Raw genomic sequence first — 72089 nt, 5'->3', positions numbered from 1 at the left:
TTGCATCGGAATTACATACAAAAGGCACAATGCCGACTTAAGTACAAGAAGACTGACTCTTCTTACTGACTATGTTTGAACGGTTCCTGTGACACAAGTTATAGATTCCGATGCTTCACTTCAGGTTTACTGTATCCCTCTGACCTTCTTATTGACGATGAAACACAGAAATTGCATCGGAATTAAATAGAAAAGGCACAATGCCGACTTAAGTACAAGAAGACTGACTCTTCTTACTGTCTATGTTTTGAACCATTCCTGTGACACTAGTTATAGATACCGATGCTTCACTCCTGGTTTACTGTATCCCTTGGGCTTTCTTATTGACGATGAAACACAGAAATTGCATCGGAATTAAATAGAAAAGGCACAATGCCGACTTAAGTACAAGAAGACTGACTCTTCCTAATGCCTATTTTTGAACCATTCCTGTGACACTAGTTGTGGATTCCGATGCTTCACTTAAGGTTTACTGTATCCCTCTGACCTTCTTATTGACGATGTAACACAGAAATTACATCGGAATTAAATACAAGAGGCACAATGCCAACTTAAGGACAAGAAGACTGACTCTTCTTACTAAGTTTTGAACCATTCCTGTGACACTAGTTATAGATTCCGATGCTTCACTCCAGGTTTACTGTATCCCTTGGACCTTGTTATTGACGATGAAACACAGAAATTGCATCGGAATTAAATAAAAAAGGCACAATGCCGATTTAAGTACAAGAGGACTGACTCTTCTTACTGACTATGTTTTGACCCATTCCTGTGACACTAATTAGAGATTCCGATGCTTCACATCAGGTTTATTGTATCCCTCTGACCTTCTTATAGAGGATGAAACACAGAAATAGCATCGGAATTAAATAGAAAAGGCACAATGTCGACTTAAGTACAAGAAGACTGACTCTTCTTACTGACTATGTTTTGAACCATTCCTGAGACACTAGTTATAGATTCCGATGCTTCACTTCAGGTTTAGTGTATACCTTGGACCTTCTTATTGACGATGAAACACAGAAATTGAATCGGAATTACATACAAAAGGCACAAAGCCGACTTAAGTACAAGAAGACTGACTCTTCCTAATGTCTGTGTTTTCAACCATTTCTGTGACACTAGTTATAGAGTCCGATGCTTCACTTCAGGATTACTGTATCCCTTGGACCTTCTTATTGTCGATGAATCACAGAAATTGCATCGGAATTGCATACAAAAGGCACAATGCCGACTTAAGTACAAGAAGACTGACTCTTCTTACTGTCTATGTTTTGAACCATTCCTGTGACACTAGTTATAGATTGCGGTGCTTCACTCCAGGTTTACTATATTCCTTGGACCTTCTTATTGACGATGAAACACAGAAATTGCATTGGAATTAAATACAAAAGACACAATGCCGACTTAAGGGCAAGAAGACTGACTCTTCTTACTGACTATGTTTTGAACCATTCCTGTGACACTAGTTATAGATTCCGATGCTTCACTTCAGGTTTACTGTATCCCTCTGACCTTCTTATTGACGATGAAACACAGAAATTGCATCGGAATTAAATAGAAAAGGCACAATGCCGACTTAAGTACAAGAATACTGACTCTTCTTACTGACTATGTTTGAACCATTCCTGTGACACTAGTTATAGATTCCGATGCTTCACTTCCGGTTTACTGTATCCCTTGGACTATCTTATTAACGATGAAACACAGAAATTGCTTCAGAATTAAATACAAATGGCTAAATGCAGACTTAAGTACACGAAGACTGACTCTTCTTAATGTCTATGTTTTGAACCATTCCTGTGACTCTAGTTATAGATTCCGATGCTTCACTTCAGGTTTACTGTTTTCCTTGGACCTTCTTATTGACGATGAAACACAGAAATAGCATCGGAATTAAATACAAAAGGCACAATGCCGACTTAAGTACAAGAAGACTAACTCTTCTTACTGACTATGTTTTGAACCATTCCTGTGACACTAGTTGTAGATTCCGATGCTTCACTTCAGGTTTACTGTATCCCTCTGACCTTATTGCCGATGAAACACAGAAATTGCATCGGAATTAATTACAAAAGGCACAATGCCGACTTAAGGACAAGAAGACTGACTCCTCTTACTGACTATGATTTGAACCATTCCTGTGACACTAGTTATAGATTCCGATGCTTCACTGCAGGTTTACTGTTTCCCTCTGACCTTCTTATTGACAATTAAATTCAGAAATTGCATCGGAATTAAATTCAAAAGCCACAATGCCGACTTAAGTACAAGAAGACTGATTCTTCCTACTGTCTGTGTTTTCAACCATTTCTGTGACACTAGTTTTAGAGTCCGATGCTTCACTTCAGGTTTACTGTATCCCTCTGACCTTCTTATTGACGATGAAACACAGAAATTGAATCGGAATTAAATAGAAAAGGCACAATGCCGACTGAAGTACAAGAAGACTGACTCTTCTTACAGTCTATGTTTTGAACCATTCCTGTGACACTAGTTATAGATACCGATACTTCACTCCTGGTTTACTGTATCCCTTGGACCTTCTTATTGACGATGAAACACAGAAATTGCATCGGAATTAAATAGAAAAGGCACAATGCCGACTTAAGTACAAGAAGACTGACTCTTCCTAATGCCTATGTTTTGAACCATTCCTGTGACACTAGTTGTGGATTCCGATGCTTCACTTAAGGTTTACTGTATCCCTCTGACCTTCTTATTGACGATGTAACACACAAATTACATCGGAATTAAATACAAAAGGCACAATGCCAACTTAAGGACAAGAAGACTGACTCTTCTTACTGACTAAGTTTTGAACCATTCCTATGACACTAGTTATAGATTCCGATGCTTCACTCCAGGTTTACTGTATCCCTTGGACCTTGTTATTGACGATGAAACACAGAAATTGCATCGGAATTAAATAAAAAAGGCACAATGCCGACTTAAGTACAAGAGGACTGACTCTTCTTACTGACTATGGTTTGAACCATTCCTGTGACACTAGTTATAGATTCCGATGCTTCACTTCAGGTTTACTGTATCCCTGGGACCTTCTTATTGACGATGAAACACAGAAATTGCATCGGAATTAAATACAAAAGGCAAAATTTCGACTTATGTTCACGAAGACAGACTCTTCTTACTGTCTATGTTTTGAACCATTCCTGTGACACTAGTTATAGATTCCGATGCTACACTCCAGGATTATTGTATCCCTTGGACCTTCTTATTGACGATGAAACACAGAAATTGCATCGGAATTAAATACAAAAGGCAGAATGCCCACTTAAGGACAGGAAGACTGACTCTTCTTACTGACTTTGTTTTGAACCATTCCTGTGACACTAATTATAGATTCCGATGCTTCACATCAGGTTTATTGTATCCCTCTGACCTTCTTATTGAGGATGAAACACAGAAATAGCATCGGAATTAAATAGAAAAGGCACAATGCCGACTTAAGTACAAGAATACTGACTCTTCCAACTGTCTATGTTTTGAACCATTCCTGTGACACTAGTTTTGGATTCCGATGCTTCACTTGAGGTTTTCTGTATCCCTCTGACCTTCTTATTGACGACAAAACACAGAAATTGCATCGGAATTAAATACAAAAGGCACAATGCCGACTTAAGTACAAGAAGACTGACTCTTCCTACTGTCTATGTTTTGAATCATTCCTGTGAGACTAGTTATAGATTCCGATGCTTCACTTCAGGTTTACTGTATCCCTCCGACCTTATTGCCGATGAAACACAGAAATTGCTTCGGAATTAAATACAAAAGGCACAATGCCGACTTAAGTACAAGAAGACTGACTCTTCCTACAGTCTATGTTTTGAATCATTCCTGTGAGACTAGTTATAGATTCCGATGCTACACTCCGGGTATACTGTATCCCTTTGACCTTCTTATTGACGATGAAACACAGAAATTGCATCGGAATTAAATAGAAAAGACACAATGCCGACATAAGTACAAGAAGACTGACTCTTCTTAATGATTATGTTTTGAACCATTTCTGTGAGACAAGTTATAGATTCCGATGCTTCACTTCAGGGTTACTGTATCCCTCTGACCTTCTTATTGACGATGAAACACAGAAATTGCATCGGAATTAATTTGAAAAGGCACAATGCCTACTTAAGTACAAGAAGACTGACTCATCTTACTGTCTATGTTTTGAACCATTCCAGTGACACTAGTTATAGATTCCGATGCTTCACTCCAGGTTTACTGTATCCCTTGGACCTTCTTATTGACGATGAAACACAGAAATTGCATCGGAATTAAATAGAAAAGACGCAATGCCAACATAAGTACAAGATGACTGACTCTTCTTACTGATTATAGTTTCAACCATTCCTGTGACACTACTTATAGATTCCGATGCTTTAATTCAGGTTTACTGTATACCTTGGACCTTCTAATTGTCGATGAAACACAGAAATTGCATCGGAATTAAATACAAAAGGCACAATGCCAACTTAATGACAAGAAGACTGACTCATCTTACCGACTATGTTTTGAACCATTCCTGTGACACTAGTTATAGATTCTGATGCTTCACTTCAGGTTTACTGTATCTTTTGGACCTTCTTATTGACGGTGAAACACACAAATTGCATCGGAATTAAATACAAAGGGCACAATGCCGACTCAAGGAGAAGAAGACTGACTCTTCTTACTGACTTTGCTTTTGAACAATTCCTGTGATACTAATTATAGATTCCGGTGCTTCACTTCAGGTTTATTGTATCCCTCTGACGTTGTTATTGACGATGAAACACAGAAATTGCATCGGAATTAAATAGAAAAGGCACAATGTCGACTTAAGTACAAGAAGACTGACTCTTCTTACTGTCTATGTTTTGAACCATTCTTGTGACTCTAGTTATAGATTCCGATGCTTCAATTCAGGTTTACTGTTTCCCTTGGACCTTCTTATTGACGATGAAACACAGAAATTGCATCGGAATTAAATACAAAAGGCACAATGCCGACTTAAGTACAAGAAGACTGACTCTTCTTACTGACTATGTTTTGAACCATTCCTGAGACACTAGTTTTGGATTCCGATGCATCACTTCAGGTTTTCTGTATCCCTCTGACCTTCTTATTGACGATGAAACACAGAAATTGCATCGGAATTAAATACAAAAGGCAGAATCCCGACTTAAGTACAAGAAGACTGAATCTTCCTACTGTCTATGTTTTGAATCATTCCTGTGAGACTAGTTATAGATTCCGATGCTTCACTTCAGGTTTACTGTATCCCTCTGACCTTATTGCCGATGAAACACAGAAATTGCAACGGAATTAAAAACAAAAGGCACAATGCCGACTTAAGGACAAGAAGACTGACTCCTCTTACTCACTATGATTTGAACCATTCCTGTGACACTAGTTATAGATTCCGATGCTTCACTTCAGATTTACTGTATCCCTCTGACCTTCTTATTCACGATGAAACACAGACATTGCATCGGAATTAAATACAAAAGCCACAATGCCGACGTAAGTACAAGAAGACTGACTCTTCTTACTGTCTATGTTTTGAACCATTCCTGTGACACTAGTTATAGATTCCGATGCATTACTTCATGTTTACTGTTTCCCTTGGACCTTCTTATTGACGATGAAACACAGAAATTGCATCGGAATTAAATACAAAAGGGACAATGCCGACTTAAGTACAGGATGACTGACTCTTCCTACTGTCTGTGTTTTTAACCATTTCTGTGACACTAGTTATAGAGTCCGATGCTTCACTTCAGGTTTACTGTATCCCTTGGACTTTCTTATTGACGATGAATCACAGATATTGCATCGGAATTACATACAAAAGGCACAATGCCGACTTACGTACAAGAAGACGGACTCTTCATACTGTCTATATTTTGAAACATCCCAGTGACACTAGTTATAGATTCCGATGCTTCACTTCAGGTTTACTGTATCCCTTGGACCTTCTTATTGACGATGAAACACAGAAATTGCATATAAATTAAATACATAAGGAACAATGCCGACTTAAGTACAAGAAGACTGACTCTTCTTACTGTCTATGCTTTGAACCATTCCTGTGACACTAGTTGCGGATTCCGATGCTTCACTCCAGGTTTACTATATCCCTTGGACCTTCTTATTGACGATGAAACACTGATATTGCATCGGAATTAAATACAAAAGGCACAATGCCGGCTTATGGGCAAGAAGACTGACTCTTCTTACTGACTATATTTTGAACCATTCCTGTGACACTAGTTATAGATTCCGATGCTTCACTTCAGGTTTACTGTATCCTTCTCACCTTCTTATAGACGATGAAACTCAGAAATAGCATTGGAATTAAATACAAAAGGCACAATGCCGACTTAAGTACAAGAAGACTGACTCTTCTTACTGTCTATGTTTGAACCATTCCATTGACACTAGTTGTAGATTCCGATGCTTCACTCCAGGTTTAATGTATCCCTTGGACCTTTTTATTGACGATGAAACACAGAAATTACATCGGAATTAAATATAAAATGCGCAATGCCAACTTAAGTACAAGAAGACTGACTCTTCTAACTGACTATGTTTTGAACCATTCCAGTGACACTAGTTATAGATTCCGATGCTTCACTTCAGGTTTACTGCATCCCTTGGACTATCTTATTGACGATGAAACACAGAAATTGCATCGGAATTAAATACAAAAGGCAAAATACAGACTTACGTACACGAAGACTGACTCTTCTTAATGACTATGTTTTGAACCATTCCTGTGACACAAGTTATAGATTCCGATGCTTCACATCAGGTTTACTGTATCCCTCTGACCTTCTTATTGACGATGAAACATAAAAATTGCATCGGAATTAAATAGAAAAGGCACAATCCCGACTTAAGTACACGAAGACTGACTCTTCTTACTGTCTATGTTTTGAACCATTCCTGTGACGCTAGTTATAGATTCCGATGCTACGCTCCAGACTTATTGTATCCCTTGGACCTTCTTATTGACGATGAAACACACAAATTGCATCGGAATTAAATACAAAGTGCACAATGCCGACTCAAGGACAAGAAGACTGACTCTTCTTACTGACTTTGCTTTTGAACCATTCCTGTGACACTAATTATAGATTGCGGTGCTTCACTTCAGGTTTATTGTATCCCTCTGACGTTGTTATTGACGATGAAACACAGAAATTGCATCGGAATTAAATAGAAAAGGCATAATGTCGACTTAAGTACAAGAAGACTGACTCTTCTTACTGTCTATGTTTTGAACCATTCCTGTGACACTAGTTTTGGATTCCGATGCATCACTTCAGGTTTTCTGTATCCCTCTGACCTTCTTATTGACGATGAAACACAGAAATTGCATCGGAATTAAATACAAAAGGCAGAATCCCGACTTAAGTACAAGAAGACTGAATCTTCCTACTGTCTATGTTTTGAATCATTCCTGTGAGACTAGTTATAGATTCCGATGCTTCACTTCAGGTTTACTGTATCCCTCTGACCTTATTGCCGATGAAACACAGAAATTGCAACGGAATTAAAAACCAAAGGCACAATGCCGACTTATGGGCAAGAAGACTGACTCTTCTTACTGACTATGTTTTGAACCATTCCTGTGACATTAGTTATAGATTCCGATGCATCACTTCATGTTTACTGTTTCCCTTGGACCTTCTTATTGACGATGAAACACTGAAATTGCATCGGAATTAAATACAAAAGGCACAATGCCGACTTATGTGCAAGAAGACTGACTCTTCTTACTGACTATGTTTTGAACCATTCTTGTGACACTAGTTATAGATTCCGATGCTTCACTTCAGGTTTACTGTTTCCCTTGGACCTTCTTATTGACGATGAAACACAGAAATTGCATCGGAATTAAATACAAAAGGCACAATGCAACTTAAGGACAAGAAGACTGCCTCTTCTTACTGACTATGTTTTGAACCATTCCTGTGACACTAGTTTTGGATTCCGATGCATCACTTCAGGTTTTCTGTATCCCTCTGACCTTCTTATTGACGATGAAACACAGAAATTGCATCGGAATTAAATACAAAAGGCAGAATCCCGACTTAAGTACAAGAAGACTGAATCTTCCTACTGTCTATGTTTTGAATCATTCCTGTGAGACTAGTTATAGATTCCGATGCTTCACTTCAGGTTTACTGTATCCCTCTGACCTTATTGCCGATGAAACACAGAAATTGCAACGGAATTAAAAACAAAAGGCACAATGCCGACTTAAGGACAAGAAGACTGACTCCTCTTACTCACTATGATTTGAACCATTCCTGTGACACTAGTTATAGATTCCGATGCTTCACTTCAGATTTACTGTATCCCTCTGACCTTCTTATTCACGATGAAACACAGAAATTGCATCGGAATTAAATACAAAAGCCACAATGCCGACTTAAGTACAAGAAGACGGACTCTTCATACTGTCTGTGTTTTTAACCATTTCTGTGACACTAGTTATAGTGTCCGATGCTTCACTTCAGGTTTACTGTATCCCTTGGACTTTCTTATTGACGATGAATCACAGAAATTGCATCGGAATTACATACAAAAGGCACAATGCCGACTTAAGTACAAGAAGACGGACTCTTCATACTGTCTATATTTTGAAACATCCCAGTGACACTAGTTATAGATTCCGATGCTTCACTTCAGGTTTACTGTATCCCTTGGACCTTCTTATTGACGATGAAACACAGAAATTGCATCGGAATTAAATACAAAAGGAACAATGCCGACTTAAGTACAAGAAGACTGACTCTTCTTATTGTCTATGTTTTGAACCATTCCTGTGATACTAGTTATAGATTCCGATGCTTCCCTTCAGGTTTACTGTTTCCCTTGGACCTTCTTGTGACGACGAAACACAGAAATAGCATCGGAATTAAATACAAAAGGCACAATGCCGACTTAAGTACAAGAAGAATGACTCTTCCTACTGTCTGTGTTTTCAACCATTTCTGTGACACTAGTTATTGAGTCCGATGCTTCACTTCAGGTTTACTGTATCCCTTGGACCTTCTCATTGACGATGAATCACAGAAATTGCATCGGAATAACATACAAAAGGCACAATGCCGACTTAAGTACAAGAAGACTGACTCTTCTTACTGACTATGTTTTGAACCATTTCTGTGACACAAGTTATAGATTCCGATGCTTCACAACAGGTTTACTGTATCCCTCTGACCTTCTTATTGACGATGAAACACAGAAATTGCATCGGAATTAAATAGAAAAGGCACAATGCCGACTTAAGTACAAGAACACTGACTCTTCCTAATGCCTATGTTTTGAACCATTCCTGTGACACAAGTTGTGGATTCCGATGCTTCACTTAAGGTTTACTGTATCCCTCTGACCTTCTTATTGACGATGTAACACACAAATTACATCGGAATTAAATACAAAAGGCACAATGCCAACTTAAGGACAAGAAGACTGACTCTTCTTACTGACTAAGTTTTGAACCATTCCTGTGACACTAGTTATAGATTCCGATGCTTCACTCCAGGTTTACTGTATCCCTTGGACCATCTTATTGACGATGAAACACAGAAATTGCACCGGAATTAAATACAAAAGGCACAATGCCGACTTAATTACAAGAAGACTGACTCTTCTTACTGTCTATGTTTTGAACCATTCCTGTGACACCAGTAATAGATTCCGATGCTTCACTTCAGGTTTAGTGTATACCTCGGACCTTCTTATTGACGATGAAACACAGAAATTGCATCGGAATTAAATACAAAAGGCACAATGCCTAATTAAGTATAAGAATACTGACTTTTCCTACTGTCTATCTTTTGAACCATTCCTCTGACACTAGTTTTGGATTCCGATGCTTCACTTGAGGTTTTCTATATCCCTCTGACCTTCTTATTGACGACGAAACACAGAAATTGCATCGGAATTAAATACAAAAGGCACAATGCCGACTTAAGTACAAGAATACTGACTCTTCCTACTGTCTATGTTTTGAATCATTCCTGTGAGACTAGTTATAGATTCCGATGCTTCACTTCAGGTTACCTGTATCCCTCCGACCTTATTGCCGATGAAACACAGAAATTGCATTGGAATTAAATACAAAAGGCACAATGCCGACTTAAGGGCAAGAAGACTGACTCTTCTTACTGACTATGTTTTGAACCATTCCTGTGACACTAGTTATAGATTCCGATGCTTCACTTCAGGTTTACTGTATCCCTCTGACCTTCTTATTGACGATGAAACTCAGATATAGCATTGGAATTAAATACAAAAGGCACAATGCCGACTTAAGTACAAGAAGACTGACTCTTCTTACTGTCTATGTTTGAACCATTCCATTGACACTAGTTATAGATTCCGACGCTTCACTCCAGGTTTACTGTATGCCTTGGACCTTCTTATTGACAACGAAACACAGAAATTGCACCCGAATTAAATAGAAAATGCACAATGCCGACTTAAGTACAAGAATACTGACTCTTCTTACTGACTATGCTTTGAACCATTCCTGTGACACTAGTTATAGATTCCGATGCTTCACTTCAGGTTTACTGTATCCCTTGGACTATCTTAGTGACGATGAAACACAGAAATTGCTTCAGAATTAAATACAAATGGCTAAATGCAGACTTAAGTACACGAAGACTGACTCTTCTTACTGTCTATGTTTTGAACCATTCCTGTGACTCTAGTTATAGATTACGATGCTACACTCCGGGTTTACTGTATCCCTTTGACCTTCTTATTGACGATGAAACACAGAAATTGCATCGGAATTAAATACAAAAGGCACAATGCCGACTTAAGTACAAGAAGACTGACTCATCTTAATGACTATGTTTTGAACCATTCCTGTGAGACAAGTTATAGATTCCGATGCTTCACTTCAGGGTTACTGTATCCCTCTGACCTTCTTATTGACGATGAAACACAGAAATTGCATCGGAATTAAATTGAAAAGGCACAATGCCTACTTAAGTACAAGAAGACTGACTCTTCTTACTGTCTATGTTTTGAACCATTCCAGTGACACTAGTTATAGATTCCGATGCTTCACTCCAGGTTTACTGTATCCCTTGGACCTTCATATTGACGATGAAACACAGAAATTGCATCGGAATTAAATAGAAAAGACACAATGCCGGCATAAGTACAAGATGACTGACTCTTCTTACTGATTATAGTTTGAACCATTCCTGTGACACTACTTATAGATTCCGATGCTTTAATTCAGGTTTACTGTATACCTTGGACCTTCTAATTGTCGATGAAACACAGAAATTGCATCGGAATTAAATACAAAAGGCACAATGCCAACTTAATGACAAGAAGACTGACTCTTCTTACCGACTATGTTTTGAACCATTCCTGTGACACTAGTGATAGATTCCGATGCTTCACTTCAGGTTTACTGTATCCCTTGGAACTTCTTATTGTCGATGAAACACAGAAATTGCATCGGAATTATATACAAAAGGCAAAATTCCGACTTATGTACACGAAGACTGACTCTTCTTACTGTCGATGTTTTGAACCAGTCCTGTGACACAGGTTATAGATTCCGTTGCTTCACTCCAGGTATACTGTATCCCTTGGAACTTGTTATTGACGATGAAACACAGAAATTGCAACGGAATTTAATAGAAAAGGCACAATGGCGACTTAAGTACAAGAAGAATGACTCTTCCTACTGTCTGTGTTTTCAACCATTTCTGTGACACTAGTTATTGAGTCCGATGCTTCACTTCAGGTTTACTGTATCCCTTGTACCTTCTTATTGACGATGAATCACTGAAATTGCATCGGAATAACATACAAAAGGCACAATGCCGACTTAAGTACAAGAAGACTGACTCTTCTTACTGACTATGTTTTGAACCATTCCTGTGACACAAGTTATAGATTCCGATGCTTCACAACAGGTTTACTGTATCCCTCTGACCTTCTTATTGACGATGAAACACAGAAATTGCATCGGAATTACATACAAAAGGCACAATGCCGACTTAAGGGCAAGAAGACTGACTCTTCTTACTGACTAAGTTTTGAACCATTCCTGTGACACTAGTTATAGATTCCGATGCTTCACTCCAGGTTTACTGTATCCCTTGGACGATCTTATTGACGATGAAACACAGAAATTGCACCGGAATTAAATACAAAAGGCACAATGCCGACTTAATTACAAGAAGACTGACTCTTCTTACTGTCTATGTTTTGAACCATTCCTGTGACACCAGTAATAGATTCCGATGCTTCACTTCAGGTTTAGTGTATACCTCGGACCTTCTTATTGACGATGAAACACAGAAATTGCATCGGAATTAAATACAAAAGGCACAATGCCTACTTAAGTAAAAGAAGACTGACTTTTCCTACTGTCTATCTTTTGAACCATTCCTCTGACACTAGTTTTGGATTCCGATGCTTCACTTGAGGTTTTCTGTATCCCTCTGACCTTCTTATTGACGACGAAACACAGAAATTGCATCGGAATTAAATACAAAAGGCACAATGCCGACTTAAGTACAAGAATACTGACTCTTCCTACTGTCTATGTTTTGAATCATTCCTGTGAGACTAGTTATAGATTCCAATGCTTCACTTCAGGTTTACTGTATCCCTCCGACCTTATTGCCGATGAAACACAGAAATTGCATTGGAATTAAATACAAAAGGCACAATGCCGACTTAAGGGCAAGAAGACTGACTCTTCTTACTGACTATGTTTTGAACCATTCCTGTGACACTAGTTATAGATTCCGATGCTTCACTTCAGGTTTACTGTATCCCTCTGACCTTCTTATTGACGATGAAACTCAGATATAGCATTGGAATTAAATACAAAAGGCACAATGCCGACTTAAGTACAAGAAGACTGACTCTTCTTACTGTCTATGTTTGAACCATTCCATTGACACTAGTTATAGATTCCGACGCTTCACTCCAGGTTTACTGTATGCCTTGGACCTTCTTATTGACAACGAAACACAGAAATTGCACCCGAATTAAATAGAAAATGCACAATGCCGACTTAAGTACAAGAATACTGACTCTTCTTACTGACTATGTTTTGAACCATTCCTGTGACACTAGTTATAGATTCCGATGCTTCACTTCAGGTTTACTGTATCCCTTGGACTATCTTAGTGACGATGAAACACAGAAATTGCATCAGAATTAAATACAAATGGCTAAATGCAGACTTAAGTACACGAAGACTGACTCTTCTTACTGTCTATGTTTTGAACCATTCCTGTGACTCTAGTTATAGATTACGATGCTACACTCCGGGTTTACTGTATCCCTTTGACCTTCTTATTGACGATGAAACACAGAAATTGCATCGGAATTAAATACAAAAGGCACAATGCCGACTTAAGTACAAGAAGACTGACTCATCTTAATGACTATGTTTTGAACCATTCCTGTGAGACAAGTTATAGATTCCGATGCTTCACTTCAGGGTTACTGTATCCCTCTGACCTTCTTATTGACGATGAAACACAGAAATTGCATCGGAATTAAATTGAAAAGGCACAATGCCTACTTAAGTACAAGAAGACTGACTCTTCTTACTGTCTATGTTTTGAACCATTCCAGTGACACTAGTTATAGATTCCGATGCTTCACTCCAGGTTTACTGTATCCCTTGGACCTTCATATTGACGATGAAACACAGAAATTGCATCGGAATTAAATAGAAAAGACACAATGCCGGCATAAGTACAAGATGACTGACTCTTCTTACTGATTATAGTTTGAACCATTCCTGTGACACTACTTATAGATTCCGATGCTTTAATTCAGGTTTACTGTATACCTTGGACCTTCTAATTGTCGATGAAACACAGAAATTGCATCGGAATTAAATACAAAAGGCACAATGCCAACTTAATGACAAGAAGACTGACTCTTCTTACCGACTATGTTTTGAACCATTCCTGTGACACTAGTGATAGATTCCGATGCTTCACTTCAGGTTTACTGTATCCCTTGGAACTTCTTATTGACGATGAAACACAGAAATTGCATCGGAATTATATACAAAAGGCAAAATTCCGACTTATGTACACGAAGACTGACTCTTCTTACTGTCGATGTTTTGAACCAGTCCTGTGACACAGGTTATAGATTCCGATGCTTCACTCCAGGTATACTGTATCCCTTGGAACTTGTTATTGACGATGAAACACAGAAATTGCAACGGAATTTAATAGAAAAGGCACAATGCCGACTTAAGTACAAGAAGACTGACGCTTCTTACTGACTATGTTTTGCACCATTCCTGTGACACTAGTTATAGATTCCGATGCTTCACTTCAGGTTTACTGTATCCCTTGGAACTTCTTATTGACGATGAAACACAGAAATTGCATCGGAATTACATACAAAAGGCAAAATTCCGACTTATGTACACGAAGACTGACTCTTCTTACTGTCTATGTTTTGAACCAGTCCTGTGACACAGGCTATTGATTCCGATGTTACACTCCAGGCTTATTGTATCCCTTGGACCTTCTTATTGACGATGAAACACAGAAATTGCATCGGAATTAGATACAAAAGGCACAATGCCGACTTAAGGACAAGAAGACTGACTCTTCTTACTGACTTTGGTTTGAACCATTCCTGTGACACTAATTATAGATTCCGATGCTTCACTCCAGGTTTATTGTATCCCTCTGACCTTCTTATTGACGATGAAACACAGAAATTGCATCGGAATTAAATAGAAAAGGCACAATGTCGTCTTAAGTACAAGAAGACTGACTCTTCTTACTGTCTATGTTTTGAACCATTCTTGTGACACTAGTTATGGACTCCGATGCTTCACTTCAGGTTTACTGTTTCCCTTGGACCTTCTTATTGACGATGAAACACAGAAATTGCATCGGAATTAAATACAAAAGGGACAATGCCGACTTAAGGACAAGAAGACTGACTCTTCTTACTGACTATGTTTTGATACATTCCTGTGACACTAGTTATAGATTCCGATGCTTCACTTCAGGTTTACTGTATGCCTTGGACCTTCTTATTGACGATGAATCACAGAAATTGGATCGGAATTAAATACAAAAGGCACAATGCCGACTTAAGTACAAGAAGACTGACTCTTCCTACTGTCTATGTTTTGAACCATTTCTGTGACACTAGTTTTGGATTCCGATGCATCACTTCAGCTTTTCTGTGTCCCTCTGACCTTCTTATTGACGATGAAACACAGAAATTGCATCGGAATTAAATACAAAAGGACAATGCCGACTTAAGTACAAGAAGACTGACTCTTCCTACTGTCTGTGTTTTTCACCATTTCTGTGACACTAGTTATAGAGTCCGATGCTTGACTCCAGGTTTACTATATCCCTTGGACCTTCTTATTGAAGATGAAACACAGAAATTGCATTGGAATTAAATACAAAAGGCACAATGCCGACTTATGGGCAAGAAGACTGACTCTTCTTACTGACTATGTTTTGAACCATTCCTGTGACACTACTTATAGATTCCGATGCATCACTTCAGGTTTACTGTATCCCTCTGACAGCAAATAAACAATTCTTTTTTTTTTTCTCAGCCTTCAGTTGCAAGGTAATTTTAATCGTTTACCTAGGTTTAGATTCCAGTAATGGAATCTTCTTCAAAACCTATAAATTAAACCACATACGGACATATATTACTCATTAAAATGCATTATCTGTCTAATGATTGAATATTAAAGAAATTGTGATACTTACAAAAAATTAAATTATTTTGTGAGCCAAACACTGGCCATGTCACAGAGTAAAAATTAAAACATTAAAGACGCATAATCATAAAATTATGTCAGTCAAAATTAAAACCATTAAGGCGAATGTAGACGGAGCTACGCCGGCCAAAAATCAGGACGACACGTAAGCGGCTCGAAAACTAGGCGTTGTGAGCAGTTACGCGACGAGGCTCGGCTGCGGCCAAGCGCATGCGCAAGCGCAAGCGCAAGCGCGGGGGCGAGAGACAAACTGTCTCAAAATTACTTAGAGCAAATATACATATAAACAAAATGTGACTAAAGCCGTCTTACAATTGGACAAACCTATCTATTGGTATAGCAACATTAAACAATTTACCTGAGAACAAACTACAAAGCCAAGGTATAATTTTTTTTTTTTTCAATATTATAGTAAGAGGGCGTAGCCCCGCTACAGTAACTAAAAATTAGTGTCAAAACCATGCGTGCTAAGCCTAAAATGTCTTTAACATAAAAACGCCTTAGCAACTATGTGTCATTACCAGGCATATAACGAAATACAAAGACACACATGTACAATCGCATATATAATACAGGGACAAAACAGATAGGGAAACAGCATCGGCCATTCGAGGCGGACTGTTGGTTAACTCCACTGGAGTAAGGGTTGAAATCCTTCGAAATAACTTCTATTTTTTAATTGCAGCTGATCATTAAGTAAGTTGTCTCTATCAATACTAAGATGTTTAAAAATTTGTAATTCTTCGAGGGTGTCTAGCCTACATCCGTTTACTTCATTATGCAACAGCTCTGCGTCTTTTAGAGGCTTGGGAGCATGCGCCTTTTGGACCAGATGTTCAGCAAATGTAGAGCCTCGAGTTCCATCACCGCTTTTTGTCGGCAGATGCTCTTTAAACCTAACAGACAGGGCCCTTCCTGTCTGGCCAATGTAATAAGAAGGACATTCAGCACACGTGATTTTATACACACCTGACAGCGATGATTTATCATTACCTTTATCCAGGGAATGAACTAAGTTCTTTTTGAGGTTGTTGGTGGTAGAGTATGAAACTTTACACCCTAGGTTTTTTAATAAACGACCTACCTTATGGGATATGTTACCTATAAAGGGAACTGATATGTATTTCGTTGCCTGGTGTTGATTGTGAGTGACTGAACTGTAAAGGGTGGTAGTCTTCTTTCGTGTTTTTTTATTGAACAACTGTCTCACTATACTGGGATTATATCCATTATTCTGAGCGATGTTTTCGAGGACTTTTAATTCGTTCTGTAAGTTGACTGGCGAAAGTGGAATGGAAAGAGCTCGATGGATACTCGAGTGAAAAAAGGCCATTTTTTGGGCCGGAGGATGGGTGGAATCAGCTGGAATGATGATGTCGGAATAGGTTGCTTTCCGAAAAATTTTGAACTCTATTTTGTTGCCAATAATGGATAGAGTCAGATCGAGATAGTCTAAGGTCCTATCAGCTGTCTGATTTTCTTGCGTGAAACTGATTTTTTCATGTAGGTTATTGAAAGTGGTAAATAACAGTTCTAGCTCTTCATGGGCACCTTCAAACACAAACAGCAAGTCATCTACATATCTCGCATAGAGTATTAAATTATTTGCCAAATGTGGATAATTCCGAAAAAACATCTGCTCCATAGAGTTTATAAAAATATCTGACATGATACCAGCTAACGGGCTGCCCATCGCTAGACCACAGGGTTGCGAATATATTTTATTATTGAAAGAGAAATAATTGTACTTGAGGGTGGTGCGCAACAGAACCATTAGTTCATCGATCTCAGGGGCCGATAATTTTTTATAGTGTCGCAAATTGGTTTCTATAATGTCCATCGTCTGTTCAACGGGTACATTAGTGTATAAATTTTTAATATCAAATGATACGAGTTTTGTGATGTCAGAACAGGCTAAAGTTTTAAGTTTGTTGGCCACGTCTACCGAATTTTTGACGGAGAAATTTTTTTCAAACACAAAATTCTCTTTCAATTTACGATGTAGGAACCTAGCTAGTTTGTGGTATGCACTTTTGGTACTGTCAACGATCGGACGGATAGGATGGGAATTTTTATGAACCTTAAACTGGCTTCTCAAATTAGGTGGTTTCGGATTCACGTTTATAAGGCATTTTTTATAAAACTCGCCGATTAACTTTTTTGTACTGCTAAGAGCCGACCGTATCTCTTTTTGGATCACGGGTGTGGGGTCCACCTCAATTGGCACGATGCCATTTTCCTCAAAAAACATTTCCGTTTTACGGATGTATTCGCTTTTGTGGGCGATAATTAGGGAATTGCCTTTGTCGGCCTTAGTTATTAGTGCTTCATTATTTTTAAGCTTAAGATTAATGCTCTTCAACGTTTGATGTACAGTAGAAACAGGATTTTGAACAGAGTAATCTTTTTGGACGATTTTGCAGGCGTCATAAGCTATTCTTGTTTGCGCATTTTTTGCTATTTTAGAACAATCAAGTCCAACTTTGAGGTCGACAATTAAATTTTCTACACTTTGAGAAGTACATTTAGTTTGTACATTAAACTTGAAACCTTTACATAACAGCTCGTTCTCAGCTTTGGAGAAACAAATATTAGTCTTATTCACTACGCGTTCGTAAAATTGGGTTAGGGCGGCCGCCCCTTTGCATGTGTTATGAACGCCAGAAACCTCAACACATTTTAATAATTTGGCTAGCTTTCTTTCATGTCTAATACTAATTTCGGTTTTACGGTTTGCTAACCATAAACTAATATGCATCCAAAAACCATCAATTTGAAAATTATAGGTAGTCTTAAAAATTTTTGAAAGTTCAAGATACAGTTCATAAGCTTCTTCATTCAGGCTGTCTTTCTTGGAGTACAACACAGCACTTCTTTCATTTAAAATCTGGTGTACGAGTTTCCTTTTAAGACCAGGGGACTTATTACAAACCTTGTTATTAATATAGCCTTTTACAAAATCAGGTACTACATTTGACAGCTTGCATTGCTTAATGAAAGATATTGCCATACCTGTTTTCAGTATTTTATACACTATGCCCATATATCTGTTAGCTGCTTTACTTGCCTCGGCAGGTACAAATTTACAAATCTTTAACATATTGCAGCGTGTCAGCAACTGTGAAATGTACAGCAAATAAACAATTCTTTTTTTTTTTCTCAGCCTTCAGTTGCAAGGTAATTTTAATCGTTTACCTAGGTTTCGATTCCAGTAATGGAATCTTCTTCAGAACCTATAAATTAAACCACATACGGACATATATTACTCACTAAAATGCATTATCTGTCTAATGATTGAATATTAAAGAAATTGTGATACTTACAAAAAATTAAATTATTTTGCGAGCCAAACACTGGCCATGTCACAGAGTAAAAATTAAAACATTAAAGACGCATAATCATAAAATTATGTCAGTCAAAATGAAAACCATTAAGGTGAATGTAGACGGAGCTATGCCGGCCAAAAATCTGACTCTATCCATTATTGGCAACAAAATAGAGTTCAAAATTTTTCGGAAAGCAACCTATTCCGACATCATCATTCCAGCTGATTCCATCCATCCTCAGGCCCAAAAAATGGCCTTTTTTCACTCGAGTATCCATCGAGCTCTTTCCATTCCACTTTCGCCAGTCAACTTACAGAACGAATTAAAAGTCCTCGAAAACATCGCTCAGAATAATGGATATAATCCCAGTATAGTGAGACAGTTGTTCAATAAAAAAACACGAAAGAAGACTACCACCCTTTCCAGTTCAGACACTCACAATCAACACCAGGCAACGAAATACATATCAGTTCCTTTTATAGGTAACATATCCTATAAGGTAGGTCGTTTATTAAAAAACCTAGGGTGTAAAGTTTCATACTCTACCACCAACAACCTCAAAAAGAACTTAGTTCATTCCCTGGATAAAGGTAATGATAAATCATCGCTGTCAGGTGTGTATAAAATCACGTGTGCTGAATGTCCTTCTTATTACATTGGCCAGACAGGAAGGGCCCTGTCTGTTAGGTTTAAAGAGCATCTGCCGACAAAAAGCGGTGATGGAACTCGAGGCTCTACATTTGCTGAACATCTGGTCCAAAAGACGCATGCTCCCAAGCCTCTAAAAGACGCAGAGCTGTTGCATAATGAAGTAAACGGATGTAGGCTAGACACCCTCGAAGAATTACAAATTTTTAAACATCTTAGTATTGATAGAGACAACTTACTTAATGATCAGCTGCAATTAAAAAATAGAAGTTATTTCGAAGGATTTCAACCCTTACTCCAGTGGAGTTAACCAACAGTCCGCCTCGAATGGCCGATGCTGTTTCCCTATCTGTTTTGTCCCTGTATTATATATGCGATTGTACATGTGTGTCTTTGTATTTCGTTATATGCCTGGTAATGACACATAGTTGCTAAGGCGTTTTTATGTTAAAGACATTTTAGGCTTAGCACGCATGGTTTTGACACTAATTTTTAGTTACTGTAGCGGGGCTACGCCCTCTTACTATAATATTGAAAAAAAAAAAATTATACCTTTGCTTTGTAGTTTGTTCTCAGGTAAATTGTTTAATGTTGCTATACCAATAGATAGGTTTGTCCAATTGTAAGACGGCTTTAGTCACATTTTGTTTATATGTATATTTGCTCTAAGTAATTTTGAGACAGTTTGTCTCTCGCCCCCGCGCTTGCGCTTGCGCTTGCGCATGCGCTTGGCCGCAGCCGAGCCTCGTCGCGTAACTGCTCACAACGCCTAGTTTTCGAGCGGCTTACGTGTCGTCCTGATTTTTGGCCGGCGTAGCTCTGTCTGCATTCGCCTTAATGGTTTTAATTTTGACTGACATAATTTTATGATTATGCGTCTTTAATGTTTTAATTTTTACTCTGTGACATGGCCAGTGTTTGGCTCACAAAATAATTTAATTTTTTGTAAGTATCACAATTTCTTTAATATTCAATCATTAGACAGATAATGCATTTTAGTGAGTAATATATGTCCGTATGTGGTTTAATTTATAGGTTCTGAAGAAGATTCCATTACTGGAATCGAAACCTAGGTAAACGATTAAAATTACCTTGCAACTGAAGGCTGAGAAAAAAAAAAGAATTGTTTATTTGCTGTACATTTCACAGTTGCTGACACGCTGCAATATGTTAAAGATTTGTATCCCTCTGACCTTCTCATTTACGATGAAACTCAGAAATAGCATTGGAATTAAATACAAAAGGCACAATGCCGACTTAAGTACAAGAGGACTGACTCTTCTTACTGTCTATGTTTGAACCATTCCATTGACACTAGTTGTAGATTCCGATGCTTCACTCCAGGTTTAATGTATCCCTTGGACCTTCTTATTGACGATGAAACACAGAAATTGCATCGGAATTAAATATAAAATGCGCAATGAAGACTTAAGTACACGAAGACTGACTCTTCTTAATGACTATGTTCTGAACCATTCCTGTGACACAAGTTATAGATTCCGATGCTTCACATCAGGTTTACTGTATCCCTCTGACCTTCTTATTGACGATGAAACACAAAAATTGCATCGGAATTAAATAGAAAAGGCACAATCCCAACTTAAGTACAAGAAGACTTACTTTTCTTACTGTCTATGTTTTGAACCATTCCTGTGACACTAGTTACAGATCCCGATGCTCACTCCAGGTTTTTCTGTATCCCTTGGACCTTCTTATTGACGATGCAACACAGAAATTGCATCGGAATTAAATAGAAAAGGCAGAATGCCGACTTAAGTACAAGAAGACTGACTCTTCATACTGATTATAGTTCGAACCATTCCTGTGACACTAGTTATAGATTCCGATGCTTTACTTCAGGTTTACTGTATACTTTGGTCCTTCTTATTGACGATGAAATACAGAAATTGCATCGGAATTAAATACAAAATGCACAATGCCAACTTAAGGACAAGAAGACTGACTCTTCTTACTGACTATGTTTTGAGCCATTCCTGTGACACTAGTTATAGATTCCGATGCTTCGCTCCAGGTTTACTGTATCCCTTGGACCTTGTTTATGACGATGAAACACAGAAATTGCATCGGAATTAAATAGAAAAGGCACAATGCCGACTTAAGTACAAGTAAGACTGACTCTTCTTACTGACTATGTTTTGAACCATTCCTGTGACACTAGTTATAGATTCCGATGCGTCACTTCAGGTTTACTGTATCCCTTGGACCTTCTTATTGACGCTGAAACACAGAAATTGCATCGGAATTAAATGAAAAAGGCAAAATTCCGACTTATGTACACGAAGACTGACTCTTCTTATTGTCTATATTTTGTACCATTCCTGGGACGCTAGTTATAGATTCCGATGCTACACTCCAGGCTTATTGTATCCCTTGGATCTTCTTATTGACGATGAAACACACAAATTGCATCGGAATTAAATACAAAGGGCACAATGCCGACTCAAGGAGAAGAAGACTGACTCTTCTTACTGACTTTGTTTTGAACCATTCCTGTGACACTAATTATAGATTCCGATGCTTCACTTCAGGTTTATTGTATCCCTCTGACGTTGTTATTGACGATGAAACACAGAAATTGCATCGGAATTAAATAGAAAAGGCACAATGTCGACTTAAGTACAAGAAGACTGACTCTTCTTACTTACTTTGATTTGTACCATTCCTGTGACACTAATTATAGATTCCGATGCTTCACTTCAGGTTTATTGTACCCCTCTGACCTTCATATTGACGATGAAACACAGAAATTGCATCGGAATTAAATAGAAAAGGCACAATGTCGACTTAGTACAAGAAGACTGACTCTTCTTACTGTCTATTTTTTGAACCATTCTCGTGACACTAGTTATAGATTCCGATGCTTCACTTCCGGTTTACTATTTCCCTTGGACCTTCTTATTGACGATGAAACACAGAAATTGCATCGGAATTAAATACAAAAGGCACAATGCCGACTTAAGGACAAGAAGACTGACTCTTCTTACTGACTATGTTTTGAACCATTCCTGTGACACTAGTTTTGGATTCCGATGCATCACTTCAGGTTTACTGTATCCCTCTGACCTTCTTATGGACGATGAAACACAGAAATTGCATCGGAATTAAATACAAAAGGTACAATCCCGACTTAAGTACAAGAAGACTGACTTCCAACTGTCTATGTTTTGAATCATTCCTGTGAGACTAGTTATAGATTCCGATGCTTCACTTCAGGTTTACTGTATCCCTCTGACCTTATTGCCGATGAAACACAGAAATTGCAACGGAATTAAAAAAAAAAAGGCACAATGCCGACTTAAGGACAAGAAGACTGACTCCTCTTACTCACTATGATTTGAACCATTCCTGTGACACTAGTTATAGATTCCGATGCTTCACTTCAGGTTTACTGTATCCTTCTGACCTTCTTATTGACGATGAAACACAGAAATAGCATCGGAATTAAATACAAAAGCCACAATGCCGACTTAAGTACAAGAAGACTGACTCTTCTTACTGTCTATGTTTTGAACCTTTCCTGTGACACTAGTTATAGATTCCGAAGCTTCACTTCAGGTTTACTGTTTCCATTGGACCTTCTTATTGACGATGAAACACAGAAATTGCATCGGAATTAAATACAAAAGGGACAATGCCGATTTAAGTACAAGAAGACTGACTCTTCCTAGTGTCTTTGTTTTTAACCATTTCTGTGACACTAGTTATAGAGTCCGATGGTTCACTTCAGGTTTACTGTATCCCTCTGACCTTCTTATTGCCGATGAAACTCAGAAATAGCATTGGAATTAAATACAAAAGGCACAATGCCGACTTAAGTACAAGAAGACTGACTCTTCTTACTGTCTATGTTTGAACCATTCCATTGACACTACTTGTAGATTCCGATGCTTCACTCCAGGTTTAATGTATGCCTTGGACCTTCTTATTGACGATAAAAAACAGAAATTGCATCGGAATAAAATATAAAATGCGCAATGCCGATTTAAGTACAAGAAGACTGACTCTTCTTACTGACTATGTTTTGAACCATTCCAGTGACACTAGTTATAGATTCCGATGCTTCACTTCAGGTTTATTGTATCCCTCTGACCTTCTTATTGAGGATGAAGCACAGAAATAGCATCGGAATTAGATAGAAAAGGCACAATGCCGACTTAAATACAAGAATACTGACTCTTCCTACTGTCTATGTTTTGAACCATTCCTGTGACACTAGTTATGGATTCCGATGATTCACTTTAGGTTTTCTGTATCCCTCTGACCTTCTTATTGACGATGAAATACAGAAATTGCATCGGAATTAAAAACAAAAGGCACAATACCAACTTAAGGACAAGAAGACTGACTCTTCTTACTGACTATGTTTGAGCCATTCCTGTGACACTAGTTATAGATTCCGATGCTTCGCTCCATTTTTACTGTATCCCTTGGACCTTGTTTATGATGATGAAACACAGAAATTGCGTCGGAATTAAATAGAAAAGGCACAATGCCGACTTAAGTACAAGTAAGACTGCCTCTTCTTACTGTCTATGTTTTGAACCATTCTTGTGACACTAGTTATAGATTCCGATGCTTCACTTCAGGGTTACTGTATCCCTTGGACCTTCTTATTGACGATGAAACACAGAAATTTCATCGGAATTACATACAAAAGGCACAATGCCGACTTAAGGACAAGAGGACTGACTCTTCTTACTTACTTTGATTTGAACCATTCCTGTGACACTAATTATAGATTCCGATGCTTCACTTCAGGTTTATTGTATCCCTCTGATCTTCTTATTGACGATGAAACACAGAAATTGCATCGGAATTAAATAGAAAAGGCACAATGTCGACTTAAGTACAAGAAGACTGACTCTTCTTACTGTCTATGTTTGAACCATTCGTGTGACACTAGTTATAGATTCCGATGCTTCACTTCAGGTTTACTGTATCCCTCTGACCTTATTGCCGATGAAACACAGAAATTGCAAGGGAATTAAAAACAAAAGGCACAATGCCGACTTAAGGACAAGAAGACTGACTCTTCTTACTGACTATGTTTTGCACCATTCCAGTGACACTAGTTATAGATTCCGATGCTTCACTTCAGGTTTACTGTATCTCTTGGAACTTCTTATTGACGATGAAACACAGAAATTGCATCGGAATTACATACAAAAGGCAAAATTCCGACTTATGTACACGAAGACTGACTCTTCTTACTGTCTATATTTTGTACCATTCCTGGGACGCTAGTTATAGATTCCGATGCTACACTCCAGGCTTATTGTATCCCTTGGACCTTCTTATTGACGATGAAACACACAAATTGCATCGGAATTAAATACAAAGGGCACAATGCCGACTCAAGGACAAGAAGACTGACTCTTCTTACTGACTTTGTTTTGAACCATTCCTGTGACGCTAATTATAGATTCCGATGCTTCACTTCTGGTTTATTGTATCCCTCTGACGTTGTTATTGACGATGAAACACAGAAATTGCATCGGAATTAAATAGAAAAGGCACAATGTCGACTTAAGTACAAGAAGACTGACTCTTCTTACTGTCTATGTTTTGAACCAATCTTGTGACACTAGTTACATATTCCGATGCTTCACTTCAGCTTTACTGTATCCCTTGGACCTTCTTATTGACGATGAAACACAGAAATTTCATCGGAATTACATACAAAAGGCAAAATTCCGACTTATGAACACGATGACTGACTCTTACTACTGTCTATGATTTGAACCAGTCCTGTGACACTAGTTATAGATTCCGATGCTACACTCCAGGCTTATTGTATCCCTTGGACCTTCTTATTGACGATGAAACACAGAAATTGCATCGGAATTAAATACAAAAGGCACAATGCCGACTTAAGGACAAGAAGCCTGACTCTTCTCACTTACTTTGATTTGTAGTATTCCTGTGACACTAATTATAGATTCCGATGCTTCACTTCAGGTTTATTGTACCCCTCTGACCTTCTTATGGACGATGAAACACAGAAATTGCATCGGAATTAAATACAAAAGGTACAATCCCGACTTAAGTACAAGAAGACTGACTTCCAACTGTCTATGTTTTGAATCATTCCTGTGAGACTAGTTATAGATTCCGATGCTTCACTTCAGGTTTACTGTATCCCTCTGACCTTATTGCCGATGAAACACTGAAATTGCAACGGAATTTAAAAAAAAAGGCACAATGCCGACTTAAGGACAAGAAGACTGACTCCTCTTACTCACTATGATTTGAACCATTCCTGTGACACTAGTTATAGATTCCGATGCTTCACTTCAGGTTTACTGTATCCTTCTGACCATTTATTGACGATGAAACACAGAAATAGCATCGGAATTAAATACAAAAGCCACAATGCCGACTTAAGTACAAGAAGACTGACTCTTCTTACTGTCTATGTTTTGAACCATTCCTGTGACACTAGTTATAGATTCCGAAGCTTCACTTCAGGTTTACTGTTTCCATTGGACCTTCTTATTGACGATGAAACACAGAAATTGCATCGGAATTAAATACAAAAGGGACAATGCCGATTTAAGTACAAGAAGACTGACTCTTCCTAGTGTCTTTGTTTTTAACCATTTCTGTGACACTAGTTATAGAGTCCGATGGTTCACTTCAGGTTTACTGTATCCCTCTGACCTTCTTATTGACGATGAAACTCAGAAATAGCATTGGAATTAAATACAAAAGGCAAAATTCCGACTTAAGTACAAGAAGACTGACTCTTCTTACTGTCTATGTTTGAACCATTCCATTGACACTACTTGTAGATTCCGATGATTCACTCCAGGTTTAATGTATCCCTTGGACCTTCTTATTGACGATGATAAACAGAAATTGCATCGGAATAAAATATAAAATGCGCAATGCCGACTTAAGTACAAGAAGACTGACTCTTCTTACTGACTATGTTTTGAACCATTCCAGTGACACTAGTTATAGATTCCGATGCTTCACTTCAGGTTTATTGTATCCCTCTGACCTTCTTATTGAGGATGAAGCACAGAAATAGCATCGGAATTAGATAGAAAAGGCACAATGCCGACTTAAATACAAGAATACTGACTCTTCCTACTGTCTATGCTTTGAACCATTCCTGTGACACTAGTTTTGGATTCCGATGCTTCACTTGAGGTTTTCTGTATCCCTCTGACCTTCTTATTGACGATGAAACACAGAAATGCATCGGAATTAAATACAAAAGGCACAATGCTGACTTAAGTACAAGAAGACTGACTCTTCCTACTGTCTATGTTTTGTATCATTCCTGTGAGACTAGTTATAGATTCCGATGCTTCACTTCAGGTTTACTGTATCCCTTTGACCTTATTGCCGATGAAACACAGAAATTGCATCGGAATTAAATACAAAAGGCACAATGCCGACTTAAGTACAAGAAGACTGACTTTTCCTACTGTCTATCTTTTGAACCATTCCTGTGACACTAGTTTTGGATTCCGATGATTCACTTGAGGTTTTCTGTATCCCTCTGACCTTCTTATTGACGATGAAATACAGAAATTGCATCGGAATTAAATACAAAAGGCACAATACCAACTTAAGGACAAGAAGACTGACTCTTCTTACTGACTATGTTTGAGCCATTCCTGTGACACTAGTTATAGATTCCGATGCTTCGCTCCATTTTTACTGTATCCCTTGGACCTTGTTTATGATGATGAAACACAGAACTTGCATCGGAATTAAATAGAAAAGGCACAATGCCGACTTAAGTACAAGTAAGACTGACTCTTCTTACTGACTATGTTTTGAACTACTCCTGTGACACTAGTTATGGATTCCGATGCGTCACTTCAGGTTTACTGTATCCCTTGGACCTTCTTATTGACGATGAAACACAGAAATTGCATCGGAATTAAATAGAAAAGGCAAAATTCCGACTTATGTACACGAAGACTGACTCTTCTTACTGACTTTGTTTTGAACCATTCCTGTGACACTAAATATAGATTCTGATGCTACACTAGATGCTTATTGTATCCCTCTGACTTTGTTATTGACGATGAAACACAGAAATTGCATCGGACTTAAATAGAAAAGGCACAATGTCGACTTAAGAACAAGAAGATTGACTCTTCTTACTGTCTATGTTTTGAACCATTCTTGTGACACTAGTTATAGATTCCGATGCTTCACTTCAGGGTTACTGTATCCCTTGGACCTTCTTATTGACGATGAAACACAGAAATTTCATCGGAATTACATACAAAAGGCAAAATTCCGACTTATGTACACGAAGACTGACTCTTCTTACTGTCTATGTTTTGAACCAGTCCTGTGACACTAGTTATAGATTCCGATGCTACACTCCAGGCTTATTGTATCCCTTGGACCTTCTTATTGACGATGAAACACAGAAATTGCATCGGGATTAAATACAAAAGGCACAATGCCGACTTAAGGACAAGAAGACTGACTCTTCTTACTTACTTTGATTTGAACCATTCCTGTGACACTAATTATAGATTCCGATGCTTCACTTCAGGTTTATTGTATCTCTCTGATCTTCTTATTGACGATGAAACACAGAAATTACATCGGAATTAAATAGAAAAGGCACAATGTCGACTTAAGTACAAGAAGACTGACTCTTCTTACTGTCTATGTTTTGAACCATTCTTGTGACACTAGTTATAGATTCCGATGCTTCACTTCAGGTTTACTGTTTCCCTTTGACCTTCTTATTGACGATGAAACACAGAAATTTCATCGGAATTAAATACAAAAGCCACAATGCCGACTTAAGTACAAGAAGACTGACTCTTCTTACTGTCTATGTTTTGAACCATTCCTGTGACACTAGTTATAGATTCCGATGCATCAATTCAGGTTTACTGTTTCCTTGGACCTTCTTATTGACGATGAAACACAGAAATTGCAAGGGAATTAAAAACAAAAGGCACAATGCCGACTTAAGGACAAGATGACTGACTCCTCTTACTCACTATGATTTGAAGCATTCCTGTGACACTAGTTACAGATTCCGATGCTTCACTTATGTTTACTGTATCCCTCTGACCTTCTTATTGACGATGAAACACAGAAATTGCATCGGAATTAAATACAAAAGCCACAATGCCGACTTAAGTACAAGAAGACTGACTCTTCTTACTGTCTATGTTTTGAACCATTCCTGTGACTCTACTTATAGATTCCGATGCATCAATTCAGGTTTACTGTTTCCCTTGGACCTTCTTATTGACGATGAAACACAGAAATTGCATCGGAATTAAATACAAAAGGGACAATGCCGACTTAAGTACAAGAAGACTGAGTCTTCCCACTATCTGTGTTTTTAACCATTTCTGTGACACTAGTTATAGAGTCCGATGCTTCACTTCAGGTTTACTGTATCCCTTGGACTTTCTTATTGACGATGAATCACAGAAATTGCATCGGAATTACATACAAAAGGCACAATGTCGACTTAAGTACAAGAAGACGGACTCTTCATACTGTCTATATTTTGAAACATCCCAGTGACACTAGTTATAGATTCCGATGCTTCACTTCAGGTTTACTGTATCCCTTGGACCTTCTTATTGACGATGAAACACAGAAATTGCATCGGAATTAAATACATAAGTAACAATGCCGACTTAAGTACTAGAAGACTGACTCTTCTTACTGTCTATGCTTTGAACCATTCCTGTGACACTAGTTACAGATTCCGATGCTTCGCTCCAGGTTTACTGTATCCCTTGGACCTTGTTTATGACGATGAAACACAGAAATTGCATCGGAATTAAATAGAAAAGACACAATGCCGACTTAAGTACAAGTAAGACTGACTCTTCTTACTGATTATGGTTCGAACCATTCCTGTGACACTAGTTATAGATTCCGATGCTTTACTTCAGGTTTACTGTATACCTTGGACCATCTTATTGACGATGAATTGCATCGGAATTAAATACAAAAGGCACAATGCCAACTTAAGGACAAGAAGACTGACTCTTCTTACTGACTATGTTTTGAGCCATTCCTGTGACACTAGTTATAGATTCCGATGCTTCGCTCCAGGTTTACTGTATCCCTTGGACCTTGTTTATGACGATGAAACACAGAAATTGCATCGGAATTAAATAGAAAAGGCACAATGCCGACTTAAGTACAAGTAAGACTGACTGTTGTTACTGATTATAGTTCGAACCATTCCTGTGACACTAGTTATAGATTCCGATGCTTTACTTCAGATTTACTGTATACTCTGGACCTTCTTATTGACGATGAATTGCATCGGAATTAAATACAAAAGGCACAATGCCAACTTAAGGACAAGAAGACGGACTCTTCATACTGTCTATATTTTGAAACATCCCAGTGACACTAGTTATAGATTCCGATGCTTCACTTCAGGTTTACTGTATCCCTTGGACCTTCTTATTGACGACGAAACACAGAAATTGCATCGGAATTAAATACAAAAGGCAAAATGCAGACTTAAGTACACGAAGACTGACTCTTCTTAATGACTATGTTTTGAACCATTCCTGAGACACAAATTATAGATTCCGATGCTTCACATCAGGTTTACTGTATCCCTCTGACCTTCTTATTGACGATGAAACACAAAAATTGCATCGGAATTAAATAGAAAAGGCACAATCCCGACTTAAGTACAAGAAGACTTACTCTTCTTACTGTCTATGTTTTGAACCATTCCTGTGACACTAGTTACAGATTCCGATGCTCACTCCAGGTTTTTCTGTATCCCTTGGACCTTCTTATTGACGATGCAACACAGAAATTGCATCGGAATTAAATAGAAAAGGCACAATGCCGACTTAAGTACAAGAAGACTGACTCTTCTTACTGATTATAGTTCGAACCATTCCTGTGACACTAGTTATAGATTCCGATGCTTTACTTCAGGTTTACTGTATACCTTGGACCTTCTTATTGACGAAGAATTGCATCGGAATTAAATACAAAAGGCACAATGCCAACTTAAGGACAAGAAGACTGACTCTTCAAACTGACTATGTTTTGAGCCATTCCTGTGACACTAGTTATAGATTCCGATGCTTCGCTCCAGGTTTACTGTATCCCTTGGACCTAGTTTATGACGATGAAACACAGAAATTGCATCGGAATTAAATAGAAAAGGCACAATGCCGACTTAAGTAGAAGTAAGACTGACTCTTCTTACTGACTATGTTTTGAACCATTCCTGTGACACTAGTTATAGATTCCGATGCGTCACTTCAGGTTTACTGTATCCCTTGGACCTTCTTATTGACGATGAAACACCGAAGTTGCATCGGAATTAAATAGAAAAGGCAAAATTCCGACTTATGTACTCGAAGACTGACTCTTCTTACTGTCTATGTTTTGAACCATTCCTGTGACGCTAGTTATAGATTCCGATGCTACACTCCAGGCTTATTGTATCCCTTGGACCTTCTTATTGACGATGAAACACACAAATTGCATCGGAATTAAAGACAAAGGGCACAATGCCGACTCATGGACAAGATGACTGACTCTTCTTACTGACTTTGTTTTGAACCATTCCTGTGACACTATTTATAGATTCCGATGCTTCACTTCAGGTTTATTGTATCCCTCTGACGTTGTTATTGACGATGAAACACAGAAATTGCATCGGAATTAAATAGAAAAGTCATAATGTCGACTTAAGTACAAGAAGACTGACTCTTCTTACCGTCTATGTTTTGAACCCTTCTTGTGACTCTAGTTATAGATTCCGATGCTTCACTTCAGGTTTACTGTATCCCTCTGACCTTATTGCCGATGAAACACAGAAATTGCAACGGAATTAAAAACAAAAGGCACAATGCCGACTTAAGGACAAGAAGACTGACTCCTCTTACTCACTATGATTTGAACCATTCCTGTGACACTAGTTATAGATTCCGATGCTTCACTTCAGGTTTACTGTATCCCTCTGACCTTCTTATTGACGATGAAACACAGAAATAGCATCGGAATTAAATACAAAAGCCACAATCCCGACTTAAGTACAAGAAGACTGACACTTCTTACTGTCTATGTTTTGAACCATTCCTGTGACACTAGTTATAGATTCCGATGCTTCACTTCAGATTTACTGTTTCCCTAGGACCTTCTTATTGACGATGAAACACAGAAATTTCGTCGGAATTAAATAGAAAAGGCACAATGTCGACTTAAGTACAAGAAGACTGACTCTTCTTACTGTCTATGATTTGAACCATTCTTGTGACACTAGTTATAGATTCCGATGCTTCACTTCAGATTTACTGTTTCCCTTGGACCTTCTTATTGACGATGAAACACAGAAATTGCATCGGAATTAAATACAAAAGGCACAATGCCGACTTAAGGACAAGAAGATTGACTCTTGTTACTGACTATGTTTTGAACCATTCCTGTGACACTAGTTCTGGATTCCGATGCATCACTTCAGGTTTTATGTATCCCTCTGACCTTCTTATTGACGATGAAACACAGAAATTGCATCGGAATTAAATACAAAAAGCACAATCCCGACTTAAGTACAAGAAGACTGACTCTTCTTACTGTCTATGTTTTGAATCATTCCTGTGAGACTAGTTATAGATTCCGATGCTTCACTTCAGGTTTACTGTATCCCTCTGACCTTATTGCCGATGAAACACAGAAATTGCAACGGAATTAAAAACAAAAGGCACAATGCCGACTTAAGGACAAGAAGACTGACTCCTCTTACTCACTATGATTTGAACCATTCCTGTGACACTAGTTATAGATTCCGATGCTTCACTTCAGGTTTACTGTATCCCTCTGACCTTCTTATTAACGATGAAACACAGAAATAGCATCGGAATTAAATACAAAAGCCACAATGCCGCCTTAAGTACAAGAAGACTGACACTTCTTACTGTCTATGTTTTGAACCATTCCTGTGACACTAGTTATAGATTCCGATGCTTCACTTCAGCTTTACTGTTTCCCTTGGACCTTCTTATTGACGATGAAACACAAAAATTGCATCGGAATTAAATACAAAAGGGACAATGCCGACTTAAGTACAAGAAGACTGACTCTTCCTACTGTCTGTGTTTTTAACCATTTCTGTGACACTAGTTATAGAGTCCGATGCTTCACTTCAGGTTTACTGTATCCCTTGGACTTTCTTATTGACGATGAATCACAGAAATTGCATCGGAATTGCATACAAAAGTCACAACGCCGACTAAAGTACAAGAAGACGGACTCTTCATACTGTCTATATTTTGAAACATCCCAGTGACACTAGTTGTAGATTCCGATGCTTCACTTCAGGTTTACTGTATCCCTTGGGCCTTCTTATTGACGATGAAACACAGAAATTGCATCGGAATTAAATACAAAAGGAACAATGCCGAATTAAGTACAAGAAGTCTGACTCTTCTTACTGTCTATGTTTTGAACCATTCCTGTGACACTAGTTATAGATTTCGATACTTGAATCCAGGTTTACTATATCCCTTGGACCTTCTTATTGAAAATCAAACACAGAAATTGCATCGGAATTAAATACAAAAGGCACAATGCCAACTTATGGGCAAGAAGACTGACTCTTCTTACTGACTATGCGTTGAACCATTCCTGTGACACTAGTTATAGTTTCCGATGCTTCACTTCAGGTTTACTGTATCCCTCTGACCTTCTTATTGACGATGAACCTCAGAAATAGCTTTGGAATTAAATACAAAAGGCACAATGCCGACTTAAGGACAAGAAGACTGACTCTTGTTACTGACTATGTTTTGAACCATTCCTGTGACACTAGTTATAGATTCCGATGCTTCGCTCCAGGTTTACTGTATCCGTTGGACCTTCTTATTGACGATGAAACACAGAAATTTCATCGGAATTACATACAAAAGGCAAAATTCCGACTTATGTACACGAAGACTGACTCTTCTTACTGTCTATCTTTTGAACCAGTCCTGTGACACTAGTTATAGATTCCGATGCTACACTCCAGGCTTTTTGTATCCCTTGGACCTTCTTATTGGCGATGAAACACAGAAATTGCAACGGAATTAAAAACAAAAGGCACAATGTCGACTTAATTACAAGAAGACTGACTCTTGTTACTGACTATGTTTTGAACCATTCTTGTGACACTAGTTATAGATTCCGATGCTTCACTTCAGGTTTACTGTATCCCTCTGACCTTATTGCCGATAAAACACAGAAATTGCATCGGAATTAAAAACAAAAGGCACAATGCCGACTTAAGGACAAGAAGACTGACTCCCCTTACTCACTATGATTTGAACCATGCCTGTGACACTAGTTATAGATTCCGATGCTTCACTTCAGGTTTACTGTTTCCCTTGGACCTTCTTATTGACGATGAAACACAGAAATTGCATCGGAATTAAATACAAAAGGGACAATGCCGACTTAAGTACAAGAAGACTGACTCATCCTACTGTCTGTGTTTTTAACCATTTCTGTGACACTAGTTATAGAGTCCGATGCTTCACTTCAGGTTTACTGTATCCCTTGGACTTTCTTATTGACAATGAATCACAGAAATTGCATCGGAATTACATACAAAAGGCACAATGCCGACTTAAGTACAAGAAGACGGACTCTTCATACTGTCTATATTTTGAAACATCCCAGTGACACTAGTTATAGATTCCGATGCTTCACTTCAGGTTTACTGTATCCCTTGGACCTTCTTATTGACGATGAAACACAGAAATTGCATCGGAATTAAATACAAAAGGAACAATGCCGACTTAAGTACAAGAAGTCTGACTCTTCTTACTGTCTATGTTTTGAACCATTCCTGTGACACTAGTTATAGATTGCGATGCTTCACTCCAGGTTTACTATATCCCTTGGACCATCTAATTGATGATGAAACACAGAAATTGCATCGGAATTAAATACAAAAGGCACAATGCCGACTTATGGGCAAGAAGACTGACTCTTCTTACTGACTATGCTTTGAACCATTCCTGTGACACTAGTTATAGTTTCCGATGCTTCACTTCAGGTTTACTGTATCCCTCTGACCTTCTTATTGACGATGAAACTCAGAAATAGCATTGGAATTAAATACAAAAGGCACAATGCTGACTTAAGTACAAGAAGACTGACTCTTCTTACTGTCTATGTTTGAACCATTGCATTGACACTAGTTGTAGATTCCGATGCTTCACTCCAGGTTTAATGTATCCCTTGGACCTTCTTATTGACGATGAAACACAGAAATTGCATCGGAATTAAATATAAAATGCGCAATGCCGACTTAAGTACAAGAAGACTGACTCTTCTTACTGACTATGTTTTGAACCATTGCATTGACACTAGTTGTAGATTCCGACGCTTCACTCCAGGTTTAATGTATCCCTTGGACCTTCTTATTGACGATGCAACTCAGAAATTGCATCGGAATTAAATAGAAAAGGCACAATGCCGACTTAAGTACAAGAAGACTGACTCTTCTTACTGATTATAGTTCGAACCATTCCTGTGACACTAGTTATAGATTCCGATGCTTTACTTCAGGTTTACTGTATACTTTGGTCCTTCTTATTGACGATGAAATACAGAAATTGCATCGGAATTAAATACAAAATGCACAATGCCGACTTAAGTACAAGTAAGACTGACTCTTCATACTGACTATGTTTTGAACCATTCCTGTGACACTAGTTATAGATTCCGATGCGTCACTTCAGGTTTACTGTATCCCTTGGACCTTCTTATTGACGATGAAACACAGAAATTGCATCGGAATTAAATACAAAAGGCACAATCCCGACTTAAGTACAAGAAGACTGAATTCCAACTGTCTATGTTTTGAATCATTCCTGTGAGACTAGTTATAGATTCCGATGCTTCACTTCAGCTTTACTGTTTCCCTCTGACCTTATTGCCGATGAAACACAGAAATTGCAACGGAATTAAAAACAAAAGGCACAATGCCGACTTAAGGACAAGAAGACTGACTCCTCTTACTCACTATGATTTGAAACATTCCTGTGACACTAGTTATAGATTCCGATGCTTCACTTCAGGTTTACTGTATCCCTCTGACCTTCTTATTGACGATGAAACACAGAAATAGCATCGGAATTAAATACAAAAGCCACAATGCCGACTTAAGTACAAGAAGACTAACTCTTCTTAATATCTATGTTTTGAACCATTCCAGTGACACTAGTTAAAGATTCCGAAGCTTCACTTCAGGTTTACTGTTTCCATTGGACCTTCTTATTGACGATGAAACACAGAAATTGCATCGGAATTAAATACAAAAGGGACAATGCCGATTTAAGTACAAGAAGACTGACTCTTCCTACTGTCTTTGATTTAACCATTTCTGCGACACTAGTTATAGAGTCCGATGGTTCACTTCAGGTTTACTGTATCCCTCTGACCTTCTTATTGACGATGAAACTCAGAAATAGCATTGGAATTAAATGCAAAAGGCACAATGCCGACTTAAGTACAAGAAGACTGACTCTTCTTACTGTCTATGTTTGAACCATTCCATTGACACTACTTGTAGATTCCGATGCTTCACTCCAGGTTTAATGTATCCCTTGGACCTTCTTATTGACGATGAAACACAGAAATTGCATCGGAATAAAATATAAAATGCGCAATGCCGACTTAAGTACAAGAAGACTGACTCTTCTTACTGACTATGTTTTGAACCATTCCAGTGACACTAGTTATAGATTCCGATGCTTCACTTCAGGTTTATTGTATCCCTCTGACCTTCTTATTGAGGATGAAGCACAGAAATAGCATCGGAATTAGATAGAAAAGGCACAATGCCGACTTAAATACAAGAATACTGACTCTTCCTACTGTCTATGTTTTGAACCATTCCTGTGACACTAGTTTTGGATTCCGATGCTTCACTTGAGGTTTTCTGTATCCCTCTGACCTTCTTATTGACGACGAAACACAGAAATGCATCGGAATTAAATACAAAAGGCACAATGCCGACTTAAGTACAAGAAGACTGACTCTTCCTACTGTCTATGTTTTGAATCATTCCTGTGAGACTAGTTATAGATTCCGATGCTTCACTTCAGGTTTACTGTATCCCTCCGACCTTATTGCCGATGAAACACAGAAATTGCATCGGAATTAAATACAAAAGGCACAATGCCGACTTAAGTACAAGAAGACTGACTTTTCCTACTGTCTATCTTTTGAACCATTCCTGTGACACTAGTTTTGGATTCCGATGATTCACTTGAGGTTTTCTGTATCCCTCTGACCTTCTTATTGACGATGAAATACAGAAACTGCATCGGAATTAAATACAAACGGCACAATACCAACTTAAGGACAAGAAGACTGACTCTTCTTACTGACTATGTTTGAGCCATTCCTGTGACACTAGTTATAGATTCCGATGCTTCGCTCCATTTTTACTGTATCCCTTGGACCTTGTTTATGATGATGAAACACAGAAATTGCATCGGAATTAAATAGAAAAGGCACAATGCCGACTTAAGTACAAGTAAGACTGACTCTTCTTACTGACTATGTTTTGAACTACTCCTGTGACACTAGTTATAGATTCCGATGCCTCACTTCAGGTTTACTGTATCCCTTGGACCTTCTTATTGACGATGAAACACAGAAATTGCATCGGAATTTAATAGAAAAGGCAAAGTTACGATTTATGTACACGAAGACTGACTCTTCTTACTGACTTTGTTTTGAACCATTCCTGTGACACTAATTATAGATTCTGATGCTACACTAGAGGCTTATTGTATCCCTCTGACTTTGTTATTGACGATGAAACACAGATATTGCATCGGACTTAAATAGAAAAGGCACAATGACGACTTAAGTACAAGAAGACTGACTCTTCTTACTGTCTATGTTTTGAACCATTCTTGTGACACTAGTTATAGATTCCGATGCTTCACTTCAGGGTTACTGTATCCCTTGGACCTTCTTATTGACGATGAAACACAGAAATTTCATCGGAATTACATACAAAAGGCAAAATTCCGACTTATGTACACGAAGACTGACTCTTCTTACTGTCTATGTTTTGAACCAGTCCTGTGACACTAGTTATAGATTCCGATGCTACACTCCAGGCTTATTGTATCCCTTGGACCTTCTTATTGACGATGAAACACAGAAATTGCATCGGAATTAAATACAAAAGGCACAATGCCGACTTAAGGACAAGAAGACTGACTCTTCTTACTTACTTTGATTTGAACCATTCCTGTGACACTAATTATAGATTCCGATGCTTCACTTCAGGTTTATTGTATCCCTCTAATCTTCTTATTGACGATGAAACACAGAAATTGCATCGGAATTAAATAGAAAAGGCACAATGTCGACCTAAGTACAAGAAGACTGACTCTTCTTACTGTCTATGTTTTGAACCATTCTTGTGACACTAGTTATAGATTCCGATGCTTCACTTCAGGTTTACTGTTTCCCTTGGACCTTCTTATTGACGATGAAACACAGAAATTTCATCGGAATTAAATAGAAAAGGCACAATGTCGACTTAAGGACAAGAAGACTGACTCTTCTTACTGACTATGTTTGAACCATTCCTGTGACACTAGTTTTGGATTCCGATGCATCACTTCAGGTTTTCTGCATACCTCTAACCTTCTTATTGACGATAAAACACAGAAATTGCATCGGAATTAAATACAAAAGGCACAATCCCGACTTAAGTACAAGAAGACTGACTCTTCCTACTGTCTATGTTTTGAATCATTCCTGTGAGACTAGTTATAGATTCCGATGCTTCACTTCAGGTTTACTGTATCCCTCTGACCTTATTGCCGATGAAACACAGAAATTGCAAGGCAATTAAAAACAAAAGGCACAATGCCGACTTAAGGACAAGAAGACTGACCCCTCTTACTCACTATGACTTGAAGCATTCCTGTGAAACTAGTTACAGATTCCGATGCTTCACTTATGTTTACTGTATCCCTCTGACCTTCTTATTGACGATAAAACACAGAAATTGCATCGGAATTAAATACAAAAGCCACAATGCCGACTTAAGTACAAGAAGACTGACTCTTCTTACTGTCTATGTTTTGAACCATTCCTGTGACACTAGTTATAGATTCCGATACATCAATTCAGGTTTACTGTTTCCCTTGGACCTTCTTATTGACGATGAAACACAGAAATTGCATCGGAATTAAATACAAAAGGGACAATGCCGACTTAAGTACAAGAAGACTGACTGTTCCTACTGTCTGTGCTTTTAACCATTTCTGTGACACTAGTTATAGAGTCCGATGCTTCACTTCAGGTTTACTGTATCCCTTGGACTTTCTTATTGACGATGAATCACAGATATTGCATCGGAATTACATACAAAAGGCACAATGTCGACTTAAGTACAAGAAGACGGACTCTTCATACTGTCTATATTTTGAAACATCCCAGTGACACTAGTTATAGATACCGATGCTTCACTTCAGGTTTACTGTATCCCTTGGACCTTCTTATTGACGATGAAACACAGAAATTGCATCGGAATTAAATACATAAGTAACAATGCCGACATAAGTACTAGAAGACTGACTCTTCTTACTGTCTATGTTTTGAACCATTCCTGTGACACTAGTTATAGATTCCGATGCTTCGCTCCAGGTTTACTGTATCCCTTGGACCTTGTTTATGACGATGAAACACAGAAATTGCATCGGAATTAAATAGAAAAGACACAATGCCGACTTAAGTACAAGTAAGACTGACTCTTCTTACTGATTATAGTTCGAACCATTCCTGTGACACTAGTTATAGATTCCGATGCTTTACTTCAGGTTTACTGTATACCTTGGACCATCTTATTGACGATGAATTGCATCGGAATTAAATACAAAAGGCACAATGCCAACTTAAGGACAAGAAGACTGACTCTTCTTACTGACTATGGTTTGAGCCATTCATGTGACACTAGTTATAGATTCCGATGCTTCGCTCCAGGTTTACTGTATCCCTTGGACCTTGTTTATGACGATGAAACACAGAAATTGCATCGGAATTAAATAGAAAAGGCACAATGCCGACTTAAGTACAAGTAAGACTGACTCTTCTTACTGATTATAGTTCGAACCATTCCTGTGACACTAGTTATAGATTCCGATGCTTTACTTCAGGTTTACTGTATACCTTGGACCTTCTTATTGACGATGAATTGCATCGGAATTAAATACAAAAGGCACAATGCCAACTTAAGGACAAGATGACTGACTCTTCAAACTGACTATGTTTTGAGCCATTCCTGTGACACTAGTTATAGATTCCGATGCTTCGCTCCAGGTTTACTGTATCCCTTGGACCTTGTTTATGACGATGAAACACAGAAATTGCATCGGAATTAAATAGAAAAGGCACAATGCCGACTTAAGTACAAGTAAGACTGACTCTTCTTACTGACTATGTTTTGAACCATTCCTGTGACACTAGTTATAGATTCCGATGCGTCACTTCAGGTTTACTGTATCCCTTGGACCTTCTTATTGACGATGAAACACAGAAATTGCATCGGAATTAAATAGAAAAGGCAAAATTCCGACTTATGTACTCGAAGACTGACTCTTCTTACTGTCTATGTTTTGAACCATTCCTGTGACGCTAGTTATACATTCCGATGCTACACTCAAGGCTTATTGTATCCCTTGGACCTTCTTATTGACGATGAAACACACAAATTGCATCGGAATTAAATACAAAGGGCACAATGCCGACTCAAGGACAAGAAGGCTGACTCTTCTTACTGACTTTGTTTTGAACCATTCCTGTGACACTATTTATAGATTCCGATGCTTCACTTCAGGTTTATTGTATCCCTCTGACGTTGTTATTGACGATGAAACACAGAAATTGCATCGGAATTAAATAGAAAAGGTATAATGTCGACTTAAGTACAAGAAGACTGACTCTTCTTTCCGTCTATGTTTTGAACCATTCTTGTGACACTAGTTATAGATTCCGATGCTTCACTTCAGGTTTACTGTATCCCTCTGACCTTATTGCCGATGAAACACAGAAATTGCAACGGAATTAAAAACAAAAGGCACAATGCCGACTTAAGGACAAGAAGACTGACTCTTGTTACTGACTATGTTTTGAACCATTCCTGTGACACTAGTTTTGGATTCCGATGCATCACTTCAGGTTTTATGTATCCCTCTGACCTTCTTATTGACGATGAAACACAGAAATTGCATCGGAATTAAATACAAAATGCACAATCCCGAGTTAAGTACAAGAAGACTGACTCTTCCTACTGTCTATGTTTTGAATCATTCCTGTGAGACTAGTTATAGATTCCGATGCTTCACTTCAGGTTTACTAAATCCCTCTGACCTTATTGCCGATGAAACACAGAAATTGCAACGGAATTAAAAACAAAAGGCACAATGCCGACTTAAGGACAAGAAGACTGACTCCTCTTACTCACTATCATTTGAAAAATTCCTGTGACACTAGTTATAGATTCCGATGCTTCACTTCAGGTTTACTGTATCCCTCTGACCTTCTTATTAACGATGAAACACAGAAATAGCATCGGAATTAAATACAAAAGCCACAATGCCGACTTAAGTACAAGAAGACTGACACTTCTTACTGTCTATGTATTGAACCAATCCTGTGACACTAGTTATAGATTCCGATGCTTCACTTCAGGTTTACTGTTTCCCTTGGACCTTCTTATTGACGATGAAACACAGGAATTGCATCGGAATTAAATACAAAAGGGACAATGCCGACTTAAGTACAAGAAGACTGACTCTTCCTACTGTCTGTGTTTTTAACCATTTCTTTGACACTAGTTATGGAGTCCGATGCTTCACTTCAGGTTTACTGTATCCCTTGGACTTTCTTATTGACGATGAATCACAGAAATTGCATCGGAATTACATACAAAAGGCACAACGCCGACTAAAGTACAAGAAGACGGACTCTTCATACTGTCTATATTTTGCAACATCCCAGTGACACTAGTTATAGATTCCGATGCTTCACTTCAGGTTTACTGTATCCCTTGGACCTTCTTATTGACGATGAAACACAGAAATTGCATCGGAATTAAATAGAAAAGGCAAAATTCCGACTTATGTACACGAAGACTGACTCTTCTTACTGACTTTGTTTTGAACCATTCCTGTGACACTAATTATAGATTCTGATGCTACACTAGAGGCTTATTGTATACCTCTGACTTTGTTATTGACGATGAAACACAGAAATTGCATCGGACTTAAATAGAAAAGGCACAATGTCGACTTAAGTACAAGAAGACTGACTCTTCTTACTGTCTATGTTTTGAACCATTCTTGTGACACTAGTTATAGATTCCGATGCTTCACTTCAGGGTTACTGTATCCCTTGGACCTTCTTATTGACGATGAAACACAGAAATTTCATCGGAATTACATACAAAAGGCAAAATTCCGACTTATGTACACGAAGACTGACTCTTCTTACTGTCTATGTTTTGAACCAGTCCTGTGACACTAGTTATAGATTCCGATGCTACACTCCAGGCTTATTGTATCCCTTGGACCTTCTTATTGACGATGAAACACAGAAATTGCTTCGGGATTAAATACAAAAGGCACAATGCCGACTTAAGGACAAGAAGACTGACTCTTCTTACTTACTTTGATTTGAACCATTCCTGTGACACTAATTATAGATTCCGATGCTTCACTTCAGGTTTATTGTATCCCTCTAATCTTCTTATTGACGATGAAACACAGAAATTGCATCGGAATTAAATAGAAAAGGCACAATGTCGACTTAAGTACAAGAAGACTGACTCTCCTTACTGTCTATGTTTTGAACCATTCTTGTGACACTAGTTATAGATTCCGATGCTTCACTTCAGGTTTACTGTTTCCCTTGGACCTTCTTATTGACGATGAAACACAGAAATTTCATCGGAATTAAATAGAAAAGGCACAATGCCGACTTAAGGACAAGAAGACTGACTCTTCTTACTGACTATGTTTTGAACCATTCCTGTGACACTAGTTTTGGATTCCGATGCATCACTTCAGGTTTTCTGTATACCTCTGACCTTCTTATTGACGATGAAACACAGAAATTGCATCGGAATTAAATACAAAAGGCACAATCCCGACTTAAGTACAAGAAGACTGACTCTTCCTACTGTCTATGTTTTGAATCATTCCTGTGAGACTAGTTATAGATTCCGATGCTTCACTTCAGGTTTACTGTATCCCTCTGACCTTATTGCCGATGAAACACAGATATTGCAGGGCAATTAAAAACAAAAGGCACAATGCCGACTTAAGGACAAGAAGACAGACTCCTCTTACTCACTATGACTTGAAGCATTCCTGTGACACTAGTTACAGATTCCGATGCTTCACTTATGTTTACTGTATCCCTCTGACCTTCTTATTGACGATAAAACACAGAAATTGCATCGGAATTAAATACAAAAGCCACAATGCCGACTTAAGTACAAGAAGATTGACTCTTCTTACTGTCTATGTTTTGAACCATTCCTGTGACACTAGTTATAGATTCCGATACATCAATTCAGGTTTACTGTTTCCCTTGGACCTTCTTATTGACGATGAAACACAGAAATTGCATCGGAATTAAATACAAAAGGGACAATGCCGACTTAAGTACAAGAAAACTGACTGTTCCTACTGTCTGTGTTTTTAACCTTTTCTGTGACACTAGTTATAGAGTCCGATGCTTCACTTCTGGTTTACTGTATCCCTTGGACCTTCTTATTGACGATGAAACACAGAAATTGCATCGGAATTAAATACATAAGTAACAATGCCGACATAAGTACTAGAAGACTGACTCTTCTTACTGTCTATGTTTTGAGCCATTCCTGTGACACTAGTTATAGATTCCGATGCTTCGCTCCAGGTTTACTGTATCCCTTGGACCTTGTTTATGACGATGAAACACAGAAATTGCATCGGAATTAAATAGAAAAGACACAATGCCGACTTAAGTACAAGTAAGACTGACTCTTCTTACTGATTATAGTTCGAACCATTCCTGTGACACTAGTTATAGATTCCGATGCTTTACTTCAGGTTTACTGTATACCTTGGACCACCTTATTGACGATGAATTGCATCGGAATTAAATACAAAAGGCACAATGCCAACTTAAGGACAAGAAGACTGACTCTTCTTACTGACTATGTTTTGAGCCATTCCTGTGACACTAGTTATAGATTCCGATGCTTTACTTCAGGTTTATTGTATACCTTGGACCTTCTTATTGACGATGAATTGCATCGGAATTAAATACAAAAGGCACAATGCCAACTTAAGGACAAGAAGACGGACTCTTCATGCTGTCTATATTTTGAAACATCCCAGTGACACTAGTTATAGATTCCGATGCTTCACTTCAGGTTTACTGTATCCCTTGGACCTTCTTATTGACGACGAAACACAGAAATTGCATCGGAATTAAATACAAAAGCCACAATGCCGAGTTAAGTACAAGAAGACTGACTCTTCTTACTGTCTATGATTTGAACCATTCCTGTGATACTAGTTATAGATTCCGATGCTTCACTTCAGCCTTACTGTTTCCCTTAGACCTTCTTATTGACGATGAAACACAGAAATAGCATCGGAATTAAATACAAAAGGCACAATGCCGACTTAAGTACAAGAAGACTGACTCTTCCTACTGTCTGTGTTTTCAACCATTTCTGTGACACTAGTTATAGAGTCCGATGCTTCACTTCAGGTTTACTGTATCCCTTGGACCTTCTTATTGACAATGAATCACAGAAATTGCATCGGAATTACATACAAAAGGCACAATGCCGACTTAAGTACAAGAAGACTGACTCTTCTTACTGTCTATGTTTTGAACCATTCCTGTGACACTAGTTACAGATACCGATGCTTCACTCCTGGTTTACTGTATCCCTTGGACTTTCTTATTGACGATGAAACACAGAAATTGCATCGGAATTAAATAGAAAAGGCACAATGCCGACTTAAGTACAAGAAAACTGACTCATCCTAATGCCTATGTTTTGAACCATTCCTGTGACACTAGTTGTGGATTCCGATGCTTCACTTAAGGTTTACTGTATCCCTCTGACCTTCTTATTGACGATGTAACACAGAAATTACATCGGAATTAAATACAAAAGGCACAATGCCAACTTAAGGACAAGAAGACTGACTCTCCTTACTAAGTTTTGAACCATTCCTGTGACACTAGTTATAGATTCCGATGCTTCACTCCAGGTTTACTGTATCCCTTGGAACTTTTTATTGACGATTAAACACAGAAATTGCATCGGAATGAAATAAAAAAGGCACAATGCCGACTTAAGTACAAGAGGACTGACTCTTCTTACTGACTATGTTTTGAACCATTCCTGTGACACTAGTTATAGATTCCGATGCTTCACTTTTGGTTTACTGTATCCCTTGGACCTTCTTAGTGACGATGAAACACAGAAATTGCATCGGAATTAAATACAAAAGGCAAAATTCCGACTTATGTTCACGAAGACAGACTCTTCTTACTGTCTATGTTTTGAACCATTCCTGTGACACTAGTTATAGATTCCGATGCTACCCTCCAGGATTATTGTATCCCTTGGACCTTCTTATTGACGATGAAACACAGAAATTACATCGGAATTAAATACAAAATGCACAATGCCCACTTAAGGACAGGAAGACTGACTCTTCTTACTGACTTTGTTTTGCACCATTCCTGTGACACTAATTAGAGATTCCGATGCTTCACATCCTGTTTACTGTATCCCTCTGACCTTCTTATTGAGGATGAAAAACAGATATAGCATCGGAATTAAATAGTAAAGGCACAATGTCGACTTAAGTACAAGAAGACTGACTCTTCTTACTGTCAATGTTTTGAACCATTCTTGTGACACTAGTTATAGATTCCAATGCTTCACTCCAGGTTTACTGTATCCCTTGGACCAACCTTTTGACGATGAAACACAGAAATTGCACCGGAATTAAATACAAAAGGCACAATGCCGACTTAGTTACAAGAAGACTAACTCTTCTTACTGACTATGTTTTGAACCATTCCTGTGACACTAGTTATAGATTCCGATGCTTCACTTCAGGTTTAGTGTATACCTTGGACCTTCTTATTGACGATGAAACACAGAAATTGCATCGGAATTAAATACAAAAGGCACAATGCCGACTTAAGTACAAGAAGACTGACTCTTCCTAATGTCTGTGTTTTCAACCATTTCTGTGACACTAGTTATAGAGTCCGATGCTTCACTTCAGGATTACTGTATCCCTTGGACGTTCTTATTGTCGATGAATCACAGAAATTGCATCGGAATTACATACAAAAGGCACAATGCCGACTTAAGTACAAGAAGACTGACTCTTCTTACTGTCTATGTTTTGAACCATTCCTGTGACACTAGTTATAGATTTTGGTGCTTCACTCCAGGTTTACTATATTCCTTGGACCTTCTTATTGACGATGAAACACAGAAATTGCATTGGAATGAAATACAAAAGGCACACTGCCGACTTAAGGGCAAGAAGACTGACTCGTCTTACTGACTATGTTTTGAGCCATTCGTGTGACACTAGTTATAGATTCCGATGCTTCACTTCAGGTTTACTGTATCCCTCTGACCTTCTTATTGACGATGAAACTCAGATATAGCATTGGTATTAAATACAAAAGGCACAATGCCGACTTAAGTTAAGAAGACTGACTCTTCTAACTGTCTATGTTTGAACCATTCCTGTGACACTAGTTATAGATTCCGATGCTTCACTACAGGTTTTCTGTATCCCTCTGACCTTATTGCCGATGAAACACAGAAATTGCATCGGAATTAATTACAAAAGGCACAATGCCGACTTAAGGACAAGAAGACTGACTCCTCTTACTGACTATGCTTTGAACCATTCCTGTGACACTAGTTATAGATTCCGATGCTTCACTGCAGGTTTACTGTATCCCTCTGACCTTCTTATTGACGATGAAACTCAGAAATTGCAACGGAATTAAATACAAAAGCCACAATGCCGACTTAAGTGCAAGAAGACTGACTCTTCTTATTGTCTATGTTTTGAACCATTCCTGTGATACTAGTTATAGATTCCGATGCTTCACTTCAGGTTTACTGTTTCCCTTGGACCTTCTTATTGACAACGAAACACAGAAATAGCATCGGAATTAAATACAAAAGGCACAATGCCGACTTAAGTACAAGAAGACTGACTCTTCCTACTGTCTGTGTTTTCAACCATTTCTGTGACACTAGTTTTAGAGTCCGATGCTTCACTTCAGGTTTACTGTATCCCTTGGACCTTCTTATTGACGATGAATCACAGAAATTGCATCGCAATTACATACAAAAGGCACAATGCCGACTTAAGTACAAGAAGACTGACTCTTCTTACTGACTATGTTTTGAACCATTTCTGTGACACAAGTTCTAGATTCCGATGCTTCACTTCAGGTTTACTGTATCCCTCTGACCTTCTTATTGACGATGAAACACAGAAATTGCATCGGAATTAAATAGAAAAGGCACAATGCCGACTTAAGTACAAGAAGACTGACTCTTCTCACTGTCTATGTTTTGAACCATTCCTGTGACACTAGTTATAGATTCCGATGCTTCACTCCAGGTTTACTATTTCCTTTGGACCTTCTTATTGAAGATGAAACACAGAAATTGGATCGGAATTAAATACAAAAGGCACAATGCCGACTTAAGCACAAGAAGACAGACTCGTCTCACTGACTATGCTTTGAACCGTTCCTGTGACTCTAGTTATAGATTCCGATGCTTAACTTCCGGTTTACTGTATCCCTCTGACCTTCTTATTGACGTTGAAACACAGAAATTGCATCGGAATGAAATACAAAAGGCAAAATGCCGACTTAAGTACACGAAGACTGACTGTTCTTACTGTCTATGTTTGAACCATTCCTGTGACACTAGTTATAGATTCCGATGCTACACTCCAGGTTTACTGTATACCTTGGAACTACTTACTGACGATGAAACAAAGAAATTGCATCGGAATTAAATACAAAAGGCACAATGCCGACTTAAGTACAAGAAGACTGACTCTTCTTACTGACTATGTTTTGAACCATACCTGTGACACTATTTATAGATTCCGATGCTTCACTCCAGGATTATTGTATCCCTTGGACCGTCTTATTGACGATGAAACACAGAGATTGCATCGGAATTAAATAGAAAAGGCACAATGCCGACTTAATTACAAGAAGACTGACTCTTCCTAATGCCTATGATTTGAACCAATTCTGTCACACTAGATGTGGATTCCGATGCTTCACTTCAAGTTAACTGTAGCCCTCTGACCTTCTTATTGACGAATTAACACAAAAATTACATCGGAATTAAATACAAAAGGCACAATGCCAACTTAAGGACAAGAAGACTGACTCTTCATACTGACTATGCTTTGAACCATTCCTTTGACACTAGTTATAGATTCCGATGCTACACTCCAGGATTATTGTATCCCTTGGACCTTCTTATTGACGATGAAACACAGAAATTGCATCGGAATTAAATACAAAAGGCACAATGCCCACTTAAGGACAAGCAGACTGACTCTTCTTACTGACTTAGTTTGAACCATTCCTGTGACACTAATTATAGATTCCGATGATTCACATCAGGTTTATTGTATCCCTCTGACCTTCTTATTGACAATGAAACACAGAAATTGCATAGGAATTTAATAGAAAAGGCACAATGTCGACTTAAGTACAAGAAGACTGACTCTTCTTACTGTCTATGTTTTGAACCATTCTTGTGACACTAGTTATAGATTCCGATGCTTCACTTCAGGTTTACTGTATCCCTTGGACCTTCTTATTGACGATGAAACACAGAAATAGCACCGGAATTAAATACAAAAGGCACAATGCCGACTTAAGTACAAGAAGACTGACGCTTCTTACTGACTATGTTTTGAACCATTCCTGTGACACTAGTTATAGATTCCGATACTTCACTTCAGGTTTACTGTATCCCTCTGACTTTATTGCCGATGAAACACAGACATTGCATCGGAATTAAATACAAAAGGCACAATGCCGACTTAAGGACAAGAAGCCTGACTCCTCTTACTGACTATGCTTTGAACCATTCCTGTGACACTAGTTATAGATTCCGATGCTTCACTGCCGGTTTACTGTATCCCTCTGACCTTCTTATTGACGATGAAACACATAAATTGCATCGGAATTAAATACAAAAGCCACAATGCCGACTTAAGTACAAGAAGACTGACTCTTCTTACTGTCTATGTTTTGAACCATTCCTGTGATACTGGTTATAGATTCCGATGCTTCACTTCAGGTTTACTGTTTCCCTTGGACCTTGTTATTGACGATGAAACACAGAAATAGCATCGGAATTATATACAAAAGGCACAATGCCGACTTAATTACAAGAAGACTGACTCTTCCTACTGTCTGTGTTTTCAACCATTTCTGTGACACTAGTTATAGAGTCCGATGCTTCACTTCAGGTTTACTGTTTCCCTTGGACCTTCTTATTGACGATGAATCACAGAATTTGCATCGGAATTACATACAAAAGGCACAATGCCGACTTAAGTACAAGAAGACTGACTCTTCTTACTGTCTATATTTTGAAACATCCCAGTGAAACTAGTTATAGATTCCGATGCTACACTTCAGGTTTACTGTATCCCTTGGACCTTCTTATTGACGATGAAACACAGAAATTGCATCGGAATTAAATACAAAAGGCACAATGCCGACTTAAGTACAAGAAGACTGACTCTTCTTACTGACTATGCTTTGAACCATTCCTGTGACACAAGTTATAGATTCCGATGTTTCACTTCAGGTTTACTGTATCCCTCTGACCATCTTATTGACGATGAAACACAGAAATTGCATCGGAATTAAATAGAAAAGGCACAATGCCGACTTAAGTACAAGAAGACTGACTCTTCTTACTGACTATGTTTTGAACCATTCCTGTGACACTAGTTATAGATTCCGATGCTTCACTTCAGGTTTACTGTATCCCTCTGACCTTATTGAAGATGAAACACTGAAGTTGCATCGGAATTAAATACAAAAGGCACAATGCCGACTTAAGGACAAGAAGACTCACTCCTCTTACTGACTATGCTTTCAACCATTCCTGTGACACTAGTTATAGATTCCGATGCTTCACTGCAGGTTTACTGTATCCCTCTGATCTTCTTATTGACGATGAAACACAGAAATTGCATCGGAATTAAATACAAAAGCCAAAACGCCGACTTAAGTACAAGAAGACTGACTCTTCTTACTGTCTATGTTTTGAACCATTCCTGTGATACTAGTTATAGATTCCGATGCTTCACTTCAGGTTTACTGTTTCCCTTGGACCTTCTTATTGACGATGAAACACAGATATAGCATCGGAATTAAATACAAAATGCACAATGCCGACTTAAGTACAAGAAGACTGACTCTTCTTACTGACTATATTTTGAACCATTCCTGTGACACTAGTTATAGATTACGATGCTTCACTTCAGGTTTACTGTATCCCTCTGACCTTATTGCCGATGAACAACTGAAATTGCATCGGAATTAAATACAAAAGGCACAATTCCGACTTAAGGACAAGAGGACTGACTCCTATTACTGACTATGCTTTGAACCATTCCTGTGACACTAGTTATAGATTCCGATGCTTCACTGCAGGTTTACTGTATCCCTCTGACCTGCTTATTGACGATGAAACACAGAAATTGCATCGGAATTAAATACAAAAGCCACAATGCCGACTTAAGTACAAGAAGACTGACTCTTCTTACTGTCTATGTTTTGAACCATTCCTGTGATACTAGTTATAGATTCCGATGCTTCACTTCAGGTTTACTGTTTCCCTTGGACCTTCTTATTGGCGATGAAACACAGAAATTGCATCGGAATTACATACAAAAGGCACAATGCCGACTTAAGTACTAGAAGACTGACTCTTCTTACTGACTATGATTTGAACGATTCCTGTGACACAAGTTATAGATTCCGATGCTTCACTTCAGGTTTACTGTATCCCTCTGACATTCTTATTGACGATGAAACACAGAAATTGCATCGGAATTAAATAGAAAAGGCACAATGCCGACTCAAGTACAAGAAGACTGACTCTTCCTAATGCCTATGTTTTCAACCATTCCTGTGACACTAGTTGTGGATTCCGATGCTTCACTTAAGGTTTACTGTATCCCTCTGACCTTCTTATTGACGATGTAACACAGAAATTACATCGGAATTAAATACAAAAGGCACAATGCCAACTTAAGGACAAGAAGACTGACTCTTCTTACTGTCTATGTTTTGAACCATTCCTGTGACACTAGTTATAGATTCCGATGCTTCACTCCAGGTTTACTGTATCCCTTGGACATTCTTATTGACGATGAAACACAGAGATTGCATCGGAATTAAATAGAAAAGGCACAATGCCGACTTAATTACAAGAAGACTGACACTTCCTAATGCCTATGATTTGAACCAATTCTGTCACACTAGATGTGGATTCCGATGCTTCACTTCAGGTTACTGTATCCCTCTGACCTTCTTTTTGACGAATTAACACAGAAACTACATCGGAATTAAATACAAAAGGCACAATGCCAACTTAAGGACAAGAAGACTGACTCCTCATACTGACTATGTTTTGAACCATTCCTGTGACACTAGTTATAGATTCCGATGCTACACTCCAGGATTATTGTATCCCTTGGACCTTCTTATTGACGATGAAACACAGAAATTGCATCGGAATTAAATACAAAAGGCACAATGCCCACTTAAGGACAAGCAGACTGACTCTTCTTACTGACTTTGTTTTGAACCATTCCTGTGACACTAATTATAGATTCCGATGCTTCACATCAGGTTTATTGTATCCCTCTGACCTTCTTATTGACGATGAAACACAGAAATTGCATCGGAATTAAATAGAAACGGCACAATGTCGACCTAAGTACAAGAAGACTGACTCTTCTTACTGTCTATGTTTTGAACCATTCTTGTGACACTAGTTATAGATTCCGATGCTTCACTTCAGGTTTACTGTATCCCTTGGACCTTCTTATTGACGATGAAACACAGAAATAGCACCGGAATTAAATACAAAAGGCACAATGCCCACTTAAGTACAAGAAGACTGACGCTTCTTACTGACTATGTTTTGAACCATTCCTGTGACACTAGTTATAGATTCCGATACTTCACTTCAGGTTTACTGTATCCTCTGACTTTATTGCCGATGAAACACAGTAATTGAATCGGAATTAAATACAAAAGGCACAATGCCGACGTAAGGACAAGAAGCCTGACTCCTCTTACTGACTATGCTTTGAACCATTCCTGTGACACTAGTTATAGATTCCGATGCTTCACTGCAGGTTTACTGTATCCCTCTGACCTTCTTATTGACGATGACACACAGAAATTGCGTCGGAATTAAATACAAAAGCCACAATGCCGACTTAAGTACAAGAAGACTGACTCTTCTTACTGTCTATGTTTTGAACCATTCCTGTGATACTAGTTATAGATTCCGATGCTTCACTTCAGGTTTACTGTATCCCTTGGACCTTCTTATTGACGATGAAACACAGAAATTGCATCGGAATTAAATACAAAAGGCACAAAGCCGACTTAAGTACAAGAAGACTGACTCTTCTTACTGACTATGTTTTGAACCATTCCAGTGACACAAGTTATAGATTCCGATGCTTCACTTCAGGTTTACTGTATCCCTCTGACCTTCTTATTGACGATGAAACACAGAAATTGCATCGGAATTAAATAGAAAAGGCACAATGCCGACTTAAGTACAAGAAGACTGACTCTTTTTACTGACTATGTTTTCAACCATTCCTGTGACACTAGTTATAGATTCCGATGCTTCACTTCAGGTTTACTGTATCCCTCTGACCTTATTGAAGATGAAACACAGAAATTGCATCGGAATTAAATACAAAAGGCACAATTCCGACTTAAGGACAAGAAGACTCACTCCTCTTACTGACTATGCTTTCAACCATTCCTGTGACACTAGTTATAGATTCCGATGCTTCACTGCAGGTTTACTGTATCCCTCTGACCTTCTTATTGACGATGAAACACAGAAATAGCATCGGAATTAAATAGAAAAGGCACAATGCCGACTTAAGTACAAGAAGACTGACTCTTCTTACTGACTATGTTTTGAACCATTCCTGTGACACTAGTTATAGATTCCGATGCTTCACTTCAGGTTTACTGTATCCCTCTGACCATATTGAAGATGAAACACAGAAATTGCATCGGAATTAAATACAAAAGCCACAATGCCGACTTAAGTACAAGAAGACTGACTCTTCTTACTGTCTATGTTTTGAACCATTCCTGTGATACTAGTTATAGATTCCGATGCTTCACTTCAGGTTTACTGTTTCCCTTGGACCTGCTTAATGACGATGAAACACAGAAATAGCATCGGAATTAAATACAGAAGGCAGAATGCCGACTTAAGTACAAGAAGACTGACTCTTCTTACTGACTATGTTTTGAACCAATCCTGTGACACTAGTTATAGATTCCGATGCTTCACTTCAGGTTAACTGTATCCCTCTGACCTTATTGCCGATGAAACACAGAAATTGCATCGGAATTAAATACAAAAGGCACAATGCCGACTTAAGGACAAGAAGACTGACTCCTCTTACTGACTATGCTTTGAACCATTCCTGTGACACTAGTTATAGATTCCGATGCTTCACTGCAGGTTTACTGTATCCCTCTGACGTGCTTATTGACGATGAAACACAGAAATTGCATCGGAATTAAATACAAAAGCTACAATGCCGACTTAAGTACAAGAAGACTGACTCTTCTTACTGTCTATGTTTTGAACCATTCCTGTGATACTAGTTATAGATTCCGATGCTTCACTTCAGGTTTACTGTTACCCTTGGACCTTCTTATTGTCGATGAAACACAGAAATAGCATCGGAATTAAATACAAAAGGCACAATGCCGACTTAAGTACAAGAAGACTGACTCTTCCTACTGTCTGTGTTTTCAAACCATTTCTGTGACACTAGTTATAGAGTCGGATGCTTCACTTCAGGTTTACTGTATCCCTTGGACCTTCTTATTGACGATGAATCACAGAAATTGCATCGGTATTACATACAAAAGGCACAATGCCGACTTAAGTACAAGAAGACTGACTCTTCTTACTGACTATGTTTGAACGGTTCCTGTGACACAAGTTATAGATTCCGATGCTTCACTTCAGGTTTACTGTATCCCTCTGACCTTCTTATTGACGATGAAACACAGAAATTGCATCGGAATTAAATAGAAAAGGCACAATGCCGACTTAAGTACAAGAAGACTGACTCTTCTTACTGTCTATGTTTTGAACCATTCCTGTGACACTAGTTATAGATACCGATGCTTCACTCCTGGTTTACTGTATCCCTTGGGCTTTCTTATTGACGATGAAACACAGAAATTGCATCGGAATTAAATAGAAAAGGCACAATGCCGACTTAAGTACAAGAAGACTGACTCTTCCTAATGCCTATTTTTTGAACCATTCCTGTGACACTAGTTGTGGATTCCGATGCTTCACTTAAGGTTTACTGTATCCCTCTGACCTTCTTATTGACGATGAAACACAGAAATTGAATCGGAATTACATACAAAAGGCACAAAGCCGACTTAAGTACAAGAAGACTGACTCTTCCTAATGTCTGTGTTTTCAACCATTCCTGAGACACTAGTTATAGATTCCGATGCTTCACTTCAGGTTTAGTGTATACCTTGGACCTTCTTATTGACGATGAAACACAGAAATTGAATCGGAATTACATACAAAAGGCACAAAGCCGACTTAAGTACAAGAAGACTGACTCTTCCTAATGTCTGTGTTTTCAACCATTTCTGTGACACTAGTTATAGAGTCCGATGCTTCACTTCAGGATTACTGTATCCCTTGGACCTTCTTATTGTCGATGATTCACAGAAATTGCATCGGAATTGCATACAAAAGGCACAATGCCGACTTAAGTACAAGAAGACTGACTCTTCTTACTGTCTATGTTTTGAACCATTCCTGTGACACTAGTTATAGATTGCGGTGCTTCACTCCAGGTTTACTATATTCCTTGGACCTTCTTATTGACGATGAAACACAGAAATTGCATTGGAATTAAATACAAAAGACACAATGCCGACTTAAGGGCAAGAAGACTGACTCTTCTTACTGACTATGTTTTGAACCATTCCTGTGACACTAGTTATAGATTCCGATGCTTCACTTCAGGTTTACTGTATCCCTCTGACCTTCTTATTGACGATGAAACACAGAAATTGCATCGGAATTAAATAGAAAAGGCACAATGCCGACTTAAGTACAAGAATACTGACTCTTCTTACTGACTATGTTTGAACCATTCCTGTGACACTAGTTATAGATTCCGATGCTTCACTTCAGGTTTACTGTATCCCTTGGACTATCTTATTAACGATGAAACACAGAAATTGCTTCAGAATTAAATACAAATGGCTAAATGCAGACTTAAGTACACGAAGACTGACTCTTCTTAATGTCTATGTTTTGAACCATTCCTGTGACTCTAGTTATAGATTCCGATGCTTCACTTCAGGTTTACTGTTTTCCTTGGACCTTCTTATTGACGATGAAACACAGAAATAGCATCGGAATTAAATACAAAAGGCACAATGCCGACTTAAGTACAAGAAGACTAACTCTTCTTACTGACTATGTTTTGAACCATTCCTGTGACACTAGTTGTAGATTCCGATGCTTCACTTCAGGTTTACTGTATCCCTCTGACCTTATTGCCGATGAAACACAGAAATTGCATCGGAATTAATTACAAAAGGCACAATGCCGACTTAAGGACAAGAAGACTGACTCCTCTTACTGACTATGATTTGAACCATTCCTGTGACACTAGTTATAGATTCCGATGCTTCACTGCAGGTTTACTGTTTCCCTCTGACCTTCTTATTGACAATTAAATTCAGAAATTGCATCGGAATTAAATTCAAAAGCCACAATGCCGACTTAAGTACAAGAAGACTGATTCTTCCTACTGTCTGTGTTTTCAACCATTTCTGTGACACTAGTTTTAGAGTCCGATGCTTCACTTCAGGTTTACAGTATCCCTCTGACCTTCTTATTGACGATGAAACACAGAAATTGAATCGGAATTAAATAGAAAAGGCACAATGCCGACTGAAGTACAAGAAGACTGACTCTTCTTACAGTCTATGTTTTGAACCATTCCTGTGACACTAGTTATAGATACCGATACTTCACTCCTGGTTTACTGTATCCCTTGGACCTTCTTATTGACGATGAAACACAGAAATTGCATCGGAATTAAATAGAAAAGGCACAATGCCGACTTAAGTACAAGAAGACTGACTCTTCCTAATGCCTATGTTTTGAACCATTCCTGTGACACTAGTTGTGGATTCCGATGCTTCACTTAAGGTTTACTGTATCCCTCTGACCTTCTTATTGACGATGTAACACACAAATTACATCGGAATTAAATACAAAAGGCACAATGCCAACTTAAGGACAAGAAGACTGACTCTTCTTACTGACTAAGTTTTGAACCATTCCTATGACACTAGTTATAGATTCCGATGCTTCACTCCAGGTTTACTGTATCCCTTGGACCTTGTTATTGACGATGAAACACAGAAATTGCATCGGAATTAAATAAAAAAGGCACAATGCCGACTTAAGTACAAGAGGACTGACTCTTCTTACTGACTATGGTTTGAACCATTCCTGTGACACTAGTTATAGATTCCGATGCTTCACTTCAGGTTTACTGTATCCCTGGGACCTTCTTATTGACGATGAAACACAGAAATTGCATCGGAATTAAATACAAAAGGCAAAATTTCGACTTATGTTCACGAAGACAGACTCTTCTTACTGTCTATGTTTTGAACCATTCCTGTGACACTAGTTATAGATTCCGATGCTACACTCCAGGATTATTGTATCCCTTGGACCTTCTTATTGACGATGAAACACAGAAATTGCATCGGAATTAAATACAAAAGGCAGAATGCCCACTTAAGGACAGGAAGACTGACTCTTCTTACTGACTTTGTTTTGAACCATTCCTGTGACACTAATTATAGATTCCGATGCTTCACATCAGGTTTATTGTATCCCTCTGACCTTCTTATTGAGGATGAAACACAGAAATAGCATCGGAATTAAATAGAAAAGGCACAATGCCGACTTAAGTACAAGAATACTGACTCTTCCAACTGTCTATGTTTTGAACCATACCTGTGACACTAGTTTTGGATTCCGATGCTTCACTTGAGGTTTTCTGTATCCCTCTGACCTTCTTATTGACGACGAAACACAGAAATTGCATCGGAATTAAATACAAAAGGCACAATGCCGACTTAAGTACAAGAAGACTGACTCTTCCTACTGTCTATGTTTTGAATCATTCCTGTGAGACTAGTTATAGATTCCGATGCTTCACTTCAGGTTTACTGTATCCCTCCGACCTTATTGCCGATGAAACACAGAAATTGCTTCGGAATTAAATACAAAAGGCACAATGCCGACTTAAGTACAAGAAGACTGACTCTTCCTACAGTCTATGTTTTGAATCATTCCTGTGAGACTAGTTATAGATTCCGATGCTACACTCCGGGTATACTGTATCCCTTTGACCTTCTTATTGACGATGAAACACAGAAATTGCATCGGAATTAAATAGAAAAGACACAATGCCGACATAAGTACAAGAAGACTGACTCTTCTTAATGATTATGTTTTGAACCATTTCTGTGAGACAAGTTATAGATTCCGATGCTTCACTTCAGGGTTACTGTATCCCTCTGACCTTCTTATTGACGATGAAACACAGAAATTGCATCGGAATTAATTTGAAAAGGCACAATGCCTACTTAAGTACAAGAAGACTGACTCATCTTACTGTCTATGTTTTGAACCATTCCAGTGACACTAGTTATAGATTCCGATGCTTCACTCCAGGTTTACTGTATCCCTTGGACCTTCTTATTGACGATGAAACACAGAAATTGCATCGGAATTAAATAGAAAAGACGCAATGCCAACATAAGTACAAGATGACTGACTCTTCTTACTGATTATAGTTTCAACCATTCCTGTGACACTACTTATAGATTCCGATGCTTTAATTCAGGTTTACTGTATACCTTGGACCTTCTAATTGTCGATGAAACACAGAAATTGCATCGGAATTAAATACAAAAGGCACAATGCCAACTTAATGACAAGTAGACTGACTCATCTTACCGACTATGTTTTGAACCATTCCTGTGACACTAGTTATAGATTCTGATGCTTCACTTCAGGTTTACTGTATCCCTTGGACCTTCTTATTGACGATGAAACACACAAATTGCATCGGAATTAAATACAAAGGGCACAATGCCGACTCAAGGAGAAGAAGACTGACTCTTCTTACTGACTTTGCTTTTGAACAATTCCTGTGATACTAATTATAGATTCCGGTGCTTCACTTCAGGTTTATTGTATCCCTCTGACGTTGTTATTGACGATGAAACACAGAAATTGCATCGGAATTAAATAGAAAAGGCACAATGTCGACTTAAGTACAAGAAGACTGACTCTTCTTACTGTCTATGTTTTGAACCATTCTTGTGACTCTAGTTATAGATTCCGATGCTTCAATTCAGGTTTACTGTTTCCCTTGGACCTTCTTATTGACGATGAAACACAGAAATTGCATCGGAATTAAATACAAAAGGCACAATGCCGACTTAAGTACAAGAAGACTGACTCTTCTTACTGACTATGTTTTGAACCATTCCTGTGACACTAGTTTTGGATTCCGATGCATCACTTCAGGTTTTCTGTATCCCTCTGACCTTCTTATTGACGATGAAACACAGAAATTGCATCGGAATTAAATACAAAAGGCAGAATCCCGACTTAAGTACAAGAAGACTGAATCTTCCTACTGTCTATGTTTTGAATCATTCCTGTGAGACTAGTTATAGATTCCGATGCTTCACTTCAGGTTTACTGTATCCCTCTGACCTTATTGCCGATGAAACACAGAAATTGCAACGGAATTAAAAACAAAAGGCACAATGCCGACTTAAGGACAAGAAGACTGACTCCTCTTACTCACTATGATTTGAACCATTCCTGTGACACTAGTTATAGATTCCGATGCTTCACTTCAGATTTACTGTATCCCTCTGACCTTCTTATTCACGATGAAACACAGACATTGCATCGGAATTAAATACAAAAGCCACAATGCCGACGTAAGTACAAGAAGACTGACTCTTCTTACTGTCTATGTTTTGAACCATTCCTGTGACACTAGTTATAGATTCCGATGCATTACTTCATGTTTACTGTTTCCCTTGGACCTTCTTATTGACGATGAAACACAGAAATTGCATCGGAATTAAATACAAAAGGGACAATGCCGACTTAAGTACAGGATGACTGACTCTTCCTACTGTCTGTGTTTTTAACCATTTCTGTGACACTAGTTATAGAGTCCGATGCTTCACTTCAGGTTTACTGTATCCCTTGGACTTTCTTATTGACGATGAATCACAGATATTGCATCGGAATTACATACAAAAGGCACAATGCCGACTTACGTACAAGAAGACGGACTCTTCATACTGTCTATATTTTGAAACATCCCAGTGACACTAGTTATAGATTCCGATGCTTCACTTCAGGTTTACTGTATCCCTTGGACCTTCTTATTGACGATGAAACACAGAAATTGCATATAAATTAAATACAAAAGGAACAATGCCGACTTAAGTACAAGAAGACTGACTCTTCTTACTGTCTATGCTTTGAACCATTCCTGTGACACTAGTTGCGGATTCCGATGCTTCACTCCAGGTTTACTATATCCCTTGGACCTTCTTATTGACGATGAAACACTGAAATTGCATCGGAATTAAATACAAAAGGCACAATGCCGGCTTATGGGCAAGAAGACTGACTCTTCTTACTGACTATATTTTGAACCATTCCTGTGACACTAGTTATAGATTCCGATGCTTCACTTCAGGTTTACTGTATCCCTCTCACCTTCTTATAGACGATGAAACTCAGAAATAGCATTGGAATTAAATACAAAAGGCACAATGCCGACTTAAGTACAAGAAGACTGACTCTTCTTACTGTCTATGTTTGAACCATTCCATTGACACTAGTTGTAGATTCCGATGCTTCACTCCAGGTTTAATGTATCCCTTGGACCTTCTTATTGACGATGAAACACAGAAATTACATCGGAATTAAATATAAAATGCGCAATGCCAACTTAAGTACAAGAAGACTGACTCTTCTAACTGACTATGTTTTGAACCATTCCAGTGACACTAGTTATAGATTCCGATGCTTCACTTCAGGTTTACTGCATCCCTTGGACTATCTTATTGACGATGAAACACAGAAATTGCATCGGAATTAAATACAAAAGGCAAAATACAGACTTACGTACACGAAGACTGACTCTTCTTAATGACTATGTTTTGAACCATTCCTGTGACACAAGTTATAGATTCCGATGCTTCACATCAGGTTTACTGTATCCCTCTGACCTTCTTATTGACGATGAAACATAAAAATTGCATCGGAATTAAATAGAAAAGGCACAATCCCGACTTAAGTACACGAAGACTGACTCTTCTTACTGTCTATGTTTTGAACCATTCCTGTGACGCTAGTTATAGATTCCGATGCTACACTCCAGACTTATTGTATCCCTTGGACCTTCTTATTGACGATGAAACACACAAATTGCATCGGAATTAAATACAAAGTGCACAATGCCGACTCAAGGACAAGAAGACTGACTCTTCTTACTGACTTTGCTTTTGAACCATTCCTGTGACACTAATTATAGATTGCGGTGCTTCACTTCAGGTTTATTGTATCCCTCTGACGTTGTTATTGACGATGAAACACAGAAATTGCATCGGAATTAAATAGAAAAGGCATAATGTCGACTTAAGTACAAGAAGACTGACTCTTCTTACTGTCTATGTTTTGAACCATTCCTGTGACACTAGTTTTGGATTCCGATGCATCACTTCAGGTTTTCTGTATCCCTCTGACCTTCTTATTGACGATGAAACACAGAAATTGCATCGGAATTAAATACAAAAGGCAGAATCCCGACTTAAGTACAAGAAGACTGAATCTTCCTACTGTCTATGTTTTGAATCATTCCTGTGAGACTAGTTATAGATTCCGATGCTTCACTTCAGGTTTACTGTATCCCTCTGACCTTATTGCCGATGAAACACAGAAATTGCAACGGAATTAAAAACCAAAGGCACAATGCCGACTTATGGGCAAGAAGACTGACTCTTCTTACTGACTATGTTTTGAACCATTCCTGTGACATTAGTTATAGATTCCGATGCATCACTTCATGTTTACTGTTTCCCTTGGACCTTCTTATTGACGATGAAACACTGAAATTGCATCGGAATTAAATACAAAAGGCACAATGCCGACTTATGTGCAAGAAGACTGACTCTTCTTACTGACTATGTTTTGAACCATTCTTGTGACACTAGTTATAGATTCCGATGCTTCACTTCAGGTTTACTGTTTCCCTTGGACCTTCTTATTGACGATGAAACACAGAAATTGCATCGGAATTAAATACAAAAGGCACAATGCAACTTAAGGACAAGAAGACTGCCTCTTCTTACTGACTATGTTTTGAACCATTCCTGTGACACTAGTTTTGGATTCCGATGCATCACTTCAGGTTTTCTGTATCCCTCTGACCTTCTTATTGACGATGAAACACAGAAATTGCATCGGAATTAAATACAAAAGGCAGAATCCCGACTTAAGTACAAGAAGACTGAATCTTCCTACTGTCTATGTTTTGAATCATTCCTGTGAGACTAGTTATAGATTCCGATACTTCACTTCAGGTTTACTGTATCCCTCTGACCTTATTGCCGATGAAACACAGAAATTGCAACGGAATTAAAAACAAAAGGCACAATGCCGACTTAAGGACAAGAAGACTGACTCCTCTTACTCACTATGATTTGAACCATTCCTGTGACACTAGTTATAGATTCCGATGCTTCACTTCAGATTTACTGTATCCCTCTGACCTTCTTATTCACGATGAAACACAGAAATTGCATCGGAATTAAATACAAAAGCCACAATGCCGACTTAAGTACAAGAAGACGGACTCTTCATACTGTCTGTGTTTTTAACCATTTCTGTGACACTAGTTATAGTGTCCGATGCTTCACTTCAGGTTTACTGTATCCCTTGGACTTTCTTATTGACGATGAATCACAGAAATTGCATCGGAATTACATACAAAAGGCACAATGCCGACTTAAGTACAAGAAGACGGACTCTTCATACTGTCTATATTTTGAAACATCCCAGTGACACTAGTTATAGATTCCGATGCTTCACTTCAGGTTTACTGTATCACTTGGACCTTCTTATTGACGATGAAACACAGAAATTGCATCGGAATTAAATACAAAAGGAACAATGCCGACTTAAGTACAAGAAGACTGACTCTTCTTATTGTCTATGTTTTGAACCATTCCTGTGATACTAGTTATAGATTCCGATGCTTCCCTACAGGTTTACAGTTTCCCTTGGACCTTCTTGTGACGACGAAACACAGAAATAGCATCGGAATTAAATACAAAAGGCACAATGCCGACTTAAGTACAAGAAGAATGACTCTTCCTACTGTCTGTGCTTTCAACCATTTCTGTGACACTAGTTATTGAGTCCGATGCTTCACTTCAGGTTTACTGTATCCCTTGGACCTTCTTATTGACGATGAATCACAGAAATTGCATCGGAATAACATACAAAAGGCACAATGCCGACTTAAGTACAAGAAGACTGACTCTTCTTACTGACTATGTTTTGAACCATTTCTGTGACACAAGTTATAGATTCCGATGCTTCACAACAGGTTTACTGTATCCCTCTGACCTTCTTATTGACGATGAAACACAGAAATTGCATCGGAATTAAATAGAAAAGGCACAATGCCGACTTAAGTACAAGAACACTGACTCTTCCTAATGCCTATGTTTTGAACCATTCCTGTGACACAAGTTGTGGATTCCGATGCTTCACTTAAGGTTTACTGTATCCCTCTGACCTTCTTATTGACGATGTAACACACAAATTACATCGGAATTAAATACAAAAGGCACAATGCCAACTTAAGGACAAGAAGACTGACTCTTCTTACTGACTAAGTTTTGAACCATTCCTGTGACACTAGTTATAGATTCCGATGCTTCACTCCAGGTTTACTGTATCCCTTGGACCATCTTATTGACGATGAAACACAGAAATTGCACCGGAATTAAATACAAAAGGCACAATGCCGACTTAATTACAAGAAGACTGACTCTTCTTACTGTCTATGTTTTGAACCATTCCTGTGACACCAGTAATAGATTCCGATGCTTCACTTCAGGTTTAGTGTATACCTCGGACCTTCTTATTGACGATGAAACACAGAAATTGCATCGGAATTAAATACAAAAGGCACAATGCCTAATTAAGTATAAGAATACTGACTTTTCCTACTGTCTATCTTTTGAACCATTCCTCTGACACTAGTTTTGGATTCCGATGCTTCACTTGAGGTTTTCTATATCCCTCTGACCTTCTTATTGACGACGAAACACAGAAATTGCATCGGAATTAAATACAAAAGGCACAATGCCGACTTAAGTACAAGAATACTGACTCTTCCTACTGTCTATGTTTTGAATCATTCCTGTGAGACTAGTTATAGATTCCGATGCTTCACTTCAGGTTTACTGTATCCCTCCGACCTTATTGCCGATGAAACACAGAAATTGCATTGGAATTAAATACAAAAGGCACAATGCCGACTTAAGGGCAAGAAGACTGACTCTTCTTACTGACTATGTTTTGAACCATTCCTGTGACACTAGTTATAGATTCCGATGCTTCACTTCAGGTTTACTGTATCCCTCTGACCTTCTTATTGACGATGAAACTCAGATATAGCATTGGAATTAAATACAAAAGGCACAATGCCGACTTAAGTACAAGAAGACTGACTCTTCTTACTGTCTATGTTTGAACCATTCCATTGACACTAGTTATAGATTCCGACGCTTCACTCCAGGTTTACTGTATGCCTTGGACCTTCTTATTGACAACGAAACAGAGAAATTGCACCCGAATTAAATAGAAAATGCACAATGCCGACTTAAGTACAAGAATACTGACTCTTCTTACTGACTATGTTTTGAACCATTCCTGTGACACTAGTTATAGATTCCGATGCTTCACTTCAGGTTTACTGTATCCCTTGGACTATCTTAGTGACGATGAAACACAGAAATTGCTTCAGAATTAAATACAAATGGCTAAATGCAGACTTAAGTACACGAAGACTGACTCTTCTTACTGTCTATGTTTTGAACCATTCCTGTGACTCTAGTTATAGATTACGATGCTACACTCCGGGTTTACTGTATCCCTTTGACCTTCTTATTGACGATGAAACACAGAAATTGCATCGGAATTAAATACAAAAGGCACAATGCCGACTTAAGTACAAGAAGACTGACTCATCTTAATGACTATGTTTTGAACCATTCCTGTGAGACAAGTTATAGATTCCGATGCTTCACTTCAGGGTTACTGTATCCCTCTGACCTTCTTATTGACGATGAAACACAGAAATTGCATCGGAATTAAATTGAAAATGCACAATGCCTACTTAAGTACAAGAAGACTGACTCTTCTTACTGTCTATGTTTTGAACCATTCCAGTGACACTAGTTATAGATTCCGATGCTTCACTCCAGGTTTACTGTATCCCTTGGACCTTCATATTGACGATGAAACACAGAAATTGCATCGGAATTAAATAGAAAAGACACAATGCCGGCATAAGTACAAGATGACTGACTCTTCTTACTGATTATAGTTTGAACCATTCCTGTGACACTACTTATAGATTCCGATGCTTTAATTCAGGTTTACTGTATACCTTGGACCTTCTAATTGTCGATGAAACACAGAAATTGCATCGGAATTAAATACAAAAGGCACAATGCCAACTTAATGACAAGAAGACTGACTCTTCTTACCGACTATGTTTTGAACCATTCCTGTGACACTAGTGATAGATTCCGATGCTTCACTTCAGGTTTACTGTATCCCTTGGAACTTCTTATTGTCGATGAAACACAGAAATTGCATCGGAATTATATACAAAAGGCAAAATTCCGACTTATGTACACGAAGACTGACTCTTCTTACTGTCGATGTTTTGAACCAGTCCTGTGACACAGGTTATAGATTCCGTTGCTTCACTCCAGGTATACTGTATCCCTTGGAACTTGTTATTGACGATGAAACACAGAAATTGCAACGGAATTTAATAGAAAAGGCACAATGCCGACTTAAGTACAAGAAGAATGACTCTTCCTACTGTCTGTGTTTTCAACCATTTCTGTGACACTAGTTATTGAGTCCGATGCTTCACTTCAGGTTTACTGTATCCCTTGTACCTTCTTATTGACGATGAATCACTGAAATTGCATCGGAATAACATACAAAAGGCACAATGCCGACTTAAGTACAAGAAGACTGACTCTTCTTACTGACTATGTTTTGAACCATTCCTGTGACACAAGTTATAGATTCCGATGCTTCACAACAGGTTTACTGTATCCCTCTGACCTTCTTATTGACGATGAAACACAGAAATTGCATCGGAATTACATACAAAAGGCACAATGCCGACTTAAGGGCAAGAAGACTGACTCTTCTTACTGACTAAGTTTTGAACCATTCCTGTGACACTAGTTATAGATTCCGATGCTTCACTCCAGGTTTACTGTATCCCTTGGACGATCTTATTGACGATGAAACACAGAAATTGCACCGGAATTAAATACAAAAGGCACAATGCCGACTTAATTACAAGAAGACTGACTCTTCTTACTGTCTATGTTTTGAACCATTCCTGTGACACCAGTAATAGATTCCGATGCTTCACTTCAGGTTTAGTGTATACCTCGGACCTTCTTATTGACGATGAAACACAGAAATTGCATCGGAATTAAATACAAAAGGCACAATGCCTACTTAAGTAAAAGAAGACTGACTTTTCCTACTGTCTATCTTTTGAACCATTCCTCTGACACTAGTTTTGGATTCCGATGCTTCACTTGAGGTTTTCTGTATCCCTCTGACCTTCTTATTGACGACGAAACACAGAAATTGCATCGGAATTAAATACAAAAGGCACAATGCCGACTTAAGTACAAGAATACTGACTCTTCCTACTGTCTATGTTTTGAATCATTCCTGTGAGACTAGTTATAGATTCCGATGCTTCACTTCAGGTTTACTGTATCCCTCCGACCTTATTGCCGATGAAACACAGAAATTGCATTGGAATTAAATACAAAAGGCACAATGCCGACTTAAGGGCAAGAAGACTGACTCTTCTTACTGACTATGTTTTGAACCATTCCTGTGACACTAGTTATAGATTCCGATGCTTCACTTCAGGTTTACTGTATCCCTCTGACCTTCTTATTGACGATGAAACTCAGATATAGCATTGGAATTAAATACAAAAGGCACAATGCCGACTTAAGTACAAGAAGACTGACTCTTCTTACTGTCTATGTTTGAACCATTCCATTGACACTAGTTATAGATTCCGACGCTTCACTCCAGGTTTACTGTATGCCTTGGACCTTCTTATTGACAACGAAACACAGAAATTGCACCCGAATTAAATAGAAAATGCACAATGCCGACTTAAGTACAAGAATACTGACTCTTCTTACTGACTATGTTTTGAACCATTCCTGTGACACTAGTTATAGATTCCGATGCTTCACTTCAGGTTTACTGTATCCCTTGGACTATCTTAGTGACGATGAAACACAGAAATTGCTTCAGAATTAAATACAAATGGCTAAATGCAGACTTAAGTACACGAATACTGACTCTTCTTACTGTCTATGTTTTGAACCATTCCTGTGACTCTAGTTATAGATTACGATGCTACACTCCGGGTTTACTGTATCCCTTTGACCTTCTTATTGACGATGAAACACAGAAATTGCATCGGAATTAAATACAAAAGGCACAATGCCGACTTAAGTACAAGAAGACTGACTCATCTTAATGACTATGTTTTGAACCATTCCTGTGAGACAAGTTATAGATTCCGATGCTTCACTTCAGGGTTACTGTATCCCTCTGACCTTCTTATTGACGATGAAACACAGAAATTGCATCGGAATTAAATTGAAAAGGCACAATGCCTACTTAAGTACAAGAAGACTGACTCTTCTTACTGTCTATGTTTTGAACCATTCCAGTGACACTAGTTATAGATTCCGATGCTTCACTCCAGGTTTACTGTATCCCTTGGACCTTCATATTGACGATGAAACACAGAAATTGCATCGGAATTAAATAGAAAAGACACAATGCCGGCATAAGTACAAGATGACTGACTCTTCTTACTGATTATAGTTTGAACCATTCCTGTGACACTACTTATAGATTCCGATGCTTTAATTCAGGTTTACTGTATACCTTGGACCTTCTAATTGTCGATGAAACACAGAAATTGCATCGGAATTAAATACAAAAGGCACAATGCCAACTTAATGACAAGAAGACTGACTCTTCTTACCGACTATGTTTTGAACCATTCCTGTGACACTAGTGATAGATTCCGATGCTTCACTTCAGGTTTACTGTATCCCTTGGAACTTCTTATTGACGATGAAACACAGAAATTGCATCGGAATTATATACAAAAGGCAAAATTCCGACTTATGTACACGAAGACTGACTCTTCTTACTGTCGATGTTTTGAACCAGTCCTGTGACACAGGTTATAGATTCCGATGCTTCACTCCAGGTATACTGTATCCCTTGGAACTTGTTATTGACGATGAAACACAGAAATTGCAACGGAATTTAATAGAAAAGGCACAATGCCGACTTAAGTACAAGAAGACTGACGCTTCTTACTGACTATGTTTTGCACCATTCCTGTGACACTAGTTATAGATTCCGATGCTTCACTTCAGGTTTACTGTATCCCTTGGAACTTCTTATTGACGATGAAACACAGAAATTGCATCGGAATTACATACAAAAGGCAAAATTCCGACTTATGTACACGAAGACTGACTCTTCTTACTGTCTATGTTTTGAACCAGTCCTGTGACACAGGCTATTGATTCCGATGCTACACTCCAGGCTTATTGTATCCCTTGGACCTTCTTATTGACGATGAAACACAGAAATTGCATCGGAATTAGATACAAAAGGCACAATGCCGACTTAAGGACAAGAAGACTGACTCTTCTTACTGACTTTGGTTTGAACCATTCCTGTGACACTAATTATAGATTCCGATGCTTCACTCCAGGTTTATTGTATCCCTCTGACCTTCTTATTGACGATGAAACACAGAAATTGCATCGGAATTAAATAGAAAAGGCACAATGTCGTCTTAAGTACAAGAAGACTGACTCTTCTTACTGTCTATGTTTTGAACCATTCTTGTGACACTAGTTATGGACTCCGATGCTTCACTTCAGGTTTACTGTTTCCCTTGGACCTTCTTATTGACGATGAAACACAGAAATTGCATCGGAATTAAATACAAAAGGCACAATGCCGACTTAAGGACAAGAAGACTGACTCTTCTTACTGACTATGTTTTGATACATTCCTGTGACACTAGTTATAGATTCCGATGCTTCACTTCAGGTTTACTGTATGCCTTGGACCTTCTTATTGACGATGAATCACAGAAATTGGATCGGAATTAAATACAAAAGGCACAATGCCGACTTAAGTACAAGAAGACTGACTCTTCCTACTGTCTATGTTTTGAACCATTTCTGTGACACTAGTTTTGGATTCCGATGCATCACTTCAGCTTTTCTGTGTCCCTCTGACCTTCTTATTGACGATGAAACACAGAAATTGCATCGGAATTAAATACAAAAGGACAATGCCGACTTAAGTACAAGAAGACTGACTCTTCCTACTGTCTGTGTTTTTCACCATTTCTGTGACACTAGTTATAGAGTCCGATGCTTGACTCCAGGTTTACTATATCCCTTGGACCTTCTTATTGAAGATGAAACACAGAAATTGCATTGGAATTAAATACAAAAGGCACAATGCCGACTTATGGGCAAGAAGACTGACTCTTCTTACTGACTATGTTTTGAACCATTCCTGTGACACTACTTATAGATTCCGATGCATCACTTCAGGTTTACTGTATCCCTCTGACAGCAAATAAACAATTCTTTTTTTTTTTCTCAGCCTTCAGTTGCAAGGTAATTTTAATCGTTTACCTAGGTTTAGATTCCAGTAATGGAATCTTCTTCAAAACCTATAAATTAAACCACATACGGACATATATTACTCATTAAAATGCATTATCTGTCTAATGATTGAATATTAAAGAAATTGTGATACTTACAAAAAATTAAATTATTTTGTGAGCCAAACACTGGCCATGTCACAGAGTAAAAATTAAAACATTAAAGACGCATAATCATAAAATTATGTCAGTCAAAATTAAAACCATTAAGGCGAATGTAGACGGAGCTACGCCGGCCAAAAATCAGGACGACACGTAAGCGGCTCGAAAACTAGGCGTTGTGAGCAGTTACGCGACGAGGCTCGGCTGCGGCCAAGCGCATGCGCAAGCGCAAGCGCAAGCGCGGGGGCGAGAGACAAACTGTCTCAAAATTACTTAGAGCAAATATACATATAAACAAAATGTGACTAAAGCCGTCTTACAATTGGACAAACCTATCTATTGGTATAGCAACATTAAACAATTTACCTGAGAACAAACTACAAAGCAAAGGTATAATTTTTTTTTTTTCAATATTATAGTAAGAGGGCGTAGCCCCGCTACAGTAACTAAAAATTAGTGTCAAAACCATGCGTGCTAAGCCTAAAATGTCTTTAACATAAAAACGCCTTAGCAACTATGTGTCATTACCAGGCATATAACGAAATACAAAGACACACATGTACAATCGCATATATAATACAGGGACAAAACAGATAGGGAAACAGCATCGGCCATTCGAGGCGGACTGTTGGTTAACTCCACTGGAGTAAGGGTTGAAATCCTTCGAAATAACTTCTATTTTTTAATTGCAGCTGATCATTAAGTAAGTTGTCTCTATCAATACTAAGATGTTTAAAAATTTGTAATTCTTCGAGGGTGTCTAGCCTACATCCGTTTACTTCATTATGCAACAGCTCTGCGTCTTTTAGAGGCTTGGGAGCATGCGCCTTTTGGACCAGATGTTCAGCAAATGTAGAGCCTCGAGTTCCATCTCCGCTTTTTGTCGGCAGATGCTCTTTAAACCTAACAGACAGGGCCCTTCCTGTCTGGCCAATGTAATAAGAAGGACATTCAGCACACGTGATTTTATACACACCTGACAGCGATGATTTATCATTACCTTTATCCAGGGAATGAACTAAGTTCTTTTTGAGGTTGTTGGTGGTAGAGTATGAAACTTTACACCCTAGGTTTTTTAATAAACGACCTACCTTATAGGATATGTTACCTATAAAGGGAACTGATATGTATTTCGTTGCCTGGTGTTGATTGTGAGTGACTGAACTGTAAAGGGTGGTAGTCTTCTTTCGTGTTTTTTTATTGAACAACTGTCTCACTATACTGGGATTATATCCATTATTCTGAGCGATGTTTTCGAGGACTTTTAATTCGTTCTGTAAGTTGACTGGCGAAAGTGGAATGGAAAGAGCTCGATGGATACTCGAGTGAAAAAAGGCCATTTTTTGGGCCGGAGGATGGGTGGAATCAGCTGGAATGATGATGTCGGAATAGGTTGCTTTCCGAAAAATTTTGAACTCTATTTTGTTGCCAATAATGGATAGAGTCAGATCGAGATAGTCTAAGGTCCTATCAGCTGTCTGATTTTCTTGCGTGAAACTGATTTTTTCATGTAGGTTATTGAAAGTGGTAAATAACAGTTCTAGCTCTTCATGGGCACCTTCAAACACAAACAGCAAGTCATCTACATATCTCGCATAGAGTATTAAATTATTTGCCAAATGTGGATAATTCCGAAAAAACATCTGCTCCATAGAGTTTATAAAAATATCTGACATGATACCAGCTAACGGGCTGCCCATCGCTAGACCACAGGGTTGCGAATATATTTTATTATTGAAAGAGAAATAATTGTACTTGAGGGTGGTGCGCAACAGAACCATTAGTTCATCGATCTCAGGGGCCGATAATTTTTTATAGTGTCGCAAATTGGTTTCTATAATGTCCATCGTCTGTTCAACGGGTACATTAGTGTATAAATTTTTAATATCAAATGATACGAGTTTTGTGATGTCAGAACAGGCTAAAGTTTTAAGTTTGTTGGCCACGTCTACCGAATTTTTGACGGAGAAATTTTTTTCAAACACAAAATTCTCTTTCAATTTACGATGTAGGAACCTAGCTAGTTTGTGGTATGCACTTTTGGTACTGTCAACGATCGGACGGATAGGATGGGAATTTTTATGAACCTTAAACTGGCTTCTCAAATTAGGTGGTTTCGGATTCACGTTTATAAGGCATTTTTTATAAAACTCGCCGATTAACTTTTTTGTACTGCTAAGAGCCGACCGTATCTCTTTTTGGATCACGGGTGTGGGGTCCACCTCAATTGGCACGATGCCATTTTCCTCAAAAAACATTTCCGTTTTACGGATGTATTCGCTTTTGTGGGCGATAATTAGGGAATTGCCTTTGTCGGCCTTAGTTATTAGTGCTTCATTATTTTTAAGCTTAAGATTAATGCTCTTCAACGTTTGATGTACAGTAGAAACAGGATTTTGAACAGAGTAATCTTTTTGGACGATTTTGCAGGCGTCATAAGCTATTCTTGTTTGTGCATTTTTTGCTATTTTAGAACAATCAAGTCCAACTTTGAGGTCGACAATTAAATTTTCTACACTTTGAGAAGTACATTTAGTTTGTACATTAAACTTGAAACCTTTACATAACAGCTCGTTCTCAGCTTTGGAGAAACAAATATTA

This window comes from Schistocerca serialis, chromosome 9 (genome assembly GCF_023864345.2).
Source record: "Schistocerca serialis cubense isolate TAMUIC-IGC-003099 chromosome 9, iqSchSeri2.2, whole genome shotgun sequence".
Classification (NCBI taxonomy): domain Eukaryota; kingdom Metazoa; phylum Arthropoda; class Insecta; order Orthoptera; family Acrididae; genus Schistocerca; species Schistocerca serialis.
This window is presented reverse-complemented; position numbering follows the sequence as displayed.